Below are 72,089 nucleotides of genomic sequence, written 5' to 3' on the forward strand. Positions count from 1 at the left end.
AAATTCCAGTTGGACAAAAACTTAAATTTCATAAAAATAATATCAGAAATACAATTTCATAAAAACAGGAAGTGTATTACATTAGTGCCCCCACCCTCCCCCTCCGGCGCGCGAGCAAACACATAATTAAAGAAAGAAAAATATACAGTGGTACAATATTGATCAGGGTACAAGTGCACATACAACTGAAACATTTCAGAACATTATTAAATTTATAAACAAAAAAAAAAACATGGAAATCTATGTAAAAATCGATTGTTACTATTTCTGCTGAGATTGACTGTTGTTGTTGTTGCTGCTGCTGCTTGTTATCCCACTTTTTGGACTAACGACTTAAACCGCTCTGACGTTTGATCATGTCGTGTCAACTAGGTTTGATCGTGTCGCAGGTCGAGGTCGAGTCAAGAGGACATGTCAGACGCGACGTCGGACAACGAAGGATAAGCGACATCAGATAGGCGACATAGGACCAACGACGTCGATGATTGGAACAAATAGGAATAGGGCAAGAGCCAGGCCCAAAGCCCAAGATCCACAGCGCCGTCATAAGGGAAGAAAAGGTCCAAGAGATAGGGAGAAGATCACGGAAGTGGTTGAAAGGAGGAGAAGATCATGGACAACGGATAACCCCTATCTTTTAGGGATCCTCCCAACCAACTAAGTGAGGAGACTAGCTTATAAAAGAGGAAGACGGTGACAAGCAAAGGGCGCGTGAACTCAAGCACTCATACTCTCAAGCTATTAAGCATTCATATTACTCTTGTGTTTGCTCTTTAACGTTACACTGATCTTTAGAAAAAATATACAAACAATCAGATAGGATACTTAGTGGATTGATAGCCTCATAGCTATCCGCGGTTTTTACCTTATTCTTGGGTTTTCCGCGTCAACACTTCTCTGTGTCGTGTCTCTCTTGTCTCTCTTTATTTGATTCTTGCTTAGTTAGTGTCGACCCGAGCCAAAGGTCGCCTCTAGACGAAATTTGGCATAAACACTGCTGTCGCTGCGGCGGTAGCTGTTGTTGTAGATAACAGAGAGAAAGAAAGAACGAAAATGATGCGCTTCACAAACTTCCTTTTAGCAGGGATAACACTCCTGTTTTTACGATTCAAGAAAAATGAGCTAATTTCAGTCTCCTTTTCTATCTTCTTAGCCATTTTTGGTGTGCTTTTTTTTGCAAGGAATTAGAAAATGTGATATGGGAGAAAAATAGAGGTAAATAAAGGAATAGATATTGGTGTAGGATCAATATACAGAAATTGAACCTTTATTTATTTAGTAGATCCGTACAAAAAGAGTCATAATTAATAAAGAAATTTAGCTTGTTTTTATGAGGAAAACAAATAAAGAGATTGAACTTTACAAATACTCCCTCTGTCCCTTAATACTCACATCATTTTAACTAGACACGTTTATCAATGAACAACTTTAATCACCAATATCTTTAAATACATATTATAAAAACTTATAAAAATATTAATATTTTGAAAATATATATACTTCGTATTAAGATGAAACCAACAATATATTACGTAGTATATACTAACATTGTTTTAATGTACTAGAAATAAAATAGGGTCAAAGTAAATTACGGAGTATGTGAATAATGCAAAAAGTCAAAACGGTGCGAGTATCAAGGAACAGAAAACGTAAGATATATAGTACTCCTATTCGTGAGGGTGTATACGTGGGTCCGAATAAGCAATGACTAATTTTAACTTTAATGTTTTTTAACCTCAAAATTATAAAATAAATTTATAATATTTATGCAATGAGCCAATGAGGCAACGACTATGTGAACACTCCATAATAGTCCATGCCATAGGGGAATTTGTGACTTTATTTAACGAATTTGGTTGTTGTTAACTTGCTTAATTAACCAATATGGATGTCACCTAGTGGAGATAAAATTGAAAACATAAAGTATTATTGATCTAGACGAATGATTTTATCAAGCATGTCCGTACCAAGGATTAACTTTTCAACAAAGGGAAGTAACTCAAGTAAGTAGTATCTCCGTTTATGTTTATTTTTTTACCAAATAAAAATGTTATAATTAGGAACAATAAAAAGATGGGTGATGATAAATGGTCGCAAGTTGCGATAATATTTAATTGTCGTAATCTCACGTGTCGAAATTTAATTGATACATATAGGTGTCATGTATGCTATGAGTCATCATAATATTTTTACTATCAATACAAAATTTTTACTATGAAAATATGTAAATAAGGTAATCAATATAAAGAAATAACAGCGCGTCTCCCGTGAGACCAGTCACACCATCAACTTGATGGTGTGACGAACACGAAACCAATATCGTACCTCCCCTAAGACTACAAAAAAAAAAGTAACAAATCTAAACTATAGAAGTAACATACCTAAACTAAAAAAGTACCTCCTCTAAATTTTTTTTTTTTTTTTTTAAAAAAAAAAGTAACATGTCTAAACTATATAAGTAACATACCTAAACTAAAAATGTACCTCCCCTAAAACTATTCCGTATAAAAAAAAGTAACATGTCTAAACTATAGAAGTAACATACATGAACTAAAAAAGTACCTCATCTAAAATTATAAAAAAAGTAACATGTCTAAACTATAGAAGTAATACATAAACTAAAAAGATACCTCTCCAAAAACTAATCCGTATAAAAAAAGTAACATGTCTAAACTATAGAAGTAACATACCTAAACTAAAAAGTTACCTCTCCTAAAACTACTCCGTATAAAAAAAAGTAACATGTCTAAACTATAGAAGTAACATACCTAAACTAAAAAAAATACCTCCTCTAAAATTATTAAAAAAAAAAGTAACATGTCTTAACTATAGAAGTAACATACCTAAACTAAGAAGGTATCTCCCCTAAAACTACTCCGTACAAAAAAATTAACATGTATAAACTATAGAAGTAACATACCTAAACTAAAAAAAGTACTTCCTCCAAAATTATATAAATAAAGTAACATGTCTAAACTATAGAAGTAACATACCTAAACTAAGAAGGTATCTCCCCTAAAACTACTCCGTATAAAAAAAGTAACATGTATAAACTATAGAAGTAACATACCTAAACTAAAAAAAGTACCTACTCTAAAATTATAAAAAAAAAGTAACATGTCTAAACTATAGAAGTAACATGCCTAAATTCGCAAGTGTGAACTGGTCTCACCATCAGTTGATGGTGAGGACAGTCTCATATAAGAATTTGGGAAGAAATAAACAAATTAAAACATTAAGATTTTCCTACCTTTATTTTAAACATGTATAATAGGATATACTCCGTATAAGTTAAATATTTTAGATTCCAATTTAATCATGACACATAAATATGCCATATCATCATTGTAACACGGCTTAAAGGTCGCATATTGCAACCTTTATCATTTTCGCAAAGAGAGACATCATTGAGAGTACCCCAATAGAAAATATATTTAATGTAAGTTATATACAACACTTACGAATTACGATCGTAATTGTGGTCACAAACTCACCTTAACTCCAAACGTTAGTAACTTAGTAAGAATGGTTAATAACTTAAGGTTACATACTCCATATTATTTTTTTTTGATGTTACCACTCAATTCACCCTTATGGCTAATCTGGATTCGGGTAGAGTTTTGGGTGGATAAGTTCTAGCTCCCTCCCAATTATTATGTCGGGGGATCAAATACGCGGTCCTTCATATCAAGTTCAACCCCAATCATCGATGAACAAACAGGTAATTGGTACTTTGTTAGTTTGAACTGTAATTTCTGCCGTTCCTAGATGTTACTCCCTCCGTATTTATTTAAGAGATACACTTGGCCGGACACGGATATTAAGAAAAAGAATTGAATGAAATAAAGTAATAAAACAAGTGGGGTTGAGTAGATATTTTAATAAGAAAAACAAGTGGAGACCTTGTCATTTTAGGGAGTGGGGGTGGGGGTGGGGTTTAGATATATTATTTAATTAGATAGTGGGGTTGATAAGTTACTAAAAATGGCAAATGTATCTCTTAAATAAATACGGCCGGAAAAGACAAGTGTATCCCTTAAATAAATACGGAGGGAGTATGTGAAAGTTGTTAGTACTAGACTACTAGACCATCGGGTCTAATCCTCTAGTGATATACTTATCGTGCCAAATTAATTCTAAGTGTTACTTGTATAGATCATTTTTTTTTTGCTTAAAGATGGTTGTGGAGTCGGGCCGGCCCGAAACTCAGTCCGATCCGATACGAAAAAAAGTCCGGCCCGAGCACGAAAGAAGCACGGCCAGACACGGGCATGAAGTCGTGGGCCGTGGGCCTTAATTTTTTGGAGAAAGCACGACAAGGCCCGACACGACAAAGCACACTAAATTTAGTAAAATTAGCCTTAGACACAACGGGTCGGCCTAGCACGCACGAAAGCCCGTGGGCTTGGGCCGGACCTGGGCCATATTTTGAACTTTTCGTCTCGGCCCGGCACGATGCAATGTGGGTCTGTGTGGGCCCGACCATTTAGGCCCGACCCGACCCGACCCGATCCATGACCATATTTACCCATGGTATGTATAATGTATATCATCATTAAAAAAAATGCATATGAACCCAAAGACGGGAAGAATAAAACAGAACTAAATAAAACAGAGTTCAATTACACAGGAATTTGATCAATGTTACTAATCAGTAATCACACACCCACGTACATGCCTCTGACTCTCTGAGTTACGTAACCCCCCAAAGAAAATACATAATTCAATTTCACAAAAACAAAAAATAAAAGTATTATAAACCACTCAAACACTACAATTTTCAGAAAAACAAAGTACACCAAGTTGGTTTAATGCTGATACCATTTGTTTAGATTAATAAATATGAACTTGGTACAATATATACTACAATCTCGATCACATGAATTTGGTACAATCCGGGAAAACCTTATTGTTGTTGTTGTTGTTGTTGCTGTTGCTGTTGCTGTAGCTGTAGCTGGTGTTGTTGTTGCTGTTGCTGTTGCTGCTGTTGCTGTTGCTGTTGTTGTTGACGAAGGAACCAGAGTTGGAGGAGGAAGAAGGAGAGAGAAAGAAATTCATCGAAAATAATACGCTTAACAAGCTTCCTCTTAGCCGGAATAACACTAATCCCATTGTTGTTCTTCATTTTAATTGTCTTAATCTCACTCCCCTTTTCCATTTTAGTTCTTAATTAGTTTTTGTATAGGAGGGAATTGAAAATGACCAATATAAAGAGAGAAAAAGAAATAGAAAAGTGTGATAATTAAGTGGACTAATGATAGGAGCTTAATTTATAGAGTTGCTAAATTGGAAGGATGGAAGGTGCGTGGAAAGTACTTAGGAGGGGTGATTGCAACTTGCTACCACTTTTGTTGAATTATAAAGTATCTCCTACTATTTCAATTACTTATCACATGATATCATGTAATTATCAATTCCATACGATTACCTAAATAAGTATGTTACATGGGTTAGTTGGTCGTGTTCAGGGTCTAACACTACATTATGACCTTTCTATTGATTTTTAAGATCTTCATAACTTATGTCTAGCTTGTTTTACTCAAGTAAGGATTTCGGCCTGGTTTTTTAAAATCAAATTCCCCTTATCATCACTCTTTAAATGTCTAGTCTGCTAACCCGTATCGTAAAATTTTAACCTAATATGACACTTCATCTTACCTTTTAAAAAAAACATACTTGATGATACAAAAACGCAAGTCTTCATGCACTATGCAACCAGTTGTCCTACGTACGTTGCAAGGTATAAATAATTCTTTTATTTTGCCGTATTGCTCATATGGAGTCTCCAAATAAGCAAATGAGAAAGAGAAAATAATACTTCAGATCGAGATGCACTTTATAAGATATCAGTGCCTACAAAATTGATGCACAATTCCTTTTAATCTCGAAAACATCAATCCCTCTATTCCATAAAACTTATAACAAAGTCAATCTTAACACACATGGAAATGCACTATTTTGGTCATTAATATATGTAAATAAACTAATTTTTTCTCGTGCGATTCATGGGATTCCTAATTTAAAGTTCGGTTACATTGACTATGTAATATAGGAGAGGTTACTAAAAACAAAATTTGAAGTTACAAAATATGATGCATTTGGAGTATAATAAAATTGAAATTAGAATGTGAAACAAAAAATAAATTTTAAGGGGAAAAAACATTTAATTGAGAGGAACAGTGCCATCTTGGTATGCAAAACATCATGTTTTAGAATATTAGTATATGTATTAATGTAGTACATCATGTTAGAATGCCTTGAATAAGCTGCGAGGATCATGGAGCAATGAACAAGAGCTCACTTACTTGAGAGTAAGGGATAACTCAATTGGTTAGAGTTTTCGTCCCGATTCCAGCTGGAGGTGATCATGAGATCGATTTTCATCCCCGCCCTTGTGGCTCATTCGCAAAAAAAAAAAAAAAAGAGCTCACTTACTTCAGAGTTTCGCACGTTGGAGTGAGCCTGAGCTCAAATGAGTTTGAACTTGGGATGAGCGGAGCGAGGGCTCGTTGGGCAAGAAAGCGAGATGTCGCTGGATCTTACAAGTCGGAACTCAAAGGCTTCGGTGAGCGAGATCTCACATCTGCAATCCGCAACAACAACTACAAGCGATAGGAACAATTTAATAACAAAAATCATTTAAGCTAGTCGAAATCTGACCCCGGTTGTAAGTTAAAGTGTGAGATTAACATTTGGGTTGTAATTAACAAAATTAAAAAGTTTGAGTTTGTAATCCTTAAATAAGGTTGTATTTGACAAAATTTCCACGTAATAAATTACTTTCTATGTTTTTTTTTTATTGGCAACATTGATCACTTTCACGCATGTAAGTATACATCTTTAATTTTTATAAAGAAAAATTATAAAAAGTCAATGCATATAAAACAAAACCTCCTAAAACAAAAATCTGATATGATCTGATCTGGTCTGATCTGATCTGATATGATCTGATCTGATCTGATCTGATTCTTCATAATTAAGTTTAAACAAAAATCTACATTTATTAATATTAAACGACTTACGTGTAAAATAAATGTTTACACAAATTTATAATATTGATATTATTTATTTGACTTTGCTCATGATTTAACTATTCCTTATATTAGATAGACCTAGACATGATCTAGATAGATCGGCTATGATCTATACATATAAGTTCTAATCTGGATATGATCTGTACAGATCGATTCTGATCTGGACATGATTTGTACAGATCGATTTTGATCTGGACATGATTTGTACAGATCTGTTCTATTTGGACATGATCAGTTCTGATCTGGACATGATCTGTACAGTTCAGTTCTGATCTGGACATGATCTGTACAGACTAGTTCTGATCTGGACATGATCTGTACAGACCAGTTCTGATCTGGACATGATCTGTACAGTTCAGTTCTGATCTGGACATAATATGTACAGATCAGTTCTGATCTGGACATGATCTGTACAGTTCAGTTCTGATCTGGACATAATCTGTACAGACTAGTTCTGATCTGGACATGATCTGTACAGACCAGTTCTGATCTGGACATGATCTGTACAGTTCAGTTCTGATTTGGACATAATATGTACAGAAATTTGTACAGATCGATTTTGATCTGAACATGATTTGTACAGATCTGTTCTATTTGGACATGATCAGTTCTGATCTGGACATGATCTGTACAGTTCAGTTCTGATCTGGACATGATCTGTACAGACTAGTTCTGATCTGGACATGATCTGTACAGACCAGTTCTGATCTGGACATGATCTGTACAGTTCAGTTCTGATCTGGACATAATATGTACAGACTAGTTCTGATCTGGACATGAGCTGTACAGTTCAGTTTTGATCTGGACATGATTTGTACAGATCAGGTCTGATCTGGACATTATCTGTACAGATCATTTCTAATCTAGACATCATCTGTACATATCATTTCTGATCTGGTCATGATCTGTACAGATCAGTTCTGATCTGGTCATGATCACTATTAATCAATTCTAATATGGACATGATCTTTGCCGATCAATTCCGATCTGAACATAATCTGTACAGAGTCGATATCTAGACCAGTTATAATCTGGACATATCGATTCTGATCTGGACATGATCTGTACAAATCGGTTTTGATCTGAACATATTGGTTATGTAAGAATTGAATCTGATGTAGACAAGATCTTTACAGCTTTGAACATGATCTGGACATGATCTGTACAGATCAGTTATGATAAGGATATTATCTTATTCTATCAGTTCTGGTCTAGATATATACTCCGTAGTAGTTTTGATCTATAAAAATCAGTTTTGATATGGACATGACCTGATCATATCGTTTCTGATCTGGACTTAATGGTTTTAATTTGGACATGATGAATTTGAATGTTTTGTTAATGTTTTTTATGCCTTAAGTAATAGGTTTTAATTGCACCGACAACAAAATTCTTTTTTATTAAAGCAATAATAGTAATAAATATTAAATATAATCAATGATATAAATAATAATAATAATTATCATCGTAATAATTTGGTATGATCTGATCTGATCTGATCTGGTCTGGTCTGATCTGGTCTGGTATGATCTGATCTGAACTTATTTTTTCTGATCTGATCTGATCTGATCTGATCTAGTCTGGTATGGTCTGATCTGATCTGATTAAATCTGAAATAAGTAATAAGGTCCTGAAATAAGGTGAACTAAACAGGGCCTAAGTATCAAAGAATCAAGGGTTGACCTAGTAATCGAAGGCCCTCCTTATAATAGGGGTTCAATTCTCATCTCTTGAGAAAAAAAAAGCATAAGAATCATACCCGTATACATATCCGTTCCTCCGTTCGGGTATTCACCTCTTGAATTTTGTACAAAACGGGTTTTATTTTCAAAAAAATTAGTAGAACTCAAAATCACGTGTCTAAACTCAGAACCACTGCCCCTCGGATAAACCTCCTCCTTCTTCAACTGCTGTTCTTCCTCTCTCGCTCTGCTACACTCACTCTATCTCTCTCCTTCCCGCGCTCAGGTTTTGATTCTCCACTCTTTCCCTTACATTTTACTGGCATTAATTGTTGTTTATATTCACCATTGAAGCTCAATTTTACTTTATTTCTGCCCAATTTTGTTGATTTATTGAACTTTTCTGGATAATAAGATTATCAATTTATGAATAGAAAATTGCATTTTGATAATTTTTGCAAGTTCTATGTCTTTCTAGGCATGATTTTACTCCGTTATTTATTCTTTTTTATTTTGGGCATTGTTTGTTTATTCCATTACATTTCACATACAAATTCTGGTGTGAAATTGACATTATCAATAATTTGATTGGTTCTTCAGATAATTGAATAGGGAAATAATCAAAGGCATGAAAAATCAATGAGGTTTTCGCAGCGGAGTAATCGAACTCTACGATTTTTGTTGGGGTTTTGAAGCAAGCATTAGTGGGTGGAAATGGTTGTTGATAGAAAATTAGCTAAACAAGCATAGTCAGCTCATGAACAATATAAGATGCCTGTTGTTATGAAACCTTTCTCCCTTTCTAGTCTTTCGTCTACCTACAACCCTGCCGTTCCTTGCGAGGCATTTTTAGGTTCAATTCGATCTTCACTGTGCAAGTTTCAGCTATGTAGTAACCCTAATAGAGTTTTGTTGAGGAAGGTTCTTTTCCCACAATGTTTGGTGCTTTCTGGGAATAACTCAATTCGGAAAGCTACCAAAGTTGCCTTTTGCTATGCTGAGGGTACCTCAGAAGATTTGACAAATACCAAGTCTGAAAATTCTGAAAATGGAAACCTACTTGATACTGAAGAGCTAGGGTTGCTAAACAAGCCTTCCCCGATGCCGGTTAATGGTGCCTCTGATACTAAGCTTGGGAGTGAACCCACGAAACCGGACAAAGATGAGGCATTGGAGCCTTTTTTAAAGTTCTTTAAATCAAGAGATACGGAGGAAGAAATAGGAGAACAAGATGAGACGGGGCATGAAAAGGAAACTGAAAAGGTTGTTCTTGAGTATTATGAGCCAAAGGCTGGTGATTTTGTTGTTGGCGTAGTTGTTTCTGGTAATGAAAATAGGCTAGATGTTAATGTAGGGGCAGATTTGTTGGGCACAATGTTAACCAAGGAGGTGCTTCCATTGTATGACAAAGAGATGGATCATTTGTTATGCGATTTAGATAAGAATGCTGAGGATTTTATGGTCAATGGAATGATGGGGATTGTTCGAAATGAAGAAGCATTAGGCGGGCTACCTGTTTCTGGCAGGCCTATTGTGGATGCTGGAACTGTTTTATTTGCTGAGGTTCTTGGTAGAACGCTTAGTGGCAGACCATTACTTTCAACTCGGCGTTTTTTCAGACGTATTGCTTGGCATCGTGTGAGGCAGGTTCTTTTCTCACTTTTTTTTTTTGTCATTTGAATCATCTGTTTTAATTCATGTCATCTTATGAATTCCTGGTTATTTTACTAGAAATTTTTATTTGTCATGGTGGTTCAACTTTGATGTATCTCTCTGTTTACATTCAAAGGTTTTATCTAGTATGCTTCAGAATTGTAATGATCTAGTATCCATCTGCATATTGTTGAGAATTTTGTGGTTTGATTTGTATCACGAGCTTAACGACTTTATAAAAGTTGATTGTATTTGGATACTGGGCCAGTGATTCTATCGGAGTGGAAGGATCTATGCCAATATGATAATGTTCTAGAATTTGTGATGTCCCTTGACTTTATTGCTTGCAGATTATTGAATATTCATTTGTGTCGTGCAGATAAAACAACTTGGTGAACCTATTAAGGTTAGGATTACAGAGTGGAATACAGGTGGTCTGCTTACAAGAATTGAGGTTAGCCCCGGCTTTCATTGTGCTTCAAAATGCGTGATGTAACGCATATTGACTGCAATCGTATTTCTTTGCAGGGTTTGCGAGCCTTCCTCCCTAAGGTTGAGTTGGTTGACAGAATAAACAGTTTTACTGATTTAAAAGCGAAGGTAGTACAACTCCTTGAAGTTTAGAATCCTAAAATCCCTCAAATTACTTAATGCTTTATAATTTCAGTGGGGTTTTAGGAAGTGTAACAACTTAGTACAACTGGATTGCATTGGTAACACAAAGTTGTTATGATTGGTGATATGTTTTTGAAACCTTAGATGGTAATGATGAATTATGTAGTAATTTTGAATCTTAATGTTTCCCGTGTCTCCCCTTGATTTTTGGGTCAAGATGAGTCGATGCACCCTTTATGTTCAAATTTTTACAGTAGAACTCAAAATTTGGTGTAATTTGAAATTGAGACCATCTATTTTTCAGGTTATTATGTATGGAATACGTTCCCTTGGATCTCTGGACTGCTGCCTTCGATGCTATCTTATCACCTTATGACACTCTTTGTCTGGTTTTCAGTAAACTCATGTCAAATAGCTAAAATATAAAATATTTATAGTCTAAAATCCCATTTATACATTTGGCAACATTTTGGGTTATTGTCTTGCTTGGATAAAAGCTTCAGATGCATATAAGTGATTGTTTTTGGTCAGGCTGAGGAAGGCTTTGAGGGATCAGTAAGGGGGTAGGAAAATGATTTGAATTTCTACTTTGGTAGTCTGGTTCCTAGAATCATTTTCTTTGTGAGAAACTGATGTTGATGGCTCCATTTCGAGCTAAACTCCCTCAAAAGCCGTTGATCACGAGTAGGGTTTAAGTTGATAAGACACCACGTCAATTTTTTGGTATCGAAAATTGCTTGTCGATTGGAGTAATTGTTATGACCTAGCCTAACAGGAAGGAGTTTATATATTGCATAATTAGTTGGTTAAGGGTAGCTTGAGGAGTGATGGTCAGCTGGAAATAAGGGAGAGTATGCAAAGAGAAAGGCATCCAGAATGTTGAAGTGTCATTTTAGCTTTGTTTAACAGTGTGGAGTTAAACAAGCCATTCGAAAGCTTGTACCTGTCAATCAACAGTTCTATTTACATTTTTGCTTCTTCTTTTAATTTCTGTTGTAGTTATGTTAACCTATAACAGTAATATAAGTTTCGGTAATCCCAAGGAGGCAGGCCTTTTTCAGTTTTTGCTCAGGTTTGGGAGTTTTTCACTTCAAAGTGCTTCTTAACTGTCATACAATACTACTACTGTATTTTCCAAATGGTGTTTCCCAACTACTTACGAGGCTTCTAACAGGTTTAAGTTCCAGCTATGGTGGCCAAGTAGTACTAGATGTATGTAGCCTTTAGATTTTCCCCTGCTGCTCCTAACTGGTTATTTTTCTTAGACTCTTTAACACTTTGAAATGCTCCCTTTTTTCTCCCTTTTGTTAATGTTGTCCATAATAATATTTGAAAATTTCATCTTTGGCAAAAGTTTAAAGTTAGGTTTTCGTAATTGGGGAAACTCTATCAAATCTCCTTCATCTGCAATCTTTAATTATCTTCTTAGTATTTTCTCATCTCGCAATTGTAAGTGTCCATTACCTTGTCTGATGGTTGTTAATGAACTATATTATCAATTGCTTGGATTTTTCATTTTCATCTTCATGTCATGTCATGTCACATCATGTCATTTCATGCCCTTGGTTTTTTACTTTTTCTGATACTTCATTTCGTGTATGATGCAGGTAGGGAGTTGGATATATGTACAAATCAGTCGGATAAACAACGAAAATAATGAGTTAATACTCAGTGAGCGAGAAGCTTGGGTAGGTTTCGCATACACTGGCTTTTATGATTGCTGTTTATGCCTGATACGTTTTATGCTTCCCCAATTTGACAGATCAAGAAAGGTCTCTGAGCTTCCTGTTTCATGTGCTAGGAAAAGTTGTATCTCCGAGAGGGAACACTTCTGGAAGGAACTGTTAGGAAAATTTTACCTTATGGCGCCCAAGTGAAGATCGGACAAACAAACAGGAGGTGAGGTTATTGAGGGTTTGTTTCTTATGTTCTACGTTATTATGAATTGTAGCTTCGAAACATCATTTCCTATTGCAAGGACTTTGAAACTTTATTTGGAACATCAGACCAAGAGCTAGAGCTCTAAACATTCTAGCAGTTTTTGCTGAGATAAAAATAGAAGTTGTTATTGGCCTGGCCTACTTTTTCTTTAGTAACTTAGTTTAAGTTGGACATGCTTCAAATTAGGAATATATGGATCATGAATTTTGAGGAGTGTTTCTTTCAACAGCTATAACCATGTTTTAGAAGAGAGAAAAATTTCCGAATATATAACCGTTGTCGTCCCGTTATCGCTTTTGGGTCAATTGGAAACAACCTCTCTGCAATTGTAGAGGCAAGGTTGCGTACGTCCGACCCCCCTTACCCCGCTTCTTGCGGGAGCCTCTTTGAGGCAATGGAGTAATGATAATGATAGAGGGAGAACCGGAGAGGCAGGACAAGGGAGAGGGAGTCACTTTTCAGGCTTACATTTAATCTGAAGATATTTATGCTGTACGCTATAGTTTAAAATGCTTTGTGCAGGTTAATTCAACTAAAATGCTTCGTGCAGGTTAATTGAAAGTAAATTGCATTCTATTGAATTATAAAATGTTGTGAGTTCTACTTGGAAGGATGGATTGAGAAGCGGCTATGTCTGTTATTTGGAATTCCGTTATCATAGATTTTTCTTTCTATTGTACTTCAATAAATTGTGTTCAGAATTCAGGTGTCAGTGTAGGTTCTAGTCGCATATATATTGAGATGATATTTGATTTACATTGAGTAATTTTATTTTAGGTGAATGTTGTTTCTTTAACAGACACCAAAACTGGATTCAACTTGTTATAGATTAACAGTTTACTTTCAGGAATCCTTGATATATTTCCTTGATTAGGTAATGAGGGTTTAAAAAAAGTAAAATAATCTTTTCTTGGTATGATTATAATTCTGATGGGTTTCCTTCCTTGGCCTCATCTGAAAGTTCCATTGAGCATTGTCTTGTAAAAGCTTAAAGAATGGTTTGTCAAGTATTAAAATGTACACTTATTGGCACACCCCTCTAAGTGGCATTGTATTCAATGTGCTGCTCTATAATTGGGTGCTGTTTTCACACACTCTTGTCTCTTGTATTTCAGTGGGCTGCTGCATGCATCCAAGATCAGTGGTGGCAAATTTGGTTCAATTAGTGATTTATTAGCAGTAGGGGAGAAGGTCAAGGTTCTAGTTGTAAAATCTTTGTTTCCAAACAAGATCTCTCTCAGGTGAGCAAGCGATTCCTTGCTGGTTACTCTTAACTTCTACAGCATCACTATTTTGTATATTGCAGATTACAAGTTGCTCCGTATAAATAGTTGATTCAGGAAAAGAATTGAAAATGCAGTTGAATTAGATATTTGGCTGAGTCATGATGGTTAAATTTTAAGGCGATAATTCAGGAGATACTAATGGTGCTTCCCTGATTATAGCAATGGGCAGGAGGGTATACTCCTCCTATCCCTAACTCCAGGTCTAAGTGCATCTTTACTAACCATGCTTAATTCGAGAAAGCAAATTGCATTCTGAACCATTTTAAGTTACTACTTGAACCATTTGGTCAGCAGGAAAATTCCCCAAGTTGCCTTGCCAATATAATTCTGAAAATTGCAGTTTGGATCCGACAGCTGCACATACATTTGCAAGAAACATCTGATATGCTTGATTTATCATCATAAATCAACTGCTATCAAAGAGATTAATAACAGGTTCTTTTTGTTATGTCAACTTATGTTAATAACTTGACCAACAGTTAACTACGTAGTAGTACATTAAGGTTCAAATAATTAGGAAAACTTTTTAATTTGTACTTTCTATAATTTACTTATTGTGAGAAACTACCTTTATAAAATTTATGCAAGGAACTACCTTTTGAGACTCATTATTTTCCTCACAATACTACTAGCTGTAATCCAGGATTTTGACCTTTTTGTTATGGTGTTTAGGCCTTGTATATGACTGGTCTTGTATACAATAGGGTTAGTCACCCCAAATTTCATAAATGCCCCCTCATGGCTCATAAGACATAGCCGTCACTCCTCATGTGAGCATCAGATGCTTCTTTTACCCCCTTTTTCATTCCTACAGTTTTACAACTTTCACTTTAACTCCCATGAGAACCCCTGCTAAACTCCCACTTGTATATCTTCTAGTTCCACAAAATTTGAAGAACCCAAAACCTAGAAACTTCAAGAAACTCATAGTCGCCCTCACATATCCACTTAACCTGAGTTCTTTGGGGATAATTACTTTTATTTTGTTGTGCTTCTTCGTTCCTTACCCAAATGGCTATATCTCTCACTCCAAAGTCCAAACATCAGATTTATCATAATCTATTAATCTTACCTACATTTCATTTGGATTCACATTTATTTCACCCTTCCACTGCTTTTCAAAATTCTCAAAACTTCCTTGTCCTTTAGAAAGCTAGCTAACCATGACAGTTATTAACTTATTATGGCTGTAAGATCCTAGGGTTGAAATTCCCCAGGATTTCTTAAGGGCGTTGTACTTCAAACTTGTCCTATTTTATTTTTGTTATGACTCATTTCATCATGGTGCTAGAGATTTCTCACCTGGTGTTCAAATATCCCCAATACCATGTACAGTTGCTCAGAGAAGCTTTCAGTTTCTAGGAAGGATTTGGTGCTTGATAGTGATTTTAAACTTGGATGACCCTTGTTGCTTTGAAAGGTAAGACAATAACGGCGATGGAATAACTATGATAGACCCTCATTAACCTATTTTCAACAATTTTAAGACCAGGGAATAGAGAAACGGTGGTTGAAATAAAAAATAAAAGAAAAACAAAGAAAAAAAAACAGCAAGTAAAGGGAATTGAACCAACTTTAATCTATTATGGGGAGAGAGGATCAGGGGAAAGGGATAAACTGGTTGAAATAATGACATTGTTTAGGAAGACGCGTAAGATAATCTTACTGAGTTGGAAGGGAATTAGAAGGTACAATGCATTAGGGAAGATAATGAACAAGACTGCGCTAATGATTGGGTATATACCTGGGCCAAATCGATGCATTTTCATTACAGGCCGAGTTTTTTCTTCTTCTTTTGGGTTGCATAAGCAAGCTTAAGAGTCAACCATAAAAGATGCATTTTGACAAATTTTCAAAGTATTTATGTAATTATGTGCATATGGACAATACATAAATTTTGCATTATGTACATTGCACGCGTTTTCCTGGAAAGTTCAAGCTTCTGTGTTTTGTTTTGCAGTATCGCAGACCTGGAAAGCAAGCCTGGCCTCTTGATGTCAGACAAACAGGTGCTTAAAACATCTCCATTATCCCGTTTTTGTCCTTGGCATCCTGCTCTGTAGTAAATAACCGCCGAACATTCATAATATCACTTGTAAATTAATCTATGCATTTACTGTGGCCAGAAAGTATTTGCTGAGGCTGAAGAAATGGCAAGGAAATACAGAAGGAAACTTCCAAGCATTTCCACCACTCGTAAATCTGAACCTCCAACTAGTGACCTATTGTTTGAAGATGAAGCAAGTCTGTATGCAAATTGGAAGTGGTTTATATTCCAAAAAGAAAATGAACCAGATTCTTAATAACACCCCAAAAGGTGTGAACTGAAGTTAAAAGTGTTGAGGTGATGGTTATCATGTTGCTTTCCGGTTCAAAAAGTGTGCTTCCCATGAGGTGGATTTCAAAACGATGAAGGTTAAATCTGAAAAAATCACCTGGTTAGAAGTTACCTTCCCGTTGTTGTACAACCACGGCTGTAAGATTGTTTCCTATTTCTGATTGTCAGCATGAAGTGCAGAAACATCAGCATTTTCTGTTATAATTCAGGAAGAGCAATTGAGAATAGATGTAGTTGGTAAACCAAATTTTGAAAATGTAATTTGATGTCCTTTTTTCTTTTTGTTCATCGTCCAAGCATCTTGCAAAACAAGCACATATGATACATGAATCTCAATCTACACTGACAGTTTATATTTGGTGCATTCAAGAATCTCTCTGGTAACAAACAGGTTTTGTCTAGACCTGATCAAAAGGATGGCGGGGTCGGGCTGGACCGTGACCTAAAAATCAACCTGTTGTGTTGGGCCGGACCGGGTCTTGGGCTGATTTTGGGTGCTTAAAATCCGCTATTTTGGGTTAACGGGCTTTAGGGCTATTTGGTAATTAAAATTTAGCTTTAAGTTGTCCAAAGCCCGTCCTGAAATTTTGCAAAATCTGACCGGATAAAAGGGCCTAAAAATTCTACGAAAAGTATGCTATTTTTCGGGCGGGCTTAAGTGGATCATGTGTTAATGTAATATTCCTGTATAAGGCATTGATTTTTCCGGTGAATGTCAACTATTTTAGTCGATAAGTGTTAAAAACATGAGAGAATGATACCCGAATCTCATCTACTTCCTTTGTGATTCTATGACTCTCTACAAAAAAACAAAAAAACAAAAAAAAAAAAAAAAGTATCCAAGCTCACTAAAGTCTGCATTGTATGTTTTCTGGAAACCTTAACGAAACAGAAGAGAAAGAAAGCAAAAAATGAAGATGACATGGAAAAAGAAGAGCGGGAGCAAGCGGTTAGCGATACCTAATCTCCCTTTCCAAAACGATGAAGACGATCAACAAAATCAATCAGATTCTTCACTCAATTCCAGTTACAATAATAATCCCAACAAAACCCTTGATTCTTCTTCCCTTGCAAATGCTTTCCATGAACAAGGCAACAAGCTTGCTGAGGTTAGTTTCTCCTTTTATTTTTTCTTTATCTTCCAATTAAAGTTCAATTTTTTTGTTATCTGGGTTGTGGAATTTAAAATTTTAGTACAAAAATGAAATTGGACACGCTTTTATTTTGTGTGATTGTTTAAAGTTCCAATATTTTTCTGCATATGTGGGTTTGATTTGTTTGATTAGTTTGAGAATTTTATAGGTTTTTGATTATTTGTTGTATTTTTCCTCAAATGTTAACTATTGTTTGACCTCATTGAGCTTGATTATTAGTTACTTTGTTTATTGGGGTTGATTGGTTTTGGGTCACTTCGCTAGAAGAGTTGAATGAAGTGGTTATTGAATTGAGATAGGAAAAGCACTTTTATGATGGCTGTATTATAGTTTAGAGATACTTAAGTACTGTGTATGATGAAAAATCACAATTCACTGGAGAAATTTGTATTTGCATAGTTCAGATTTTGCTCATATTATTGAGATTATCTCAGAGTTGAGAAACTTCAGAGTGATATTGTGATGTTTGTAGGAAAAAGAGATTGAAAATTTCCATGGATCACAAAATTATGATTGGGGTGTCCAATAAAAAACCCGCCCTGTGTAGGTAAACAAATTTACTGTCTTGATGCTGGTTTTATCATCTTAATTTATGTCTTAAGCTTTTCGGTAGTAACTGTCCTCATTTTTCTTGTGTGCGGTGTACTTAACATGAAGGAATTCACATGTAATAGTATCTTTTTGGTCACTCCTAATGTACCAAACTGCAAACATTGTATGTTTTTTGTGCCGGTATGAGCTTGACAGCTGACTGTTGGACACTCGGATCTTCGTTCTTGGTCTCCAATACTCTTGTAAACCCCATATTTACCATAACATCAGTTAAACCTTTTGATGGAAGAAGTTTCAGGCGTGTCCTTAGTGTATTCGTGTACTTCTAGTTTGTGTAGGGAGTACCATTTTGTTTAGACGAAGTACTTGTTTATTGTTGACTAATGTGTGTTCCACTTCAGTTATTAAGAGTCTCTTAGATTTTCCCTTTGCCAATCTTATACGTATGTTTTATTTACTGTTTTCTATGTGATTTTCTGTGTTCTCATGATGCATTGTTCACTTGTTTTGTTTGTTACTGTGATTTTCTTAGTATGCACAATAATTTTTAGGAAGTACGGACACTAGCTCAGGCAAGAATGGTATAGAAGTCTACTGTTTGAGCTTATTGAAAAATCAGTCTTTTATTTAGCTGTGCTTGCGATCCCTTCTCCATGATACTCTAATGTGATGAACGGACTATTTTGAGCAGAAAACTAATGGTAGAAATTATATTAATTTGCTAGAAAGATGATGAACACAAAATGGGATACAAAAGGTAGTGACTTGAGGCCACCAATCTCTAGGTTTAGTGACTTGAGGTCACCACTCTCCAAAGCCTAAGCTTTACCAAATTCTCAACATGTCCCCCATAACCTAATGTTCACTTATTTATAACTAGTCTACTACACCTACCTATTTTGTCTTCTACCTAATATTACTAACTACCTATTATGCCCTTCCCTTACACTTGATTCATTACATCTAATCCAAGTTCATTGGACCTTTCGCTTTCTCTTCATCTTTCTCTAGTTCATTCCTAGCACAGCTGCACAGGCCTATATATTGGCTGGGTTAGAAGCCACTATTGTCTCTGTAGTCTGTACCATCTTTTGTAGAAGAAAATAGGTTCCTGCGTGGTTGGACATTGAATAGAAAACAACCATTTACAAGTTATTTTCCAAAATTTTGAAGAATATGCATGGGTATCTGAAGTCTGAACTGACCAAAGTTTCATTTGGTTATAGATGTGCGTATTTTTTCTCATACTCCTTTGCGTGAAAGTTAAAGAGGTTTGGAGAGGAAAATAAACTGTAGTGGATTTGCTTAAATGTATCATCAAGATGTTCCTAGCAATTTTGTTTTGTTTTTCGCTAGAAGTCTTCACACTTGTTCTTGGTTCTTGAGGTATTTGTAGCTTGCTAACTTCATCTAGAATACATTCCATATGATACCTCTTGAACTTTTTTGACATCTAAATTACTGAAAAAAGTATGTTTCGTGACAGGAAGGATTTATGAATTTAATACTAGTTTCATTGCTTTTATATCTGCAAGTAGTTCCTCAATGTCAAGCCCAGTGATTTACTCAGTTTGGGGTTTTCACCTGGGGCTCTTGAGGTTTAGTGAAATGCATGTACTTTAGCCAACTTTGGAATTCACAAGGTATTCTGGAGAGGTATTGTTAAGATTCTATTTTCAGACAATTTCTACTAGACATCAACAGTCTGTGTGGTTCTAAGGACTAATTTACCTCTACTTTATGGGTTTACGTTACATGCTTGGAAAAAGGAATTAAAGACATCCAGGAACCAATTCACATCCAATATAGCATCTCTCACTCTCTAATGAGTCTAATCTCTCCTCTTTGTTAAATAATTTGTTGGGAAGTAGTAATCAATAGGGAATTGGTTTTAAATTTAAAGGTTTTACAATGAAATCTACACACACACCAAAAAATCTCATTTTCCTGGCAGGTAATTCCATGTAGCATCTCTCATTTTCAATGTGAATAATTTACTTGACCTCAGGGTGTACCTTGTGAATTCCAAACTTCGTAAGGGTATCTCATGAATTTTGCTAGACCTTAGGAGGTGTTTGTTTAAGGGGATATGGAGGAAGCCTGGAAGGGATAGGGTTAAGGGTAAGGGTGTAGGGGTAAGAAAATCTATTGTTCGTTTAGCGGGGAGGGATGGTGAACCCCCCTTATCCCACTATTTTTATACCTTTGGAAGGGGTGGCATCAGGGGGAGGGATAAGAAAGAGGGTGAAAAGACAAATGTGCCCTTGATGAAAAAGAAGGATGAGAGAATGAAAGAGATAATAGGGGTATTTCTATAATTTGCTATGTATCCACATATTATTTCTAACTAGACAAGGGATAACACTTATCTTTTCCTTATCCCACTCACCATTCCTTATCCTCGTCTCACTCTCTTATCCCTTCTCTCCCTATTCCTCGTACCAAACACCCGGTAGTGGCCCTTGGTGAAAAGCCCCTTTGTAGTATTGACTTTCTTATGTAGATCATTTCTGGAATCTTGTTGGTTTACTGGAAATAACGGGACTCTTTAGTGATGTCATGCAACGAGCTAGTAAAGGTTTGTTTTGGTTCTCATTAACATTTGTACATTTTAATTTATTTTGCATCGAACATCTGGACCTTTCTGCTATCTATATGCTGATGCTTCTGGCTTAGGGTTTATAGCTTATCCATGTATACATTTCTGTTTGTGTTCCTCTTTCTCTGGTGTGTTGTTATTCCAGCATGAATGTTTCTGCAATAGGCATTTTGACTTTGTACTTTGTTGGTGTTGTCTAATGTGCTCTTCATAAAGTGATTTAAAGTTGGAATCTTATGCTTTCTTCTCCATCCTCATTTCAAGGATGGTAAATATCGCGAAGCACTTGGAAAATGGGAGGCTGCTATTACCCTGATGCCAGAAAAGGCTGTTTTACACGAACAGAAGGCTCAAATATTACTTGAAGTTGGAGATTCCTGGGGTGCTTTGAAAGCAGCAACTCGTGCGCCATACTCTCCTTTGTCTGTTTTCTTTTGTGCTTGAGGTGTTAGATTTCGCAAACTGTGTCAAAATGCTTTTTACATGCTTAAATTATCAGTTCTACGCTTACACACTTCCTCATTTAGTCCTTAAAAGGAAACTGTTGTCATTGTTGAGTTGTTGGTATTATCCATTTCTTACTTGATTTTGTATTTTACTTGTGAGTTTCTAGTACATGTGCTATGATATGGCGATAATATTGTTTTTATCATAGGATTTACTAATTTGATTCATCTTGCAGGAGCCACTGAATTGGATCCATCATGGGCTGAGGTAATTGATCTTTTCTCAATCTTCTCACCCCCTAAAACCCTCTCCCCCTCTTCATATTATTAAAAGAAAAAAAGGCCTTTTGTATGTATGAATTTTCTTCTTCTTTACTCGTGTATTTGATGAGTTTTATGACTAGAGTCGGTGGCTCATATAATTGAGGATTCCTAAGCTAGCTTTGGGTGGTCCATCCTTTTCATACCAATTGAAGATTTCAATTATGTTTTCCCTCTTCACGAGTTTTTGGGTCAAGGAAGATGTGTTGATTCCGAAACTTTTTCTTTCATAAAACACTGCTAATAAAATAAGTGAAGTGTCGCGGTAGTTTGAGAGGTGAGATCCCGAAGGGAATTGCATTTGTGAAGACATCTCCCCTTTTTAGGAAGTCTTGATCCTATTGAGGAAAAGAGTTGTTTTTTTTCCCTTCTAATGTTCTTTCCCTATTTTAAGGTAAGCAAATATAAATTACAAAAACTCATATAAGACGGTGTTATGTATAAGACCAACTTTTTAATCAAATAGTTAGTTGCTCAATGTGATCAAATAGTCATATTCTACTATTATTAGTTAATAGTTACTCGTATACTTTTTCATCAAATAATTATAGTTTCTAGTCAAATAGTTATCTTTTTTAGTGCTGACATCAGCGGTCTTACACATATGGCGGTCTCACAAGATACATACATACTCCAATTTTTTATGTTTGTAATGTGCTCTGCATGAATTAACCAAGTCACTACTTTACTACGAGTTTATGCTAGCAAGCAACAGTTAGGTTATATCTTAGTTTAGATGTTGCAGAAAGTCTGTATCCTTCCAGCTTCTGGCTCTAATTACAGGGCATTCTGATAAATGTTTCAAGTTCATATTTCAGGCTTTGACGACCCTTGGTAGAGCACAGCTGAATTACGGGGAGCCTGATAGTGCAATTGAAACTTTCGACAAGGCTTTGGCCATTAAGGTTAGATTCTCTTACATTCAGTATAACAAGTTTGAGACTTTTTTTTTTTTTTTTCTTCCTGTTTTTCCTTTTCTTTTAGGTGGAGGGTGTAAAGTTCATAGAAATATACAGTTATCATTTACGAGTATTAAAATATTTATCCTAACCGAAATATACACTGATGTGGGCAGCCTGAATTAGCCGATGCACAAGAGGATAGACAAACTGCTTTACAGCTTGTGAAGAAGAGAAAGCACCTTCACTTATCAGGCTTAAGCACGGAGAGATCTCGTTATTCAGTTGGTGATAGAGGCGAACCCAACCTCCCCGGTTCAGCTTGATTGCTCTGTAGTATAGCACTATGCTAAGGTACCGTTCTCTTCCCTTGAATTTCACTTATCTTATCTTATCGACTCTGAACTTATCTTATATTATGTTATAATATTATCCCTTATCTGAATTTTTCTTAGCAGACCATGAGGTCATAGGGTCGAGTCACCCCTGTAGCTGAGCTGGCTAACCTGTGATATAGAGCGATATAGAGCAGCTGCTTTTACTCGAGATATTACAGCTTGTACAATTGCAGCAATTAGGCAAATTCTAGTATTTCTAGATGTACATAACCAGTGTTTGAGTATAGTTGTAACTAGTAAGAGACAGATTTAGGGGCACATCTACAGAATTTTCATCTGTTTTAACAACATTAAAACTAAAAGGAAACTTTCTGATGCATGTTGTGTTGCTTTAGGGCTAAACAAAACGTTTGTACTTTTCTTTTTCAAATTCATTCAACCAAACAGTAAAAATTGCACAAAAGCTAATTGTTACGTACATAATTAGGGACAGAGGTAGTACTGAAACATGTAAACTATAGATAATCACACATTCACACGTTACAATATTCCTCATCTGCTGAAAGTTGTATGATGATGACGAGCATGATGATTCGGATGGTGGTGGTGGTGGTGGTGGTGGTGATGGTGGCCGTGATGATGCGGATGGTGGTGGTGGTGATGGTGGCCGTGATGATGCGGGTGGTGGTGGTGGTGGCCGTGATGATGCGAATGGTTAAAACCAATAGTTCTATTTTCCTCGGTACGGGAAGCTACAGAAGATGTTGTGTTATGCTCCGTTGTGGTAGTGCCTGATTTCTCAGGGTAGTAGTAGACTACGGTTTTCTCATCAGGGTCGGGATCACAACCTAAACATACCATTAAACTTCGCATGAAATCAATAATCTTGATCATTGTTGCTCGCTAATTTCAAACACCGATGAATTAATTAGCTTAGCTATGAAGCGGGATGATGTGATTATATTACTGAGATTATTAGGTTAAACTCTAGCCAAAGACCCCTATTTATATACATAAGGTAAAAGGATCGTTACCTATTTCGACTTATATTAGGAGTTTTAATGATATATTGATAGGCTACGGAAAACTAAACACAACACGGCAACGGCCCAACAACAATGTGAAACTTTCACTCTACTTCCTTGTCTTCTTAGGATTAGGATTGTCAAAAACTGACCCGATTCGATAAAAACTAAATTGTCTCGGAAAAGAAAAATTCACATATTCACCAATCCATGTTTGGGCACATTGACCCTAGAATATGTTACGTGCACCTGGATTTAGAGCTGACAAACATGTCGTGTCGGGTCGCATTCGTGTTGAATATAAACAGGTTGAAAAAGTCTCAACACTATCCCGCCACATTTAATAAACGTGTCGTGTCATGTTAACCCGTATAACTAATCGTGTCATAATCTCTTGACACTAACCCGTTTTTTTCGTGTCCGGTTCGTGTCACGACGGGTCAACTAATCATGTCATAATGTCTTGACACTAACCACCCATTTTTTTCGTGTCCGGTTCGTGTCGTGTTGTCATGTTTTTTCAATAAAGTTTGCTTTATTACAAGGTTTGTAGCCGAATACATTAAATTATTGATTGATTTATCTTAATGGGTTTAAGTCGTTTCAGTTTCGTGTTGAGAATCTCAACACTAACCCAACCCATTTAATTAAACGGGTCAAGATGACACGACACGACACGTTTAATTAAATGGGTCGTAAACTTTGATACTAACCCGTTTTTTTCGTGTCCGATTCGTGTTATGTTAACCTGTCGTGTCAGATTTTGCCAGCTCTACCTAGATATGCGGTGCACTTCTCATATTTTCTCCTTACATGTTAGGAGAAAATGTGATAGGGACTACCAATGGACATAATAAAAACCCCTTGGAGTCCACCGTGCACCTAATAATTTTCACAGACCCACACAAAACATATCTGATTCATAAATATCTGAACCAATTGGACTCAAACCGTAACCGATTTGACAACTTACTTCCTACTTTTAAAAAAAATTCTTTTGATGGTGATTGGGGTTTATAGTGGAAATATGAGTGACAAATAAGATTGAGAGATTGTTGCACATGTTTTCATTTGGTTTTAGGATGGTTGAGTTTGTATGTAGTCTAGGTGTCCTAGTGTTAGACCAGGTTGGGCCTTCATGCCTATGCCTATATTTAGTCAATTTAACCTATTTTGTCGTATCAGGTTGTATTTTTTTCAAAAAATTGGGCCCAAGCCTACCCACGGCCCACGACTGTATAATTCAAGAACTTAATTATTTACCAATTATTATCAGAACTAAAGATCATATGTAAATAAAATAAGACAAATCTGAATAATTAGAAAGACACTCCTGCCACAGCCAAGTAGTTGTACCAAAGGTAGAAACTCCTCAAGAATATTCAGTACAACACCTTCATAGTTCATAGTAATTCTCAACAATCTGTGGACTATGGACCATGGTGCACATAGAGCATGATACACCATGTGCACAAAAAGAACACATGTGCATGAACAAAAGAACACGACACTACGACAAAAGAACATGCAACATAATGTTTTACTTTTTTGTTATAAAAATCACAATTTATTAAAAATATAAAAAAATATATGTCCATGTTCTTTTTACGTAACCATATGTTCTTTTAATTATATACTAATGTTCTTAAGGTGCACCATGCTCTATGTGCACCATGCTCCACCTTCTAAATTGCGATTCTCAGAAGCTATATTGCTACTTATGAACTCAAGACTAGGTCTAAACAAGTTAGGAAGCATTATGTAGAATCCATGTACAGAACTCAACACCTTCATAGCTAGGTTTGTTCTCCTTCATACAGAACAATTGAAACAATAACATTAGGAATGCTCAACACTTAGAAATATAGAATCCATGTAGAAATAGAGAACGCATATAGAAATATAGAGTGCAAAAGAAGCATACCTTGTAATTAACTGATTGCATTGACAGTTTGTAGATATGATGTTTGATAGAATTAGATCTTAGCTATAAGAAATAAGAAATAGGTCGACATTGATCCAACATTACACACAAGGACATGAATGTATTTTCAGTTAGTACGTATACATAACTGTGGCCTTAATCTGCTAAACTCTCATTAACCACCATTCACCAAACAGATAAACTGCTTGCTTACCTATGAGAGGCGATTTCCATTTCCTTTTTTCGGCTATCTCAATTCTAAAAATACTTCTTCAGGTACACATCATAGTAACTGAAACATAAAGAATTGAAATTAGTAGTTGTGTATGATGCATTAGATCTTGGGATGAAAAATATTAAAAGAAAACAGGAACCTAACAACTAATCTGACCTAGGACTCTAATGGAACAGCAAAGAAAATAGATTTATATATGAATCTGTGATCCAATGACTCAAATGTTAATTAAGGAACTATCCACTAAGCCACATACATCATCATAATCTATCCCAAAATTTGATGCGCGATTTCTAAATAAAACTCATAAGCAAAGCAAACATCAATAAAGACATGAAGCAGTTGCAAACTAAAACATAACCAAGAATGCAACGACAGAGTCCCGAAGGCAACATCAGCAAAAAAAGAGGCTCCCTCACAGCAGCCTAGTCTAGTGTAGACAGAAAAGACCGAGAACATTTAGAAAGCCATAAAAGACCAACTAACAGTATGAAAGCACCCAACAAACAATCAGTTAGGAGAAGTGCGCGAGGCACAAATCTTTGGGAGATAAGCGTTTGGTGCAAACTTAGGGAAAACCTTTGTTTAATCACTAGGATTTTCTGGTATATCAATATATCATCATCTATCTTTGGTCCAATCTCTCATAAGATTTATACAGTCGGTAAATAGAAATTATTTACTGAACACAAATAAGAAGTTAAAACAAGTTAACAGGAGCAACCGAGCAAGTTTCACCTTCGGAAAGCACAATGGTTATGTATGATTAAGCCAACAAAACTAATGCCTTTGTTTGCCACAAACATAAGAGAACATGCTGGAAAAAATGAGCATGATAGAGAAGTGCAAACTCTGAAAGGGTTCCAATCACCATACCTTGAAACACTATAACAAGGAAGAACACAACAGTTATCACCATTGCAGTTACGCTGCTGCCTGAAGATGACCGCTTGGCATCTTTCATCTTCCTAAAGGCTTTAATCCGTTCAACTCTTGCCCGCTTTCTAGCAGCAGTTCAGACAGCTCCTTCACCAATTTCAGGTCCGATGCAGTCAACAATGGACCGTTAGGAGGACAGGGTGGTTTTGATGCCTTCTTCGACCCCATCTTCTTTCGCTGCTACTTTGGACTCCTCTTCTCTAGAACAGCAACAAAAGTCTCTACAATCTTCTCCTTCTGAACTTTTGTCAATAAGTAAATCAACTCCTTGACCACCAACACTGGAGGCGACACCAACGGAACCACAACATGTCAAACCACTATAACTGCTAGGCGAGTTGATTGCCCTAAATGGAGAAAAAATACAACGGCCAACATGCAAGATCAATGAGCTGAAAACCAAGAGCCATGTAACATATACAGATTTTTCATGTACATATCTCATCATGTGTCATGTGTATGTCCCATGGACTCACTAAAAGAGTGGTAAGACTCTTGTTCTTATTTATAAGGACAATCATTAAATTAAGCAGAATGTTTTCTTGATTTTCTTAGACAGAAGCTTATGTAGCATAGAAGTAAGACTAGATGCTGCAGTAAACACTGGCAAAGGAAAAAAAAAACAGTAGATCATTACGTATTACTTACAAACTTCAAATATTGCTACAAGTTATTCCTATTGAAGGCCTTATAAGTTAATTGAGGATACGATTGCTAAATTGCTACAAGTTATTGAGGAAAACTGCTTATTAAAAAGTTAATTGTCTTGAACTTTTAATTTGATACAATAGGCATTCAGGGCAATTTCCAGAAACTCCAAATTTATGATTTTAGTAGCAAAATCTGCATATACTCCTGCAGTTTCTAGATTACTAGCAAAAGCAGGAAAACAGCACACGCACAAACTGATTGAAGTTCTGAACATACCTATTTTACTGAAAAACCAAAACTAATCAGAACTGAAAAATCAAAAATAGAAAGCCTCAGTGTTAAAATTACAAACTGACAGAACAGCCTCAATGTTGTAATGAAATATCAAAACTGTTTTATTTGGTAAATAACTTAAACTAATCAAAAGCGGAACCAAAATTTGTACAAGCTCAACCAACTAAACACCTAGGCCTTGCAACAAAAGCAAGCCAGAAACAAAAAATCTAAGGCTATTGAGAAGGATTGAGAAAAGGTAAATGTTAGAGAAGCAACCACATGGATGCATGTTGCGTATTTACCAGTTCATATGTTTCTAAAAACACAAAAGCTGTTCACATAGATCCAACTCCAACTAATAAAAACACCGTCCAATGGTTTCACAAGAATAGCAGGAAAGAAAAAGATAGAACAGCAGGCAGCACAAAACTTAAGCAGCAACTTACTGAGCACACTCAGCCAGCATATAGCTAGGATCAACTTTCTTTTCTCATCAAGATACTGCAATAGAATGTAAACATAAGACCAAGACTCGGGAAAGAAAAATGCACGTGTCTTGTAGAAAGTGTCTCATATTACGCAGAAGATTGCAAATGATACTTAACCCAAATAAAAAAAAATCTTAAACAGTCACAAGTAAGAGCAAAACAGATTGAGAAATGAAAAATGACTCCCAATAAGAGCAAAACAGAATTGAACAAACCAGGGGCAACAGCAGAAACAAAAACACTCCAGTGCAAACCAGCATAACCCAACATGATCTCCTATAATGGAATCCAAATCAGAAAAATAAATGTACTCTCCTGCAAGACGGGAAGTACCCGCCACACTAAGGAACGTAGCAACTACAACTACAAATTACAATCATAAAGCAAATTGTTAATTTCTATTTGCAAAATATTTACCCTTGACTTGAATCCTATGACCAACTTATCATTATTCATTACCTCCCCTATTTGGCTCTGGCTCTACCTAATTTTCATAAACCTTTCCTAGTGGCATTAGAGAATACGACGAGACAGTTCCATTTGACTCAAGCTGGGTACAAATCCAACATTTGTAGAACCAGTAGCAATACAAAATTAGTAGACTTCGGATCAAACAAAGTAAAATCAAGTATGACTAATCACACTACAACAATAGTTCTTGCATTAGTACTAATTTCGCAGAAGAAACACACAAACTAACCAAATTCAATCATATTCCGACTAGTTCCTTATACCCTGAAACATTTAAACCAATCTGAAATCCTAATTCCGCTCAAATCCTCCCGAAGATTGATCTCTCAAAACCCTACACATAACTCTACAAGTACAAAAAACCCTAAATTCCGTGAAATCCATAACAAACAAGAAAAACACGCAACACAATTGCAGCAAAATCAACATGCAGTTCAAACGAAATCGACAAAAACATCACAAAATCAGAGATTGAAGCTAAAAAGTTACAGACCTGGAAAATGGCGAGAGCGGTGAACTTTCCGAGGTTGAGCATAAGCAGATGCCATAGGTTCTTCTGGTTCAGATATGCGAGCGTATTTTAGCTCGATTGGATGCTCGCTTCTAAGTGCTTCCAACATTGCAGAGATTTTCTTACTCTGGTTTATCAGATCAAGAGCTGCAGTGCAGAGGAAGAGAGATGGAAAAGCTAGCTCTTCATTTATTTATTTTTTGGATAAAAACTAATTGACACACAATACAAGTATATAATACAACCCTGTTATATAAGTCTGAGTAAGACAAAGCCAAAGTAGTCAGTACTTCATAAATCCCTGAATATGAAATGGTACTAAAATACAGAATCCGGTTTCAGCGTAGAACCACCTCTTTATACAGCATTATCACAAGAAAATGAGACTAAAGACAAATAATTTTTTGGTGTCAGAGTCAATAAACACAATGTGAAGAGCAATGCTAGACTTTACCAAGGGATGTGTCAAACAAACCCTATCTCAGTTTAATTTATTCATTTCTGCTTGTTTTATAGATTTCCTGGCTTTAAGACTGGACAATTCGAGCAAATCATGACCTTACCAGTAGGCTAGCAAACACCAACTCAACATAACTAGATTAACAGTTCTTTGACTATTGGATTATGATGAACTCAACATAAATTAAGAAATACAAAACACATACGAAAAGTTGGACTAAAAAGTCATCAACCCCACTCCACAGATACTTGAATGCCGTAGACGCTTCCTCTAATTGACTGAGGTAAAGACTTCGGCTTAGGCTTTTGAGGCTCTTTGGGCTCGAATGATACTTTACCCCTTAACTTCTCAACACATTTTCCATCGACAAAAACGCGCAAGTCTACTTTTACAATCAAGAAAACATCTGAAGGCACGGCAACCACATCTTTTGAAAGTGCTATTAAATCACCACCACGCAGACTCACACGCTTTGACTTGTGTTTTTCAAACAACACACTTTGATAAATCTTGTCGTGACGGGTGAAATATCTATACTTTGTATACCTAGTATAAATCCTCCCACAAACTTGCCTATCTTCTTCAAGGTCATCATCAGGAGAAACAAAACTTACCTTCAGTTTGGCTTGAATCGCTTTGTAAAACATTGAATAATGCACAGCTGCATATCCATCCGTACCTCCAATAAGCGAACAAATCCGTCTATCATGCCAACCATAAGCCGAAGAAGTACTCCATGACAAGGACCCCCTGCTTATTTCACGTCCTATATTATCCTTAAGTTCAACAATCATTCCGAATGTTTCACCCCAAAAGCAACGACTAAGTTGTACCAAAGGTAGAGGTACGTTGCCACGAGAGTCAACCAAAGCGGGATTCGTCTCACTTCTTTTAAACATATCATAAGCGTCCTCCATTTCATCAAAAGCATCAATTATTCCGTGTAGTAACAAAGGACCTTCATCGCCATATGTATGAACTGAGATGCGAAAAATCTCAACAAGTGGTAGAAAGGTAAAAAAAACCTAAGGTAAAGGAGTAATCCTGTAGAATCAAGTGTTAATTTGCATTAATCAAACAATCTATAGAAGATGATCAATAAAATCCAAGAAGAAAATATTTGGAGGTAAGTCATAATAATTATACAAGACGTAAATAGATGACACTTTATTTAAAAGATCACATCACGTTTAATAGTATCACAATCATATTACAGTTATGATCACATGATTACAAAAAGACACTGTATGTGTATGTATGAAATCATACAGGAAACTAAAGCAATCTAGGTTACTTTGCTACCATAATTGGAAGGTTACGTGTATAAATAAAAATTATGCAAAGTATACAATGAGCTAAAACAATCTAGGACCTTCTACTTTAATCAAAATGTCTCTTGAAAAACTTACCTAAATGCAATCATCTACTGTAGAAACTCCACATATAAACAACGAGCTAATATAAGTATATACATTTATACTGTGCAGAAAAACTATTTCTTGTATGATAAATGTTCCTCTATTGATTTGTGACTAGTAAAAACTAATGGAATTCCTACACAAGTAATTTTCAGTTCATTCATACTATTTACTACATGGGAAAACTCGATTTTCCAGAACACCATTAAGGAATGCTCTTTCATTTTTACAATAAATGAATAAAATATGGGGTTAATTCAACAGATAACCCTACAGTTTTGGAGAAAAATACAATGAAGTAAAAGCACCTTACCTCTCGTCCAACATTGGATGTCCAATAGGAAGGAGCAATGACATGTTTGCACTGTCCCCAAACCAACTCTCTTCGCCATCTGAAGGTGCACCTTCACTTTCTTCCCTGGAAGCTTCTTCAACATCAGAATTAAAGTCACATTCTGACAAAATACCATCCTTCAGAAAATAAAATGGATGTCTCCAAGTTACAACCACTTTCATACACCATTATCCCACCATAACTTCCTTCTCAAATGGCATGAGTGTGCTATCACGTACCTTGAATTTCAAAGCATCACTCAAACTCTCACATTTGCTACCGTTAATCTCCAAATTAGCTTCAAGATCAAGCGAAGAAGAATAAGATGGCACGGCCAACCAAGAGGTCCAACACAATACAGGAAGGGAAGTAAGCATTGAGGGTTCAACATGAAACTCATCACATAGTGTGCGTGAAACAAACGTATCTCTGAGCTTACACGTAGCAGATATCGTACCACCCAATACATCACCTAGCTCTTCGCTTCCAACACTGTCATTTTTAGCAACCGTGATATCCACAGAAGCTAATACCGCATACTAAAATATTGTGTAGGTCACAGAGGCGAGTCCATGGCCGTTAGAATTGCATTCTAATTGTTGTTCTGTGTCGTACTTGACCTCACCACTAAAATCCAAAGAAAAATACTCCTTAATGATAACAACATCTCGTTTCCTGTCTTTGAGACAAATTTCAACGGAGAAAAACTTTGGTAACAAAAGAGGGCGGCTGTGTTGGGATCCTCGGAGAATAACTGATTTGTGGTACAATAAATTGACAGTCTTTGCATCACTACAATCTTGGTTGAAGAGATAGTACTCATAGTCATTATCGTCAACGAGTTTAATGTGACCATAAAGTTCTATACATGGATCATCGTCATCGTAGAATTCTTTGAATTTGTCCTTATATATGCTCACAAAGGATAGCTCAAATACAGGAGTTCCTGAAATGTGGTATCGTTCACGGTACCCTGATGCCGATGCCTTTAGCATCTCAAGGAATTCTGTATCCCATGGAGTGGGATTTGGTTTTTTCTCAAACTCCTCCGCTAAACGAGCAATATCTGGGTTCGCATATGTTATTTCGCTCATATTTATTTAAGCCTAAAAAAAACAATACAAGACAACCAATTAACATTTGAAAAGAAAAAATGAACTGTGGTTTTGTTTTGTAGCTACTAATTAACACTAAATATTTGTAAATCAAATTGTTAGAATATATGATAATATTCTGTTAATTGTAAATCGATTGTAAATTACAGAATAGTCAGATAATCGTGATTGCTGTGCATAATTTATATCAATTTGCAATTAACATAATATATTATCATATATTCTAACACAAATCACACACCTAATAGATATAGCAACCTGATTAAAAGCCCAGATTTTTCATCAGCATAACAATAGCATCTTTAATTATATACGGGAGACCAAAATAAATCGACATCGTTCATAAATCAAATTGAAAAGGATGATACGAATTTCAAGTAGAATTACGAAGTTTACCTAAACTAATTAGAGATATTGAAAAGGATAATACGAATTTCAAGTAGAATTACGAAGTTTACCCAACATAAAATCAACAGAAAAATCCAAAAAAAAATCGATACTAACAAACAAGATCATAGTATCATACCAAATAGCAGCAGCAGAGAAAGAGATATTGTTGGCCTACCAGGGGCTGTGATACAACAGTAAGATGGAGGAGAGTGGTTAGGGTTCTGAGAGGAGGAAGCAGGAGATATAGTTTGAGGATTGACAAAATTAAACAGGACAAAATTTTATTCCCAAATTCTTATATGAGACTGTCCTCACCATCAACTGATGGTGAGACCAGTTCACACTTGCGAATTTAGGTATGTTACTTCTATAGTTTAGACATGTTACCTTTTTTTATAATTTTAGAGGAGGTACTTTTTTTAGTTTAGGTATGTTACTTCTATAGTTTATACATGTTACTTTTTTTTATACGAAGTAGTTTTAGGGGAGATACCTTCTTAGTTTAGGTATGTTACTTCTATAGTTTAGACATGTTACTTTTTTTTTTATATATATAATATTAGAGGAAGTACTTTTTTTAGTTTAGGTATGTTACTTCTATAGTTTATACATGTTACTTTTTTTATACGGAGTAGTTTTAGGGGAGATACCTTCTTAGTTTAGGTATGTTACTTCTATAGTTTAGAAATGTTACTTCGTTTTTTAATAATTTTAGAGGAGGTATTTTTTTTAGTTTAGGTATGTTACTTCTATAGTTTAGACATGTTACTTTTTTTTTTATAATTTTAGATGAGGTACTTTTTTAGTTTAGGAATGTTACTTCTATAGTTTAGACATGTTACTTTTTTTTATACGGAATAGTTTTAGGGGAGGTACATTTTTAGTTTAGGTATGTTACTTCTATAGTTTAGACATATTACTTTTTTTTATATATATAATTTTAGAGGAGGTACTTTTTTAGTTTAGGTATGTTACTTATATAGTTTAGGTCTGTTACTTTTTTTTATATAGTTTTAGAGGGAGTACGCTATTGGTTTCGTGCTCGTCACACCATCAAGTTGATGGTGTGACTGGTCTCACCGGAGACGCGCTGAACTTTATTCAAGTTATCATAACTTCTAAATACCAAACTGCCCTAATTTTTTAATAAAATAGTTTACTTATGCACTAGAAATATTTTAGGCAATCAAAATATTTTCTATAGTTAATTAAGGTAAGTTAGGGAAAATTCTCATTGCTAGTCCTCTATTTAGGAAATTCGTATATGGCATTCTATTCTTGATTTTCTTATACCATGGCCTTAATTAATGAGCCTTTTTAAGGAACTTTTGTGCTAAATTAGATTAGTTTTGGTTAATTATACTGACCATGGTTAATTAAACATGAATTATTTTCCTTTAACCCGAAATCAAAAATCAACTGTCTACTTAGAAGATCAAAAATATTCACGAATATGAACACGAAATGCTCGAGTGGTGTAATTAAACTGCGTATTATATATGAATAACATACACGAAATGCTTGACTGATGTAATTAAATTGCATATTAATTAAAATGCTTGATTGATGTAATTAAAATGCTTTTAGATAGCTACTGTAAAGATTCCATTAAAGGGTAAGATTTTGATTTTTTGCAGTATTTAAACAGAGGATTGAGATTTGAAGTTAGTTCAATATAAATCCTAATCCAATTAACACGAGCCTCTGGGTTATTACCAAGCTATCATAAACTCTCTCCAAATACATGGATACTTAGGTCCCAATAAAAAAAATAAAACTAAAAAACCTACTCATCGAACTAACTAAAATTAGCACCACAATCAAACAAATAATAAAACTCAATCAGTTTCCCACATCAAATTAATGCATAATTACATAATTAAGGGGGAATTTCTTCACATCAGTCTCACTTAGCTCAAAAAAAGGGAAATTAAAGTGAAAGCAACAGTATTCATTGAAAAAAGATGTACCCAGTTAAATTTTGCAAAATATATAAACAAAAAAAAAAATTCAAACTCAATTGCGTACAATTCAACTAGGGCGTGTAAAGAGAGGGGGATAGGTGAGTATACCAGGTGTTCTTGGTAAATTCGTCCTTGTGAAAAATTCTACCAATTTCTCCTTGAGCACACTAATGTACTTATGTACTTGAAGATGAATAGCCATAAACTGGATGGAATTGAAGAGGAAATTAGCGAAATTGTATTTAGAAATCACTTAATTTGAGAGTGGGAAGGAGAGAAGTACACCTAGATTGAAGAAATACAGTTTGTAGGTTGCTGGATAAGAAGATGAGGAAGAGGGTGTTACGTCGCCGGAGAGGATGATGGAGCGCGCCGGAACTAGCAGGTCGCTGGACCAGATGGTGGAGCGCCGAAAGTACCAGACATTTTCGAGGGTTTCTTTGATGCGGAGAAGTCTCTGGATGAATGAAATTTTTGGAGTTATGAGTAGACCTGTCAAAAATCGATCCGATCCGAAAACCGACCCGAACCCCACCCGAAAATACTGGGTCCTGAATAAGATTTTGTGACCCGTGACCCAATTTTATCCGAACCCGAGCAACCCGAAAAGTAATGGGTCAAAACCCGACCGAACCCGTTTTGGACCCGACCGATTGAAAATCATTGTATTTATACTAAAAAAATGAGATTATGAGAAAATTTAAGCATAATAAGCACATTGTTTTTACTATTGTTGTGTGTAATATGATTTTATTTATACTTATACGTCATTTTATAGTTGAATTTGACTAAATATAAACTTGTGTAGGAAAATTTGTTAATTTCTGCTAATACTTTGTATATATATCACCTAAATTAATGAAAATATAATGCGCGTTTTAAAATCTCTCAACCCGTTGGGTCGACCCGAACCCGAAAGTTCTGGGTCTTGAACAAGCATTTGTAAACCCGAACCCGAAAATGACCGACCCGATTCAACCCGAACCCGAAAATAATTTTTTACAACTCGACCCGACCGACCCGTTTGACAGGTCTAGTTATGAGTTATGACTAAAGTTTTTTTTTTTTTAACCCAAGCCGACGAAAATTATATTAATATGTCACAAAAATGTACAAGGAAAAAACCTTGCTACGCAAGGGCAAAACTAACAAAGCTCCAAGAGCTAACATACATATCCATAAAACCCCCATCGAACCCAAAAACTTGCCAAAAAGGGACTAAAGTTTTCTTTTCCTAATTTTCCATCAATGTTTACCAACGAAAAGTCGTTCACAACAAAACTTATCGTTGGTATTCATTTTAATTATTTTTCATAACAATAGTGTTGTTGCAAAAAAGTAAAAGTCAAATTTTAGAAAGTGTCCGCGTTGTGCATAAGGAGAGGGAAATGAAAATTTAAATTTATCCTACAGTATTAACAACGTAGATTACGATGTCGTTGTAAAAAGTTTTTTGTAACGACAGAATTTTTGTCGTTGTAAAATCTTGTTGCAATAAATGGTTTTTCTTATAGTGCAATGCCTTAAGTATGTTCAATGCTTTTGGCAACCTAGAGCAAGACTGTATAGACCTCTAAGAATAATGGAGGCCTGTGTACAACTGACAAAATTCCTACAATCTCACAAAATTCAGAAAATACCAAATTAAATTTTTGTTGGAGTAAAAGAAGAAACAACAGGCGGTGTGATGTAGATGGGATACTATGATAGAGAAAAGACTTTGAATGACCAAAAATACACTCTCTGAGCATTAGTTAATCTCCCTCTAGTTTCCTAACCACGACACAATTAATCGCCTTTGGGTTTTAGGATAGAAAACCTAAAAGGTACACAAATTAAGACACAAAATTAATCACAACCGAAGAACAACCATGAAGAACATAAATTAGAGAAAAGACGAACATCAAACAATTTCATTGCCAGCCGACCTAAATTCAAAGATCTAGAACAAAAAGATCACAAAAACCTAAAAATCCAAGAAATTCAGAACGTGGGAGACAAATTAATGTCTCAAAGTCTTTTAGCTTTCGCTTAAAATTTGTCGTATATCTTGAAATTGAGACAACAATTCGAGTTCCTTTCTATAGTATCTAAAATTGGCAAGTCATTATCGCATTAGCACTAGTCTCCTTCGCATTTCATTGTTATTCTAAAGTTTTTATGTTTAAGCATCCATGCCTCCCTACTTGGTGATTGAACTAGAACACAAAACCAATATTATATTGCACTAATGCTCATAAATTACTGTGAAAACATTAGCCAATAAAATGCTAGCAGAAGTACCCAGAGGCGGCGCGTGGGCGGTGTGCGCGAGCGGGGCAACTGCAGAGGCCCCCCAAAAAAAAAGGCCCCCTAAATTCCTATATATACATATTAAGTAAAGTTACAAATGAGTTGTTGTTGGCACAGTGGTAGAGAATGACTTATGGTTGGAAATAGCTTGCGTTCGAATCGCGCGGAACTTTTTATTTTATAAAAGTTGTGATAGACACAGCTGTACTATGACATTAATATGCATTTCTTTTTAATAGACTAGTTGAACCGCCGTGTGCTACGCACTCGTCAGTCAACTTTAATATTTTCCTATAAAATAAGAGTAGGTCTCATGAGATGGTTATACATATAAAATAATTGATGTCAGCATTAAAAACTACTCCGTATATAACAATTTGATTAAAGTATTTGGAAAGTATAATTTCAATAGTTATCATAGATAATTATGGAGAATCAAAATATAAGCCAAATATTTGGTCCACCGAGAGTATCAGAACCTGGTAGTAATTAACTATTCGATTAGAGAAAGCTTGAAGCCAAAAGCATGCATCATCAGTAAGGTATGACTATACAACTTAAACTTTTTCAAATACTTGCCTTGTGCTTTCGGGCGAAGAGTTTAGTTAACAACCTGTCCAGCAACTGGAATTTTCCACATTGTGCAACTATTTGTTCTACAGGAGGATAGAAGTCTGCCACAAGGAGAAAACCAAAATCACAAAAGAAGAGAAACAAAGTAGCAGATTTCCAGATTTGGCCATCCTAGGTACTCACATGATCCATCAAAAGCAGATTCCAAGAGATCTGGATGGTCGCAATTTTTCCTGAGCTGAATCATTAGATTGCTAAGCTTTACTTTCAAACCACGTGGCACACCCCCTGCACTTTTAAAATGATCATTCAGCAGAGCAGAACACTGTAACCTCATAAATTCAAAAGCAACATGACATTGTCATTTTGCAAACATGAATTCAACTTTACAAAGCATAAATGCCTGAAACCCAAATTATTAACAATTCTCTATGAAAATAGGTGTTATTAGGTGCTACAGTTAACTTGTGACTTGTGAGTTGGATTGCATGATTAGAACTACATATAATCATTCAGAATCCCTAAATGACACTTCATATTCAGTAACTGATACTCCAATTTTTGCTAATTTATGAGATAATGGCTCATGGACTTCCCTACCATAACATTTCATCACCTCTAATATCCAGTTCTGGACATTTCCAACAGCTAGCAAACCATCAATATGCTAATACATCCGATAAATAGTTCTATTCTCAGTGTCTAACTGTCCCTGGTGTTGGGGGTGGAGGGTAGGTATCTACTCCTTTTAGATGATCCCAGAAGCTCCCGTGTTTGTTCTTTTGATTTGAGCTGATGAAAAGAAACACTTGTTGCCCTTTTATATGCTGCTAGTTTGCTACAGCGTCAAACCATTAAAACCTAACAAAACCCCAACTGAAATACCCCCTAAAACCATAAATATCCTAAGTTGCAAAAAATGACCATTTTCAGGTAAAAATCAACGATTATTCCAAGTTCAGAAACCCATAACCCAGAAACCCGACTCACGCATTTCCACATTGAAATCAGCCAATCAAATAACCAAGATACCTAACAAACAGTTTCTTAATCTCTGAAATAGCATACATAATCCATTAATTGGACTAATGAAAATGAAAAACAAATGCAGTAAATTTTAATCAATTGAAATCAATGATTAAGAAACTAAGATTGATGTTTAATCTAAACCCACTCCCCAATTCCACCCTAGAAAACACCAAAACAAGCAAATTCACCATCAAAACAAACACAACCAAAAACCCAAAACAAACAAAATTTTACTTTCTAAAAGAGTACTTTTCATCAGCAATGTGAAAACCCTCTCAATTTCCCTTATCAAAACCAGAAGTAGAAGAAGAATCATGTTGGGTTCTTTTCTGAAACATTTCATCAAACAGCTAAAGTGCAATAATAAATCCCATAACCCACCATGAATTTCCACATCAATTGTTGGTGGTACTTATAAGTAGCTGGGAAATTGAACAAGAACAAATAGAATCCATAACTACTTCTGTTATTACTCATACTGCATCTCCATCTCCCCATAATCTGTCACAAAAATTTAATTATTCTCCAATTTCATAAACCCATACCCAGAAACCCGACTCACGCATTTCCACATTGAAATCAACCAATCAAAGAAGACCCTTAACAAATGGTTTCATAATCTCTGAAATAGCATACATAATCCATTAATTGGACTAATGAAAATGAAAGATAAATGCAGTAAATTTTAATCAATTGAAATCAATGATTAAGAAAGTAAGATTGATGTTTAATCCTTCGCTAAAAAGAATTAAAAAAATACCTGAGGAGAGAGAAAGATCTGACGCGTGATAATGAACAAAAATGGAAGTCGTCTCCGCAAAAATTGGTGAACAATGAGGACGGAAAAAAACCAGGTGATAGGTGAAGGGTGAAGGTGAAGGTGCGAAGGAAGAGAGAGAGAGACGAGCAGAGTGTAGTTGAAACTCAGTAGACCTTGTAACGGATCGTTTGAATCGGATTCGGATTGGGTCTAGTCGGGTCGGGTCATTTGGGGTTATTTTTCTTTCTGGTCGGTTTCGGGTATGGATCGAGTCCATTAAGGTTTAGGGTTCAATTTTAATTAATTAGGTCGGGTCTAGTTCAGGTCAGAAATTCGGGTCCATATCGGATCGGTTCGTATAAGATCGGTTCATATTGGATCAGGTTTTTCGGGTCAGCTCGAGTTTTTTGGGTCGGATTACATTTGTCAGGTTTCGAGTTTTGATTAGGTTATTTCTCTTTAGATTTGATGGTCACTAACATAATATTATCAAAGTATTTTACTATAACACATAAAATAATAATAATAATAATATGAAAATCTAAAATAATTGTATTTAAAATTAATGGGTAAATTCGAGTTGCTCTTCTGTTCCGATCGATTTTTGGATCTTTGGTTCGGGTTTATTTAAAGTTTACAGTCATTATCGGTTCGGGTTAATTCGGTTTCGGGTGAAGATCGGTTCGGGTATTTCGGTTCGAGTCGTTCGGGTATAGGGTCATTTCAGGTTAGATCACTTCCGGGTCGGTTTCGATTTCGGGTTGGGTGTATTTGGTTTTTGGGTTAATTTCGGATCGTCATTTTAGATCAATTTTGGGTTGTAGATCAGATCAATCAGGTCGATGTTTTGAGTCCGGGTCAATTTTGCCAAGTCTAATTGAAAGGGTGGGGGAGAAAAATAAAGTATTGGCCTACACTTTGTAAAATAAAAACGCGTCGTTTGATGACTCTTGTAAAAAAGCTACAGTAATAATTTCACTTTGTAAAGGTTACAGATAAGATAAGAAGATAAGGTAAAAAAAAAAAAAAGGTTTACCACTTTCCTTTTTCACATAAACCAGTAGAAATCAAAACCTTTTACCACTTTTTTTTTTCACATAAACCGGTAGAAATCAAAACATTTTACCACTTTCCTTTTTCACATACACCACGCCGGAGATTTTTTTTTTTTCTTTTTCCACCATAGTTTCAGTTCAATGCCGCCCAGGAAGAAGGTGGAGTACCGAGTTGAGGTCAAACCCGACAATGTTGAGTATGTAGTCTTTTACCTTTTTTTTTTTTTTTGATATTTTACTTTCATTTTAATTTCTACAGCTCTTTGTATTTCCCTTTTGATTTTTTTTTCTGGGTAAACAACAAATTTAACATCCTGGATTTACGTCCGGAAGATGAGTTCATTCTGAATCTCGATCGTAATGTTAAAGGGCCGTTAATATTAGAGAGATAGATTTACGGATGATGTATCGAAAGGGGTTGTAACCTTGAATAAAAATCCCACCACCTACCGAGACCCAAATAATCCTGCTTTGAAAATCAGTATAGTTGGACATTATTCAGGTATTGATGTTACAACTGAATTTGCTGTGAAGAGAGAAAATGGTTATTTCTCTGCTTACTATCTAGATAACGGGGTTTCCTGGAAGAATTGTCATGGAACCAAGTTATTTATAAAAGGATTTCCTACAGTGACGGTCAACGTGGCTTACTGAGAAAAAGGAAAACTGGATAGGAAAAAATATGAGAACTTGGGGAAAGGAGTTGGATATATTTGTTGCTCCCCCTCGGTATTTACGATATCTACAATACTAGTTGGCAAACGTTAAGCACCATATTTCCCCACATTGTACGTACATAGTATAACGTACACCTTTTAACCCCTAATAATTTAAATATATCAGGTTGTAGCTTTTATGTTTCTTAAAGTTAATATTTTTCATAAACATAATTTCTTTTTAATTTTCCCCGAAAAAATGAAAATATTGAAAATAAAAAAGTTTTTATTGTATGTACATAGTATAAAGTACACCTTTTAACACTTAATAATTAAGATATATATATCAGTTAGTAGCTTTTATCTTTCTTAAACTTAATTTATTTTTTATAAACATAATTTCTTTTTAATTTTCCCCGGAAAAAATGAAAATATTGAAAATAAAAAATTCTATATTGTACGTACATATTATAACGTACACCTTTTAACCCCTAATAATTTAAATATATCAGTTAATAGCTTTTATGTTTCTTAAACTTAATTTATTTTTTATAAACATAATTTCTTTTTAATTATCTCCGGAAAAATGAAAATATTAAAAATAAAAATAAAAATTATTGTACGTACATCGTATAACGTACACCTTTTCACCCCTAATAATTTAGATATATCAGGTAATATCTTTTATGTTTCTTAAAATTAACTTATTTTTCGTAAACATAATTTCTTTTTAATTTTCTCCGATAAAAGTGAACATATTGAAAATAAAAAAAGTTTTTATTGTACGTACGTAGTATAACGTACACCTTGCTTAATTGGTCAATGTGAAGTAATTGTGTTTTATATACATTTAATATTTTTTCTACGTCGTTATTTTTAAACATATCAAGTATAAAAAAAAAAATCAAACATTTCATTATATAGTTTTGAATTGCAGTTGAATTATAAATCAAATTATAACGCAACTTAATTTTTATTTATTATATGTCTAATAAAAATCAAATCTATTGGTATATAAAAAATTCATTTACGAAATATTATCAAATTGTTAAAAGTATTAATAATATTTACGGAGTATTAAAACTAGTTTAGGTAATAATGTAACCACTGATTTTGTTGGGGGGATAGAAAACGCTTACTTTTCTACTTAGTCTCTGGATAACAGTGCTTCCTGGAATAATCGCATGAGAATCAAATTATTACCGAAAGATTTTCCAATGGTGGTTAACGTGTCTTATCAAGAAAGAGGAAAACTAATAAGGAAAAAATATCAGAATCCGGGGAAAGAAGGTGGATTAGAAACAATTTTACGCTCTTAATTTGTATTTATTGCATGAAAGAAATGACTATGAGAACCAGTTGGCGTTTCATTGTATTGATGTCCATCTCGCTGAAGCAATTCGCTTTCGTCCAATTTTCGAGTTTGTTAAACGATCTCTGCACGATGACGCAGCGATCTCTGCACGATGATGCAATTGATCAATTCCGACTTTGTTGGCAAACACTTACCAATTAGGTTCAACTAGAACTGCTCGAGAAAAAAAAAAATAACTTAACTAATATCCTAAATTTTGGTGCGAACAAGGTAGAAGATTAGTGAATGATTAAGCAACATATTACACTCTTCCTTATGGAGTCAGAAGTAGTGAGAGAAGCAAGGAGATCAAATGTCAGAGGAAAGCACAATTTGAATTATTTGGGAAATTGTAAAATCTCTATACTATTTTCTATTTGATTTTGATATTTGTTATGATAATTTATTATTTACAAATCTATTTCCTTGTTTTGTAGGTAAACTTAATAGATTTATCCCAAGGATCCGGGCTGAGTCAACAATCCTCTCCAAATTGCAAGGAGCGATCGAGTTGGATAACATGCGCTGCTGAGTTGAGAAGATTGATAGATAATTATAAAGGAATTAAAGGTTTTTTATTCTCCTTTTCATTTTTATATCAAATCCAAACTTTTAAACTAATATGCATATTTGATGCTTATGGTAATGCATTATGCATGCATGATTGTTTAATAAATAATGGTGTTAAGTTGGTCTCCTCTATGGAGGATGTACTTTACAATCACATATACGCCTCTTCCACAAATTATTTCCAATCGTATTTCTATTAATCTATAATCTTCGTCATCCCAATACAATATAATATGGTATATTCGAAACTATATAAATTGGTTATGGGAATCACTAATACTATGAGTTTACTTTTTCCTTGAATGATCTTTTGCCTTGCATTTGTTTTCTTTGGTGGTTTCGATTTATTGTCTATAAGGGATATTTGATGCTTGTTCTATTTCAGTTTAATTGATACCTATTTTACCCTGTCGTGGAGCATTTTTGTAGGCCTTCGATATTTTTTATTAACAATTTCGGTTGATTGTTGCCGTGTTGAACCACTTTATATTACAGTTAAATTTTAAATGCCAACCTGAGTTATCGAGTAAAATGAAATGAGAAGTGTCGAGAAGGTTGGATGTATGAAGTTAGACATCTTAAAAAGTTACTGTTATTTCCCTTTTGTAGTAAGGTGATTTGAGCTCATTTTTCTAGTTTATTATATGGCTATCTTTGATACGTGCTTTGAGAGAGCATGACGACTCAATTGCAAAGTTCATCATCCGCATATGCATATTGTACTTCTAGTTGGGTTCCTTGTTAGTCGAGTAGTGTAGGACTTGTATAAACTAATTTTGGCGGTTAATGATTTGACGTACATTAGGCTGTTCTTTTGGACTCGTCATTAGGTTTTTTACTAAGTTATGTGGGGTTTTCCTCTTCTTTGATGATGATAAATGTTAAATCACAAAGGATAATATTGATTAACGATAATATAACTCAACAGTTTGATCATAACTTAGTTACATCATTGGTTTATATAGGAAATCATAACATAACTCTATTATGCTCAGGACTCTATTATATTCCTAAACTATCACAACTCCAGTTTTCTAAACATAAGAACCCTAGATGTACCATAACTCTAACACTCTCCCGCAATCGTAACGGCAGTAACACGAACAGTACGATTGAAGTGTAAAATCATGATGACCGAAACTATCAATCTGATGTTGAGATAAACAAGTACACTCCTGCTCCTTTGCTGCGGTACACTCCGCAATAATTGGTGACGACTTTGGCGATACTAGGACACGCCGAGCACCAACACAAACACAGGTAAACTCCTGATTTAGATTCCGTAAAAAACCAACGAACAAATACACTCCTTGATTACTAACTTTGCGCACAAAAATCGAAGAGGTAAGTACACTCTTAGTCTCTTGCTTTGTTGTTGTTTACTAACGCACTCACACCGACCAAAAAAGCTCACATGTACACTCCTGCTAGACGTTGCACAAACCTAAACGAACGGGTACACTTCTTGTTCGAGATAAATTTGCGCACCACAACAATGATTAGTCACACTAGCGCAGTTACACTTCTGCACACGAACAACACGCTTTTGCAGGTACACTCTTGCATGAGCACCGAAACTAACTAATCAAATCTTGTAGTCACCAGACACATAGTGAACAATTCTTATCTTACGACATGTGAAAAACCGTTCATGTCTTACGACACATGGAGAACCGAAACATCATCAAGATTTATCACCTATTAGTTCTTGCGTACGACCCACATCATCAATTCATCATCGCCAAAACTTTATTACCAGCACAAGAAAATTAGGCCAGTAGTATCAATACTCCCAACACACACGAATTAGGCTAGTATATAAACAAACCAAATACAGATCAAAAATAACACTTGTCGCACCACAACAATGATTAGTCACACTAGCGCAGTTACACTTCCTCACTACTCACAATAAGTCCCAACACTTGTCATCAATGCAAAAATAACCTCTTTTTGAAAAAAGAGAGGGAACCTTTGGACTTCTGACAGCTGGAAACCCACCCATTTAATTTAAAATGGGCCGGGTCTGGGGGGCATGTTGTTTGGGCTCCCAATTGAATACCAATTGGGCCATTAAGTCCAAAGCCCAAGGGCTCACAACAACAACATCAAACCCACTACATTCCAAAAAGGCTATTCAGCCGCCAACCAAGGCCCAAGGCCCACTTGCAATAAGTGACGTAAGGGCATTTATTGTACAAACACTATAAATAAGCCGTTAGGGCTCACATACCAAGGTACGTCCAATTTTTCGCCTTACGACTACTCTTCTAGAGACCTTCTCTCTAGAATCCGAGCATCGTTCTTACTTAGGCATCGGAGGGCTTTCCTCGGAAACACCCCCAAGGCTAGTAACTTGTCTATTGTGCAGGTGAATTCGGACACGACACATTCAAGCTAGCAAGATCTTCAACACACAAAAGGGCCTTCATTCGAAGCCCATTGTTCCATCCACTTCAACACCGAAACATGTCGTATAAATAAGAATGGAGGAAGTATTAGAGATATAAAAACGTCATTTTTCACATACAAACATCATATTGTCTTTATGTTTTATCCTTTAATACTTGTCATTTCTCTATTTTGTCTTGTTATTGGTTGATATTAGACCTGTCAAAAATCGACCCGACCCGAAAACCGATCCGAACCCGACCCGAAAATACTGGGTCCTGAACAAGATTTTGCGACCCGTAACCCGATTTTATCCGAACCCGAGCAACCCGAAAAGTAATGGGTCAAAACCCGACCGAACCCGTTTTGGACCCAACCGAATGAAAATCGTTGTATTTATAGTAATAAATGCGATTATGAGAAAATTTAAGCATAATAAACACGCTGTTTTTTACTATTATTGTGTGTAATATGATTTTAATTTGAATTATACGCCATTTTACGGTTGAATTTGACTAAATATAAACTTATGTAGGAAAATTTGTTAATTTGTGCCCATATTTTGTATATTTATCACCTAAATTAATGAAAATATAATGCGCGTTTTAAAATCTCTCAACCCGTTGGGTCGACCCGAACCCGAAAGTTCTGGGTCTTGAACAAGCATTTGTAAACCCGAACCCGAAAGTGACCGACCCGATCTAACCCGAACCCGAAAATAATTTTTTACAACCCGACCCGACCGACCCGTTTGACAGGTCTAGTTGATATACATCATGTTCACTATCCACTATAGTCCACCTTCTAAATTGCGTTCAAAATATCACATTATTATATTTTAAAAAAATGTATAATAACAGATATTGTTAGTTAAACTTGTGTATTCATATACAAGTGTGAAACCTCAAATGATGCAGTTATAGGAAAAACTGAGGAAATTATTTTTGGCTTTAGTTACCTACTTACCTTTATTTAAATACTTGCTTTGTCCTATAATATTATCAATATTTGCCTTTAGACAATTATTTATTTTAATTTTTTTTTGACATAGGCGTAATTTACATAAAAGAAAAGTTCTAACTTACAACACTACTACTAGATCGTTAAAGATCCTTACAAAACCTAGACTAATAAACCGATCATTTATCAACTATAAATAAAAATATCTATTAAAGTTAATACTCTCAAAATATTTACCCTGCTAACCCGAGGTTGTTTGACACGATATGAATTTTAGTACGGTAGAACACATCACCTTGAATGTGTGAAGAAATTGAATGACCTTTTATAGATAAAAAAAATATTTAAATAGATAAACCTAAGAAGTAGAGGTTTTCTGAATCTATACTAGGTATACCATTAAAATGGTATACTAAGGACAAAATAGTAACTTTAGTTGGTATATTAAGGGTTAAATGGTAAGTTCATGTAATAAATTGAGTCTGGCCCACGAAAAATAACATTTATATTTGACTTGTTAGTACCAAACCATGTTGTTTAGAACCAAACAAAAATAAAACCACGTTACCAAACTATATTGTTTGGTATCACATGAGAAAATACAATTACTTTTCTTGTACCAAAATATGTGATTTGATACTAAATAAAAATGCAGAATATTAGTATACCATTTCAATGGTATACCTAGTATAAATTAAGACTTCCCTAAGAAATAACCATGTACACAATACTTTATATTGTACAAAACGATACAACTAACTATATATCCTAATAACACTAGGATTCTTTATATAATCTCCACGATTTACACAATTGCAAGAGGATCACCTCTGTCCGAGTTTCCCTGAAATGAAATAAAGTAAAGCTTGGCATAAGTGTATGTATACACGGAATGATCGAGCAAATATATCTCATGATTATCAAATATCAATTGAATGTCATGAAAATAAAATGGTTGCAAATCTTGCAATGCTAAAACAGCATAAAAAGGTAGGCAAGCAAAAGTATAATACTTCAACATACAGAAAAAAAACAACTCATACCCTGTTATAGAAAAATCCTTTTCGTTGTGTGAGCTTATTTTCCACTTGTTCCCATATCTGCAAAAGTGAATCCATGAAACATGATCTACAGATTAGAGATGAAATTTTAATTTCAACATGTGAAAAACTTATACTACGGAGTATCTGTCTACCTCCATTTCAAAATAATCTTTACGTTTTTCGTTTTAGTTCGTTTTATAATGTTCTTTACTTTGTGATTTATTCTATTATTGGCGTGAAACTTTACTATCTCATCCTTTTGGAAATTTAGTGAAACACTACCTTTAAGTTTGGTGGTTTTGTGAATTGCTACCTTTTAAAAAGGAAATTATATTTTACTACCTTATAAGTTTGGTTTGTTTGACTAACACTACCATTTGCCGTTTTTTGTTAATGTTTTACGTCTTTGGACTCCACTACAACGGTTATTTAATATGGCAAATGCACAAAATGACAAATGAACAGAGATATTTAAAAGAATAGAAGAAATACACGACGGAAAACATTAACGAAAGACGTCAAATGGTAGTGTTAGTCAAACAAACCAAACTTATAAGGTAGTTAAATTAAAAAAAGTTTTTATAAGGTAGCAATTCACAAAACCACCAAACTTAAAGGTAGTGTTTCACAAAATTTCCCATCTTTTTTACCCCCACAACATTCATCGCTTTCTAGTTTCCACTCACTTTCTTTTATTAATTTGTTTATTTTTCTTACATTCACACACCTTTTTATACTCCATCACTTACTTTATCCATATTTTATTACATTTACCCACCTTAATAAAATATTTGTTCAAATAGTAACTTTTAAAGAACATTATAAAACGGAGGTAATGATATCTAAACTTGCCTTGTTCTTTGACCGAGCTTCATCTTTCCTGTCCAATTTATCAAGAACTCTGAACAAAATGCTCCTATTAGTTGAAATCCCAACGAGTGAGCACATAACACAGATAATAATGGCAGCCCACAATGATTTGTGGTGTACGACAGTGTAAACTCCAGTCATAAACGCCATTAATGTTCCATAAAAAGATTGGATTAGTACTAACACGCTTCGATCAATTAGTAGTTGTGACTCATCTTGATCACAATTCATAGACCATATGAGGCAAAACAACACGAACATGGCACAACACATTGCATATGTGTCTGCAAGTATGAATACCAAAAACGACGCTTTTCTTACTAGAATGATTTCTCCGCTACTTTGGTCAAAGCCACCAGGGACGGTGAATGCTGCTGCGAATGTAAGGGTTGCAAGTAAAGCGGCCACTACCGATAATGTAGTTCGCATTTCTCCTGCTGATGATCCCAAATTTCGTAGCCGTGGATTAATCCCCACCCGTTGAGCCATCTCTTCCTATAAATAAATCAACGAATTTCGTATTTATTTAAAATATACACTTGGTCGGTACGAGTATTAAGAAAAAGAATTGAATGAAATAAAATAATAAACAAGTGGGTTGAGTAGATATTTTAATGAGTAAAAAAGTGGGGAACATGTCATTTTAAGGTGGTGTAAGGTGGGATGAGTTTCTGAAATTATTTGTTTAATAGGATGGTGGGTCATTGGGTAAATTAGATGTATTATTTAATTAGATGGTGGGGTTAATAAGTTACTAAAAATGGCAAGTATATCTCTTAAATAAATACGGCCGGAAAAAGCAGGTGAATCCCTTAAATAAATACGGATGGAGTAATATAATTGGAAGTGGGGATCAAAACATGTCAAAAAGAAAAAGAAAAATGTGTATTTCTTCATAAAATACGGCCGTTTAAGAAAAGTATATATCTCTTTTAAAAACACAGAGAGAGTACCCGTATGTTTTAAATAAATTCGGAGGGAGTAGAAGTTAAAAAGAAGTAGGCGTACGTACCCATTCGTAATAATGGTCACATAGCTCTGCTAGCAGTTTTGTGGCAGGGGTTTTATGTCTTTTGTCCCTAATACTACGATTAACGCCTTTGTGGAGTAGTAATTCTGCAAACAGTATATCTTCACGTTCGAGTGCTCGATGCAAAGGCGTTTTACCATCATAATCACGTCTGTTTTTCATCTCCCAAATCAGTGGAATTGCTAGAAATTTCTCATATTCTTGGTAAGTAGTCAGCTTGATACGGTGTAAGGGTGAGTCTTCTTGTTCGATACAGAGTTGTCTAAAATCGTCATAACATGTTATGAAGGCTTCAATAGATTCTAAGTGGCCTCTTCTGCATAATCCAATCCATACATTTGGAGAAATTGCTACTGACGAAGGGTCTTCTGTTATCAACAACTTGGTTAGCCACCCGGCACCGTATTCGGACGCTATGTCGATCGGCCTTTTTCCGTTCTGGTCAGGCTTATTGATCAAATATGGAAACGTCTTTAGCAACAACTTAGCAGTCGTCTCTGCATTGCATACATACACAAGTTAAAAGATAGGGTGATGTCATCATTGTGACACATAAGCATGTCATGTCATCATTGTGACACGGCTTAAATGTCGCATGTTACGGCCTTTATCATTTTCGTAGTATTTTTAAGTGATGGAGATGAGAGCACTTAACTATTTGCATTCCTATTGTTTGGTATGAGAAGTGTGGTAACACAATCCCTTTCTTAAAAATTACCATTACCAGAATTTGTTAATAACTCTCTTAATCTTTAGGCCTGGCCATAACCATGTCCAACATGGGACACAACACAAAGCCCAATATTTAAAGGGGCTTCAAAATGTGAAAAAACAGCCAGTTGTATAAAAAAAAAAACCTTTATGAATTATGGATGATTTGCAATGCCCGCGTGAATTATATGTCCCCTTCTAATCTCACATTAAATTTTTCATCTCTATTAGTCAATAGAAAAAAAAAATAGATGAGGCCTTTGAATTGAGGGCCCTAATTTTGATATTTAGCACAGGCCTCCCTTACGTTGGACCGGACCTGCTAATCTTATTCGTTACAAATGATTCTTTTCCCAAGTTATATCAAACAACTTATAATAATACCATCTGTTTTTAAAAAAGCAGAGATATATACTTTAGTCGAATAGATTCTTACCTCTGCAACTCGACAGAACGTAAAAGATGGTTCGGCCATCGTGATTCTCAGTAGGAACAATAACTGATTGTGTAGAGTCTGCAGAAACATATCTGCAAATCTTCTGCACAACTTGATCCATTCCTTTTTCAACAGCGATGAAGAGTCGACTTTCCCCTCTACCATTACGCTCTTTATAAATCCAAGAATCCTTTGATATAAAATGCAACACCAAATTTTCAAAATGATGATGCAGAGCCATGTCAAAAGGAGTAATTCCCTCTCTATTTTGGAATTGCCATTGAGGTGAATCTCTTATCCTACATTTTTTCACAAGGCATAATGCAAAAGCTTCGTTGTCATTGTGAACAGCAATATGTAGAGGGATATCACCATCGTCGTTTGCTATAAGGCTTAATTTTTGGAGAGAGTTGATGTCAACCTCTTCTAGCAATAAAATTGGCCATAGTTCGCCTTTTTTTGCCCACTCATGGAGCATTGAAGTTCCATTTTCACCCGTTACATGTACGATTTCTGGATGTTTCTTGTACAACAGCCTCCATACTTCTTCTGCAATCACAAATGAAAATTATATTGTTATTAGACTTCTTGCAATAAAGTTACTACCTTCGTTTCGTAAATATTTTTATTTTTTACGGTTATTATTTGCACAAAAATATTAAGACGGAAATGGAAAAGTTGATTGAATATAATAAAATATGGATAAAATAAGAGAAATGTGTAAAAAGGTGGGTGTGTGTAAGAAAAAATTGAAAAAAATAAGGGGAAATGAGTGGAAAATTATAAATGTTGTGGGGGTAAGAAGAGAAAGGTGGTAAATTTTTATGTCCAAAAATAGAATAAAGCAAAGTTTAAAGAACATTATGAAACGGCAACGGAAAGTGTGAAGATCATTTTGAAACGGATATAGTAGTTGCTTATATAGGTACATTCTTGCATACAATATTGTAACAGTGAGTTGGGAACTCTAGTTTAACGAGGAAAAGTGTGTGAAATTGTGAAAATAGGAGAATTCCTTAATTTTAGCTTGTTTGGCAATTTAAATAGAATAGTGAGGAAAAGGAAATGTGTGGAAATATGTGGAAATCAACTAGTTATTTTTTGCATGTTTTAGAAATCAACTAGTTATTTTTTGCCTATTTTAGACATGATCAAACGGCAGGCCGGGCTGGGCTTATGCATAAAAATCAGCCTGCCATGTCGGGCCGGGCCAAGATTTGGGTCAAAAAATTGTGTCCAAACCCGCTATTTACAGGCCTAAAATACCGGGCTTTTCGGACCATTTTCGGGCCGGACCAAATTTATAACTAAAAAGTGTATTTTTGTGTTTTCCAAACCCGGCCAAAAAAATAAATTTGCGGGCCGGACCCGGAAATCGGGCAGGAAAATTCTGCCCAAATCCGTAAAAATTTCGGGCGGGCCGGGCTCGTCTTGATCAGGTCGTACTTTTCAACATATTGTTACTTTTCTTCACATTTCCGAGTTAACTTGATTTCTAAAGACAGTGTTAAATTACGATTTGGATTTTTTTACCTGTGCAATGTGTCATGATGTAGAAGATAGCCTGGCCATCGAAGTTTTCAACAGTAGTGGATGATTGTGAAAAGTTTTGAGCAGCAATCAACTCCAGAGCAGCGTTGCAAATCTTGTTAACTACTTGACCCATTTGCTTTTGGACAGCGATTAAGAGCCGTCTCTGCCAACGACTAACAGGCTCTTTATAATTCCAAGAATCCTTTGAAATGAAATGTAAAACAAGACGTTCCCAACCTTTTTCTAGCGCCACATCAAGAGCTGTAATTTCGTGTTTGTTTTCGTATCTCCATATTGGGATATCTGAAACTCTAGAATTTTCCACAAGGCAAAATGCAAACTCTTGGTTGTCATTTTTTACCGCAACAAGAAGAGGATTATCACCATCAATGTTTCTTAACAAGTTTAATGACTTTAAACTGTTAGTGTCGTCAACCTGTTGTAGTAATATGAGAGGTCGTAGTTTTCCTTCCTTTGCCCATTCATGGAGCACTGAGGTCCCGTTTGCACCAACTACGTGCAGGAGTTCTGGGTGCTTCTTGTGTAGCAAACTCCATACTTCTTCTGTAATCACATGTAATTTTTATTAGTTTTCTGTTATGGATGATGATAAAGGTCACAAGTTGCGACAACTAAAAATTGTCGCAATCTTATGTGTCGCAGTTTAATTGGCACATATAGGTGTCATGTAGGCTATGCGTCATCAGAATATTTTTACTACAAATACAATATTTTTACTATAAAAATATGTAAATAAGGTTGTCGACATAAAGAAGGAAACAAATTAGAATATTAAGATTTTCCTACCTATTTTTGTAACATATATAATAGGTTATATAAGTTAAATATTTTAGTTTCCAATTTAAATCATGACACATAAACATGCCATGTCATCATTGTGATACGGCTTAAAGGTCGCATGTTGCGACCTTTATCATTTTCGTTCTGTTATTACTACTTTCTGAGTTTAACATCAATTCAATTTTTATTAGTGATGATTGAAGCTGACCAATTGTTGTTGGTTCAGTGGTGATTGGGGCTGAACTTGGTAGGGAGAACCCTTGTTCGATCCCTCGCAACAACAATTGGGAGGGGACTGTAATATATCCACCAAAAACTCACCCAAATCCGGATTAACCCTAATGGTGAACCGGGTGCTAACACCAAAAAAAAAATATTAGTTACCGTACTTGTTATTACTACTTTCTGAGTTTAAGATCAATTTGGTAAGTGTTGATAGTAAATTATAAGATACCCCGTAAAGAGAAAATGTTATATAAAAAGTTTTGCGCGCACAAGGTGTACAATAAATTTATTGTACACCAGGATAACTTTTAACCAATTTTTTGTAACTTTAACATAGTTTTAATTAACTTTTATATTATTATAAAAAGTTGATAGATAAACCTTTTAAAGGGTTAATTGATTAATTTTATACATTATTAGTGATTATGAAGAAATAAAATGAAAACTTTTATCACTAAAAAATACATAACTTTTACGTACATAAGGGTAACTTTTAATTTGTTGTACAATATTTATTGTACACCACTTATAAATAAGAATTTGAGAATGCTATATACGGGGTTGAATCTTTCATCTTTGGTAATGGACACACATATATTATACGTACGTAGTAGTACACATGATGCGCATTCAACTCTCAAAATAACCGTTAAAGATGGTTGTGGACTGGCCCGATGGCATGAAAAAAGCCCGATTCGACACTAGCATGATATCGTGGGTCGGGCCAGTGCTGCATTTTGTTGAGAAAAGCATGACGCGACTCGACTCGACTCGCCACGACAAAACACACTAAATATAGTAAAATTAGGCTTAGGCACTACGGTCCGACTTGGCCCGGTCCTATAGCCTGTGGGCGGGGCAAGTGCTGAATTTTTTTGGAAAAAGCACGACAAGGCACAACACGTCTCATCCCGACACGACAAAGCATGATAAATTTAGTAAAATTATGCTTAGACACGACAGACCAACCCGACAGCATGTGAGCCTGATTCTGTTTTAAACTTTTCAGCCCGATACGGCGAATAGTGGGTGTGGCTTAGACCCGACCCATTTAAGCCCAAAGCCCGTACTCGGACCAAAACTCGACTCGGGCCGTCCCACAACCATCTTTCCTGCAATTAACTTAATGCAATTGAAAGATAAAAGAGCATACATTTCAAACTTAATAAAAATCCGAAAAACTCACTTGAGCATTTAGAGGAAACATGAAACGGATTGAAACCATCGCGGCCACTAACACTGTAACCGAAGTCGGAGCGCAAGATATTGAGAGCGAATTTGTTGAACCCATTTGATACTGCAAGAAACAGAGGGCTATTCCCATGATTGTCAACCACAGAAGACAACAATTTCATATCCATAAACAGTATTTCCAACCCACATTCCTCTTCATTATATTCAAGGAACAAATGCAGGGGAGTTCTCCCATCTTTAGCACGTGCTAACCATGGTTTTCCTCCTGGAGGATACTGTACCACAACATGAACACCAGAAGAAGAAGATGGCAATGGAGATGGAGATGGCGATGACGACGATGACTGTTTTATATACACACTCAGCATTAGCTGAATCATCTCAAGATTTCCCCAGATTGCAGCTAAATGAAGAGGGTTCCAATCCCTGAAACTTTCCTGGTGAGAAAGGAGGATTTGTAACTCTCGAGTTGGCAATCTATGGATAGCTTCTCTGAGGAATGGTATACTTGAAACACTACGGGTGGCGTTGTGGAAGATGTTGCCTTCACGATCGGAGGCGAGAAAGTAGTGGGTAGCTTTAATAGACAGGAATTTTCTGAAAAGCTTCACATCTCCTCTGTTTGCTAATTGCTTTAACTCCCAGTCTATAATCATGGAGAATGGAGATGAATCAAGTTCTGGTAGTAGAATTGAAGATTTTTCTTGGTTTGGGGTCAACAGAGTTCAGCGCTCACTAGTCACTACTCACTAATTATGATGTTACTATGTTACAAAACTTATACATTCATATATTTTTCTCCCACGCATTGACTTTGGGAAAGGCGGCACGTACTTACGAAGTTGCTGCGAAAATATTACTCCTTCCGTCTCGGAATACTCGATCCGGTTTAATCGGGACAAAGTTTAAGGGACTTGAATTGACTTATTTAATTTAATAGGTAGTAGTTGACAGTGGGGTATTATTTTAATGTAGTTAATGGGAGGTGGATGAAGAGGTGGGGTTGGGGGAGAGTAGAGGTTGAATTTTTAATTATTTTTTGTATGAAATAGGGGATAGGTGGGTTAATAGGGGTGGAGTGAGAAATAATATAATATTGTTAGAATATTTCCATTTTTAGAAACAGATCAAGTATTAAGGGATGGCCCGATAAGGAAAACAGGTCAAGTATTCCGGGACGGAGGGAGTACTCCTTATATGTGGTGCTGAGCAAAATCATACAAAAACAAAAAATTCAAATCGGTATCTAATCCAAAAAAATGGGTATTTGAACCGATATGGTTATTGGTTCGGCTAAATTACTTTGATGTATACTCCCTCTGTCCCTTAATACTCGACCTGTTTTGATCGGACACGCTTGTTAATACACAAGTTTGACAACCAATTTTTTTAATTACATATTATAAAAATTTCTAAAAACATTATATTTTGAAAATATATATTAAGAGGAAGCCAACAATATATTATACGAAGTATACTAATATTTTTTTTCATATATTATAAATAAAATAGGGTCAAAGTGAATTATATGAATAATGCAAAAGGTCAAAACAGGTCGAGTATTAAGGGACAGAGAGAGTAGTTCATTTCGGATGTATAATGAGAAATGCCGAAATTTAGTTAAGACCCATATTCCAACTTTGAACATAAGCTTTTGTGTTAAAAAAAAAAAAAAAACTTTGGACATAAGCCGCATAAAAGTCAAAATAGGAAGGGATTGAGAAATTGGGTGGAATCTTACTCGAAAGATAAAGTGACGCAAGAGGATATAGAGCATATAACAACTTAACAAGTGCGTTCCCATGTGACCATGTCCTATTAAGATTCAACTAGTTTGTGGCCCGGACGTTGCTTCGGGTTTTATTTTTAGTGGGATTTACTTATTTTAAATATGTGCGTATGTGGTGCTATTATCTGATTTCCATGCAAGATCAGTGGCCGATCAAAAAAACAAAGTCGAGTTCTCTTCTTCATGATTAGTTGATTATTATACTCTTGTCAATGTTTCCCTCTTCCACACTCATAATTACACTTCATTACCCTAAGTTTTATTTTATTTTTAAAGCTTAAGTTGAGAAGAGAGGAATTGTACATTTATAAGTTAAGTAATTAATTCTCTTTTGTTTTTTTTCCCCTTTAATTCATTATTATTCATTTTAAAAAGGTTGTATTTATTATTAAAATAGAAAAATATAGCATCATTGTGGCTAGCTAAGATGGTAAGAATGGTAACTTTTAATTCAAGAGGTCTAGTGTTCAATCCTTGCTACTTCACGAGGAAATAAATTTTGATATCAAATGTGTATGGCAATTTAGAAGATATACTATCTCCGTCCATTAGTATTCGCACCGCTTTCTTTTTCAGGTCGTCCCTTAATATTTGCACCGCTTTTATAAATGAAATTTTTTACCAATATTATATTATTTCTCACAATTACCTATTAACCCACCTACACCCCTACTCCCTACAAAAAATCATTTAAAAATTCACATTCCCACTCACCACTCCCCACCCTTACATATTTCCCACTAAATATATTTAAAAAATACCCTACTATCAACTAACACCCATTAAATTAATAAGTCAATTCAAATGTCTTAAACTCCGCACCGGTCAAACCGGTGCGAGTATTAAAGAATGGAGGGAGTATTTCGAGACCAATCTAACAAGTTCCAACATGAAATATATTTCCACTTACGTATACTTCATAGATCACAAAAGGTTACCATATAAAGAGTTTGTTAACAAAACTTTGAAGGTATGAGGTCTCAATTCTCAAAGCCTTGTTCAGTTGTACTAAGTTAAAATATGCTTGATTGATTGAAAAGAACCAACGCGGCGATTCCTCAGTGGCTTACTCGGCCTGTCCTGGCTCCCAGTCAACTGGCTACTTGCTTAAAATCGGGGGCGGAATTTTAACATACTTCCTCGGTTCTATAAATATCGTATTATGGTTGACTTTTATTCTTCTAACACAATACTTTTACTCTTAATATCTCAAATAATGTGTAAGTAAAAATTATAAAAAAAATTGATATTTAGAAAATACTCCCTCCGTCCCTGAATACTTGACCTGTTTTCCTTATCGGGCCGTCCCTTAATACTTGACCTGTTTCTAAAAATGGAAATATTCTAACAATATTATATTATTTCTCACTCCACCCCTATTAACCCACCAACCCCCCTACTCCATACAAAAAATAATTAAAAATTCAACCTCTACTCTCCCCCAACCCCACCTCTTAACCCACCTCCCACTAACTACATTAAAATAATACTCCACTATCAACTACTACCTATTAAATTAAATAAGTCAATTCAATTCCCTTAAACTCTGTGCCGGTCAAACCGGGTCGAGTATTCCGGGACGGAGGGAGTATATATCGATACGAATCTTACATGACCCCACATAACTACAATTTTCTTACGTATAAATCACAAGAAATGGTCAAAGTCGTGGTGTGAATAGTGTAAAACCAAAAGACTGCTTGGATTGATTGCATGTCACAAACCATTCCTACTCTAGATAAATGTACTAAAAAATTTCAGCAAGTTAACCAATGTATCAGGATTCAGGACATAGATTGATGGGGAAATCAGTTTAGTGGCATATCAAACAATCAGGTATGGTTAAAATTTTACATAAACTCTAGAAGTTATCATACCATTCAAATAATTCAAAATCAACAACACTGCAACGACTCTCAGTAACCAGTAAAAAATGGTGGTAACAATAAGTTTTCATAATTTTGTAATGAAAGTTTCATCTCAGAGTAAAGATGGTTGTGGGACGGTTGCCCAGGGCTTCGAGCCGAGCCCATGGGCCTGAACGGAAAACCATTTGTAATAGTTCAGCCGAGAGTTTTAAATTTGGGTCCCAAGCCCACGGGCCGGGCTGTCATACCTAAGCCTTATTTTACTAAATTTAGTGCGTTCTGTCCATGTCGTGTTTTAACGTGCTTTTCCAAAAAATGCAGCTCAAGCCCGGGCCACGGCTCACGACTTCTGTCTCGCCGGGCCTCAGGTCGGCCCGGTCCACAACCATCTATTATCTCAATGTCTATGGTAATCTTTTGGGAAAACTAGTGTGAGATTAATCGTACATGACCTTTCCCTCTCTTCTAACGCCCCAAAAAGATTGCACATGAGAAACCTTCTATGAATGTCAACAGACACAATCACTTATAAACAAAATCAACCAATTTGGCATATCTTTCTCCAAAAACAACATAATCTCTGAAAACAAAATTAACCATTTCGCTAATATGTAGGTAAATACATGTTTCTTTCCAAATCAAATTTAAACAACAGAGAATTACCACTCAGAAAATATCAGTAAAAAATGAACAGGTTACCCCTTTGATTACAGAAAAAGGTTTCACAATCTCTTCTTACAACAGCTATTAGCTAGGTGTCAAAAAAAAAAATACTATTGACTAAATGTTTCAATACATGAAATGGTGTGATACAAATTACAAAAATGACAGTTAGATCACCTACATTAATCTCACACTCGGTCTCATTTCATCAATGGCAAAGTAAAAACCGAGTCTTCTTCCACAAGTCACCAGTCAAAAATATACAACCCATGAGGCAAGGCCAATGCCAGATCTTTAGATCAGCATATATAGTTTCAGTCAATCAATCCTACAATAATGAAGACGGCTCACCAAAACGCTGCAATGATACAAAAGACGCCCACTTTTTTACTTTGAAGTGCCCTAAAATTACAACAGGGACAAAAAAAATGTAATCTTTTATTATTATTTAACTCAATCCCTCTTGCACCACAGTAGAATCTTCATCATTGAGTGTTCTAGCAGCTGATAAAAGCATATCCATACCTCCAGATCCACCCGCTGCATCTTCAAATTCCTGCTTCGATTTCTTGGAAGAATCACCAGAAACCTTCTTTGATTCACCTTTCCTGTGTAACTTCCTTCCAAAATTCTCATAAAACTTTTCCACTTTAAGTATTGCCTTTACCCCTACATCACATTTTGGGCAAAACCATCGCCCCTTTGGAACTGATGTGCGTGGAGGATTCAAACAATAGATGTGAAATCCATGATCACATCCATCACACATCACAATATCATTATCATCTTTGTCAATAAGACAAACCCTACACAGACAAGAAGGGCAATACCAACGAGGACCGTATGCTTTTAACTCCTTGTTTGTCAAACACCTAATATGATAGTATTTGTACGCACAACCACTATGTTCACACACACGGAACTCTTCACCAGTTTTTAGTATACTCCTACATATTTTACAGGGCAATTGTTCATTTCCTTTGAACACTTGAGGTCCGGTTCCTATGATACCATTCGAACATTCGTCGGCATTATCCGGTGCTTCTTCAGTCAATGGAAGAGCATCAACTTCATTGATACCAGAATAAGCAATTAATCTCTCACAAACGACGCAATCTTCATGAGGAGATGCAATACCACTAGCGGCACAATTAGCACAGTACCAACTTTTGTTTGGAATTTCCTTCACAGCGGGTTTGATGCAGGAAACGTGGAACATTCCTTCGCATGAATCACACACAAGACAGTCTCTTCCATCTGCCCTCTCCCCGCACTGTCTACATGTGCAAAACACAGCAGCATCTAGTTCTTCTTGCTTGATTCGCGTAACGAAATCTCTGGTAGATAACTGTTCGAATAAAGTAGTGCTGAGGTGTATATAGGAGACTAATGGATTGACCAATAAACACAAGAACTTTTCTAGCAATGTCTATTAAAGCCCTTCTCGACATTTTTTTTCATTGAAAATAGCAAAACAATCTACACAAAAATCATGGCCACTGGAAGCACATTGTTATATAAATAAATCTATATTAGAGTCAAATTGACAAAATAAATCAGAATGTAGAAAACATTTCTGAAACTATCCTCTGATATTATTTCAACTTTTTTTTTTGGTGGGGGGGGTTTTAAAAGAGTGTTTCCTTCAAATTTCAAGTTAAATAAATGAAATTACAAATTTGCATCAGTAAATCGATACATTGAGTCATTAAAAAACATGTTTTCAAGTTAATTAGACAGAGAACAGATGCCTTGGAGGTGATATCTGGTGTGGTGGTGAAGGTGCAAAGCGTTTTAGGCCATTTACCAGAAAAGTTAACATAAGCTGTGAGTTGGTAACAATTACCAAAACAGAACTTGAAACGAGGATGTTTTTAAAATAAAAAACTAACGCAGTATTAGGTAGTGAATTCCAAAAAACCGACAATATTAGGTAGACCTACAAGATTTCTTTTAATGTTAGGCACTTAGGCTTAGGCCCACCAAAAATTGTTTTAAAAATAATCATTTAAGATAAATCCCAAAAAAGTTCAAATCTTTCAACTTAACAAGTGCCTTAGTACTTGACACGTTCATCTCTAAACAACACAGGTCATCAATAGTAAGCAAAAGTCACAATGGCTATAAACTAGATCCACACCAAATAATATTCATACCAGTCAACATTTATGTAGAAGTTGAATAGATCATTTACCTCGTGTCTTTTGTCACTTGAGGTATCGGGTACTGCACTTCCTCCCTGTCAGGAAATTAATCTTTGAATTAAGGACACGTGAACGGGGAAACATAGCTGTGGACTGACCAGAAAATTTTACGCCAGATAATGAAATAAAACCAAAGGTAATCCATAAGTTCTCACCAGGTCATAACAGGAGGCTCTTGATAACTCAGACATATTATTTGAAAGGGAAACCATCTCATTGCCAATTGTCCGAAGCTTTTTCCATATCTGCAGACAAGTGAGAGCCATGGAACGGTCACATACATTTTTCATAAAATCAAGATAAATTAGATATTTTAGCTAGACTTATATCTATTTGGATAGTTGACTAAGAGTTTTCTTTTCATGATGCAAAGAAGATAACAAAAAACAATCGAAACTCATTTGTTCGATCCTGTTAGAATTAGTAGTTTTTGACACACACAAGAACCACTTACATGAATAGCACAGCAACATATCAAAAGGATCTTCAATCATGGGTCAGACCTCAAGCAACAATCTAAACAATTTCCAGTTCCTGGTTTCTTTATCTGGTAGTTCAGAATCTCAGATGTGTTCTTCAACTATGAGCAGATTATACAACCCTATACTATTCTACAAAATTTCTTTACAGCTTGTTGGTAGACAGGATGGAAAAGGAATCAAGTGAATCTCCGGTGGTTTGTTCTAAATATTTTTTCGGGTTTGGTAGGATAGGAAAGGAAGTGATTGGAAAAGAAGTTTATAAAATTTCCACTTTCCTTTCCTCCCCAGAAACGAAGAGATTGGGATGAGAAAGAAATTATTTGTTTGCCTATTTTTACTTCCCTCCCATGATTAACTTCCTATCCCACTACTAATATCTCCCTTTAAAAATCAAAGGGCAACCTTCTCTTTTCACCATCTTCCACTGCAGCCTCTTTTTTAAAACTTTGCTTCTCTCTACATGACAAACTAAGCCATTGATACGGGAAAACCACCTGGCAGTATGCATTGAAAGATGAATGAATTCTGAACACATACATCATCAAATAGTATGCATCACAAAATCGATTGAGAAATTTTTTATTCTATCTCTCTCTGATTAAAAACTTTGCTTCTCCCTTATTGAAAGATGATTTTAGAATGAATTGAACAAGGTGTTTCATTTGAATCAACTTTTTTTCTAGAAGAATACATTTATTATTTGAGAATAAGGGTATATTGCAAGAGGACTACCAGGGAATTAGGAGTTTGGTTGGGTGATTCATACCATCCACCATACTCCATGTATCTTATCCCACACATTTATTTGTGAAAATAATTATTTTTCCAACATATAGCTTTCTCTCCTGATAAAAGTGATAATAGCCATGTAATTTCTGAACTTAATGTAAATAGTTTTCGGTTCAATGGAAGAACACATAGTATTGTAACATAGACATAAGTAAAGAGGGTGGAATTATCTTTCTAAAGTTCATGTTCCCTTTCTTTCCTTCACTATTAGCAAACCAAACATCGGATTCCTTTCATCAATCCAAAAGCTGAGAAAGTTGCTCTCTTTGCCCTTCGTTTTTATTTTTAACTAAAAAACAACAAAACAAGCTGTTAAGAGCGTGCTTGAATTGGTGGTCAAAGAAGAAATCAAAGAGAAGGAAGATACGTTGAGGTGCTGAAGGTTGAGGAAGAAGGAAAAAGAGCCGCTTATTCACTTACCCCCAAGAATAATACGCCAACCCCAAATAAAGGCAATAATTCCCTGACCCCCCTTTTATAACCACCAGTCCACCACTACCATACCCCATTCTCCCTCTCTTTCTTCTCTTCTTACCTCCATGGCTCCATCGTTCTTTACTGTCATAGTGTTAGACTACAAGTTCCCTAACACTTAGTTTGGATAAGAGGAAATGGATTGAACGGGAGGGAAGGGAAAGGGAGGGGAAAAAGTTCTCTTGTTTGGATAAGGGTTGGTGGAAAGAAGGGAAGGGAGAGGGAGGGATCCATTTTCCAACACTCGTTAATAAACATTGTGCCTCCACAGTCAGAGAGATTTGGAGGGAAAATGAAGCTCCACCTTCCCCTCCTTCCCTCCGTTCTATCTTGCTATCCAAACAAAATGTTCAGGTCATTAAGAGTCCCCCCCCCCCTCAACCCCCAAGCAAAAGAAATACTCCTTTTATTTCTGTAGAAAATAAGCAGTTGATCCTCTCCAAAAAGAACAGTCAGATGAATACAGATAAACTGTTATGCAAGGCGAGGGGCTAATTTAACCAATATTCTAGAGGCAAGGTCGCAAGGACCAAAAAATATCAAAGTTACATTTTCTTCTCTTAACCAATCAACTGAAGTTAACTAAAGAAGCCAAAGTGGGACTCAAAAGTCAAAACAAACAAGGCCTAATCAATCCAAGCCAGATAAAAAGTGGTCTTTACTGAAACGAAAGGGCACATGATATGTACACTCCTCGTACAAAACTATCATTAAGGATCTGAAGTTCTCTAAAAAATAACTTTCACGTTAAGCAATAAAGACATATATACGACTTGTCAACACAACCAACAATCTCCATCTAACTACATATATGAAAACTCTCATTCAAGGAATACATGTACAAGCCTTAAACTCCCTCCAGAAATAAATAATAGTCATGATACTATTACTTGAAAAAGTTCACACTTCAAAGAGTTAATGAAAAAGATTAAGATTGGATTTCCCATTGTAGTCCCGTTCTTGTCAACTCATTGTGAATCCTTAATTTGTGAAGAGTTTGGGACATAATATTACAATTATTTCCAGGAAAGAGTACAAACAACACACACATCGTGCCCCAAGAAAGCATTCAGTTCATTTCTGTATAAAGTAAATTCAAGCTTTTCTTTTTACACTGAAACCAAAGCAATCACATAAACTTAATGAAAGTTGGCAGGATAAAGTACCTGCTGGATATCTGATGAGAACAGCATAGGTGTGTGTTCATATGCGCCCTCTTTTATTCTTGAATCAATAAGGCTGAAATCCAAAACTTTTTCAATTTTAAGCCCATGGAAATTTTCAGTAAGCATCTTGCATAGTGAAGCAAACTTTCCTGACATCACAAGTCTGAAAAAAGCACGTTCACACTGCCTAGACACGGGTGAATGTCCGGATTCACTTGGAGCTCCATTAGATACTAAAGCTGAAAATGCTTTAGCTTCAGTTGAAGCTCCATTAGTTAACTCAGTTCTCAGAATATGAGTATGGCTATCATGATGAGCACCTGTTTCCTGCATAACAAAGAGAGAGGAGAACCCTTTGCTTAAAAATAGGTAACATACAACTATACAAGCATTGCCAAACTACCAAGTCGCAGACCATAAGTCATAACCAACTATTCACCCTACGCTTATCAGTTATAACGAGACTCCCGACTGGAGTAGGGTATATAAAGGGGCTCAAAGTATAAAGCAATGAGCAAAACGTGAATGGAAAGAGAAAAAAGAGAATGGAGATCTGCAGTATACCTTGGCCACGTTTGCATGGCTACTTCCAGCACTACTAAGTAGTGCCTCTCTTATGCAGTCTGCTATACCACCACCTACACCCTCAGTAGGGCAGAGTGATTGACAGATGTTTTCCAAAGCATTTCTCCAATGCTGATAAGAACAATCATTTGAACCATTCACAAGAGAGTGACAATTTATCTTCGGATCACAGACTTGCTCTGAAGAATTTTTTTGTAAATCTATGTCCACTAATTCTTTTACCATCTGCGCAAAACCAGATAAAGCAAATATATAGTAGTAAGAGGCATATGGACTGAGTTATACTAGAAATAGACTCATTCATTCATTAATGTCAATAAACAACTAAATGTTGAGTTCATTCCTGCATACATGAGAAATATGAAATTGCTCGATATAAGAATAAAAAACGAAAACTACTAGAAGTAGAAATTGAGCCTTGTTCAGAACCCATCAGCAGAGAAACCACAACACCCAAATTCCGAGGCGTATAAATGACCAATATCCGGCTAAAAAAAGTTTCACTATTAGAACGTCACTCCTAAATATGGCGGTTTCCCAGACACAACAATAAAAGTACACTAAGACAAGATTTCTTCATGTAAGCAGTTAGCTTCCCATGCTATGTTATCATAAGACAGAACAGGCTCATGACCTCATGCCTCAATAATTTCCAATCAGAAGCAGATAAGAAGGGGAAAAGATTTGCAAGATTATAGATGGCAAATTGTTTAGAGGAAAAAGGGAAGGTAGAGTAGAAATAACTCAATAAGCATGATTGAATTTTCTGTTTGGAAGTATGACACTCTGAATTGTCAACATAGATATTAGGGGATAGTAGAATGCATACGCAAAGCCAAAACCAATCTCCCTATTGCTTTCAATGCTCTCCTTCACACCCACATTACCCCTTGGCTCGGTTCACTCTTGTCCTGTATACACAGAACTATGTACATTGGCTTACATCACACACTTCATTTTATATACCAGATTCAATATCAAAAGTAGATACCTAGGTACACCTAAGCCTACAATCTTACTGATACCTAAGTATACTAAGCCTACAATCTTACGGATCCTTTCAAACTGAGATAGACAAAGTCACAAACTTAGTATACCTAAGTACTAAAGAAAACTATTATCCTATCAGTAGATCTTAATAGCATAAACACCAACATGACAATGCAGAACTTAGGAGCTGAGCTGCTCAATTGAAGCAGAGAAAATGGCGTTACTGGTACAATACTAATTCGTGTCCATGCTCCTCTAGGACCACACAATGGTTTACTTCAGGCTAACATACTCCTGGCACCCAAGTTTTCCAGCAAGACATTTTTTCCCATTGTCAGTGCTAGTACAGAACCCTGTCAGCTCGACATGTTTTCTCTAGTACAATTGTGTGTAGCATTCTTTTAAATCATTCTGATCTACAGACAACAAGCATTTGATAACATCAAGATTATGGATGGCTTCAAAGACTAAGGAAATGTTTCTATTATATGCTTAACAGAAAGTTAAGGCCTTATTCTGTTCCCTTATTTTCACTTATTTTTCCTGATAAGTTCAAATAAGTTCAGATAAGATAAGTTCAGGAAAAATAAGGGTTGACCAGGTACAACTTATAACTAAAATAAGTTTTGATAAGTTTTAATAAGTTCAGATAAGTTCAGTTAAATTCAGATAAGTTCAGATAAGATAAGTTCAGAAAAAATAAGTGAAAATCAGGTGAATAGAACGCACCCTAAGTTTACTACACAATATCAAGTCGCATTGGCACTTATCAATAACTCAAATTGCGGACATAATATCTCACCGGGCCTCAAATCCTATCCTCAAGCACCAATTTCTACTACAGAAACACATAAAATTGGTGACGGAACTAGGTACATGAAGCTCCACCCAAAGAACAAGTACAAATGAGTGATAACTCAATTACATAACCGGCATCCATCCGAAGTTTGTTAATCTCAAGATCATTACAGATCCAACATACATGTGAATACAGTTCGATTATACTAAATCCCAATTATTCCTAATTAACAAAATTATCCTCCTTGTGTAGGAATTATCAAGACATCCTGCAATTTTGATGATACCAAAGTCATTTAGCAATCACTTGACACAACTTCAAAGTTGATGAACCCTTACAACAGGTCATGAATTATTCACTCAATTTTGTATTTTTGTTACTTTATCTGCATTCTTCAAACGGCACAAATCGATAACAACTCATGGAAACACAAAAACTACTCAAAAGGCAAAAGGCAAATGGTAATACAAGAAGAACACGAAGCAGGGTGATGAGAAAAATGGAACCTTTTCATCCAACTGAGCAGATGTAGCACAAGGCATGTTCTCTAAGTCGACTACTTTGCAACTTGAATTAGGCATCGAACACTTTCGACGCTTATAGGTCCGAAGCGAGCTTCCATTGCCAGCACTACTACTGCCACCACTACCACTTGAAGACCCATGCAGAAAGCCATTCACCCTATTTCTATCACCATTAACAAAACCATTCCCATTACAATTCTCCTCAATCACCATATCTTCAAATTCAAACCCCCGCAACAAAGTTAGGGTTTTCCAACACAGACTCAATCCAATTCAATTTCACCAACTCTCAAAAACTTGCCGCAACTAAAAAATCAAAACACTTCGGGAACTTCATTAGATCTCCATACATCATTTCTGGAGAAACTCGGAAAACCGCTGAATTTGAGCATTTGGAATCGGTTTCTTTTTTCTTGAATTAATTGAATAAAGAAAGAACTGAAGAAGCAACTATGCAAACACAGAGAAGGAGAAGTGAAGAAGATTGGAGAATGTGGTGGCGGGGAGAGGAGAGAGAAAGAGCAGATCGGCGGCGGAGGAGGAGGAGGAGAGCGGAACCCTAAAAAGAGGCGGTTAATAGGAGGAGGAGAAGGTGGTTGTGGTGGCTGCCGCTGGGTTGAAGAGAGAGAAAGAGGGGGCTTATCCCTTTTGGATGTTTTGAATTTTAAAAAGTTGTAATTTTAGTGAGAAAAGCGCTTCAAATTTCATTCGTTTTCCTACTAATTTTGGATGCCTACTTCATTTGGTCAAAATTCATTACTCCTATTTTACCAAAATTGACTCAAGTCTTAACTCAAGACTACAAGTCAAATTGAAATGTCATGTTATAGCATCATCTTCCCAAGGAAAAAAAGAAATTTTAAAAAAAAAATAGGATTTAATTGTCAACGATTTTTTCATGGATTTAGTAGTTCTTGATGTACTTGTAAATTTGTAATAAGGAGTATAGATTGCATTCTTAAGCCAACATTTGGACTTGAACTCGATCATAATATATCAGATCAATACATTTTTGTCTTTTGTTTATTCATTATAAAATCTTGATTTAAGGGTTCGTTCGATATCACTATCAGTTTTCATTTTTTGGTTTTTTTGTTTAGTGAGTGATATGATTTAGATTGAATCATGAACTAAAAAATAAGCATACTTATAGTAAACATGTTGGTTTTGAAAATCGAAAATAAAAAACTAGAAACTACTTTTTATAAGTTTTCGTATTTTTGTTTTTAGTTTTGGAAAAAAACAAAAAACGATGCCGAACAGGCCTTAAGGTTTTCGGTTTGCCTTAGGCTAAACTTGGATCTTTCAAATATGGATCGATTGACTCGAAATGATAAAACATGAGTTCTGATTTTCCCTGATATCGACATGTTATAAACTCAACGTAAAAGACTAAATTAAAATTGTATGTAATACAAAGGAGTCCACTCTCCTCCCATTAAAATCACGTGGAAGTAGACGTCTACTATGAATCTTAGAGCACCTAGATCCTTGACATTTTTACACCGGTTAAAGGAGTGTTTACATCCTAAAACTTACACAATGTTGACATGGCACTACGACTAAGTGGGTTTGGAATTTGACAATGAGACACGTATATGACCTTCTTGACATGTCAATTTACCAACTTGTAGCTTTTCATTTTTGAAAGATCATTTTTGCTAGTTTAAATAATTAAAAATCGTTGTTTTTCTTTTATATATGTAAAAAGTAGGTGATATAATATGTTAACCTTCCGTCAAGATTGTGGGAAAAAAAATGTATTATGACATGAGGTATGTCAAGTTAATAAAAATAAAAAAATTGAGGAAGGAGGGCGATAGAGAAATTATTTTACAATTGATCATAGGTCAAGGCGACATATTCTTTAATTGTTTTTTTTTTTTTATGAAATCAATATCTTAGTTACCTTCCCTTTTCTCTACGGATCCATTAAACCAAGTTCTCTTTATACTTTTTGTAACTTCTTTTTTGTTTCGCTAAAAGTTGCAAACCCATATTTACCTATCTTTGTCCTTCTCTTCATTTTCCGCCTCAATCATTGCAAACACGTGTAGGTTTTATCGTTCGTCATCATTTTTCTTTTCACAATGTCATTGGTTGATTAGTCGAAAAACCGTGACTTTTTTGTTCTTAAGATAAACCATTAGAGTTAGTTGGCCAGACCAGTTATTATTCACCAAAAATAGTGATTTATAATACGTCTTTAGACCATTAAAGAAAATGATTTTAATATTCTACTCATACAAGTATAAGTTTAGTTTTTGTTTTGAACTGTTCCACATACATATACGTGATAATGTACTTCATGGTGATATTGAGTACTTTATCAAGTAGTCAATCACGAATTATCTAGTTTGAAATACTCACTCCTCAACGAATTAAAATTTGATATAATCCATAGTAATTACAAAGTACTTCATCTTCTTATGAGTCAATTACAATAATTATTGGATGTCTTTTCAATTTTTCCTGGAGTCTTTCCCATACCAGATAGAAGAAACCATTTAGAAGATATTTACCAAGTTGCCAAATACTTAATTCATATTAAAATTAGGGAAAATGTCAATAAAAAAAAGCAAGAATTAATTAATCCATTAAGGGAATTGAGCTAATTTGCCTGCGAGTTGTATCATCTCATTAAGGCTCTGTTCTAAGTTAAGTCCAGATAAGTTCAAATAAGATAAGTTCACGGAAAATAAGGGTTGATCATGTACAATAATAAATAAGTTTTTGATAAGTTCCAATAAATTTAGTTAAGTTCAGAAAAAATAAGTGAAAATACAACAATTCTCAAATGGACTCGGTCCACACTAAATTTATTGTGGAACATGCCTTAAAAAAATGTCAATAATTTATTTCTAATTTATTTTGGCATGTTTATTAGGATTATTATGAAAACACATACTCCTATCAAATTGGTTTCGTTGATACATGTTGTGCTTGAATAATGTGATTTTAAGTCATAATTCACTTTTAAAAATATAGGGTTACTATGATTCAAAAAATGATTACTATGTCTAAGAATTTTTTGTTAAAATTATTATACTCCGTAGTCACTGTATGAACAATAAATGTAATGCAAAAATAATGTGCGAAAATAAGATGAATAAAACACCCCTTTATTTCAGATAAAAATAAACAAATTAAGGTAAGTTCATATACATTCAAATTAAGTTTAGTTGATATAACTTCGGACAAAAATAAATAAATTGGAGATTGATATCACCAAACGCACACCTGTTCCGTACACGACTACACAATCCGTCAATCCGTGATCCGTCACCTACTCACCTCGTATCAAATTGTCAAGGACAGTAGTCCACTGCTCCACCCTCTACAGAGACAGACTAAAGGGAGAGAGAAAAGAAGATGAACCACAGAGCTGCACCATTACCGCAGCAACTCTCACTGCGATGCCTGTCGTGCAGGGAGGAGTACACCGCAACCGACGCCGGAACCTGCAAAGAGTGTTACGAAGAAGCCAGCGAAACCGAAGACGAGCTTAAGAGTGAGATTGATGATCTCAAGGCTAAAGTCGCTTTCCTTCGTCTAGGCTCATCTCCTCTCGATTCCCACAAGCGATCCTCCGCCCTTGGCTTCTCCGACGTCGTTTTGGTCGCCTCCGATGAGTTCCACTCCAACCCAGTCTCTCTCCTCGCTCATAAAGCTGTTTTGGTGAGTCCCAAATTGTTTGCCTTTTTTGTGTTTCTTGCTGTGTTTTTGTTGTGCCCACCAACTGTTTGATCTTTTGTGTCAATGAGTGTGGAATTTACTGATGTTCATTTGGTAGAGAAATTATGTGTTGGATTAGACGATTTTCTATTTTTAGGTGTTGCTACAATGATTGCGATGTTGTAAAGATCTCGCATTAATGGGGGTTTGAAGAGTTGAGATATTGGGATTTTAAGAGTTTCCAAGTTTTGATACAATTGCTATATCCTGCTGCGTTTTTATTTGCCATTATACCTTGAAATTTTGAGTAAATCAGGTCACAACTTGGTTGTGGAAGTTGTGGTAGCATATAGAGCATTTCTTTGCATGTTTAGGCTCAATTCACTTCACCGTATTTTCACTTGTTTCTGGACAAATTAGTTCGGATAAGTTAGGTTCATAGCAACAATGATTCTGATATTGTAAAGATCTCGCATTAATGGGGTTTTGAAGAGTTGAGATACTGGGATTTTTAGGGTATCCAAGTTCTGATACAATTGTTATTATCCTGCTGCGTAAAATTATTGTTTTATTTGCAATTATACTTGAATTTTTTAGTAAATCAGATCACAACTTGGTTGTGGAAGTTGTGGTAGCACATAGAGCATTTCTTTACATGTTTAGACTCTGATCATTTCACCATATTTTCGCTTGTTTTGGAAAAAATAAGTTCAGATAAATTAGGTTCATTGAAATTAGGTTTATATAAGTTCGCTTCAACTTCGATAAGTTCAATTCACAACAACAATAAGTTCCGGGGTAATAAGTACAGATAAGTTCAGTTCAAGGCTAATAAGTTTTGATAAGTGAAATTCAGGTGAAGAGAATAGGCCTAAGTTGATATTGGTTTCTAGGTTTACACACTAACATTACGTGTTTGGATGTTGCATATTTTCACTTGTTTCGGGAAAAATAAGTTCAGATAAGTTAGGTTCTTTGAAATTAGGTTTATATAAGTTCACTTCAACTTCAATAAGTTCAATTCACAAATGACAATAAGTTTCGGGGTAATAAGTACTGATAAATTCAGTTCAAGGCTAATAAGTTTTGATAAGTGAAATTCAGGTAGAGATGAACATGCCTAAGTTGATATGGATTTCTAGGTTTACACACTAACATTACGTATTTGGATGTTGCATGTTTTCATTTGTTTCTGGAAAAATAAGTCCGGATAAGTTGGGTTAATTGCTATTAGGTGTATATAAGTTCACCTCAACTTCAATAAGTTCAATTCACAACAACAATAAGTTACGGATTAATAAGTTCAGTTCAAGGCTAATAAGTTTTGATAAGTGAAATTCAGGCGAAAAGAACATGCATAAGTTGATATGGATTTCTAGGTTTACACACTAACATTACCTGTTTGGATGTTGCATACTTCGTATTTGATATCCTCCCATCTTGTTGCTCGTCTATCTTGTTTGCCAATTGGTACTCTTCGTCGATCTGCTGAAGTGATTGTGACATGAATATAAGCTTGAAGCTCTCAATGGCTGGTAG

The 72,089-nt window shown here is 35.4% G+C and overlaps 6 protein-coding genes and 1 pseudogene across 17 annotated transcripts in view; 3 read left to right on the forward strand and 4 right to left on the reverse strand.

Annotated features, from left to right (window-relative positions):
- Positions 1–8,849: 8,849 nt before the first annotated feature.
- On the forward strand, positions 8,850–16,837 carry LOC110782018 (protein PIGMENT DEFECTIVE 338, chloroplastic). Its single transcript, XM_021986069.2, has 9 exons — positions 8,850–9,002; positions 9,317–10,363; positions 10,749–10,823; positions 10,898–10,969; positions 12,592–12,672; positions 12,786–12,883; positions 14,041–14,166; positions 16,172–16,220; positions 16,338–16,837. The coding sequence occupies exons 2-9, from the start codon at positions 9,488–9,490 to the stop codon at positions 16,512–16,514; spliced, it is 1,554 nt and encodes a 517-aa protein (XP_021841761.1). The 5' UTR covers positions 8,850–9,002; positions 9,317–9,487; the 3' UTR covers positions 16,515–16,837.
- Positions 16,838–17,341: 504 nt separating this feature from the next.
- LOC110782017 (uncharacterized) lies at positions 17,342–23,237 on the forward strand. The gene is made up of 6 exons (XM_021986067.2): positions 17,342–17,658; positions 21,119–21,257; positions 21,537–21,568; positions 22,440–22,526; positions 22,697–22,874; positions 22,979–23,237. The coding sequence occupies exons 1-5, from the start codon at positions 17,461–17,463 to the stop codon at positions 22,844–22,846; spliced, it is 606 nt and encodes a 201-aa protein (XP_021841759.1). The 5' UTR covers positions 17,342–17,460; the 3' UTR covers positions 22,847–22,874; positions 22,979–23,237.
- Positions 23,238–25,786: 2,549 nt separating this feature from the next.
- On the reverse strand, positions 25,787–28,409 carry LOC130468104 (uncharacterized; annotated as a pseudogene).
- Positions 28,010–35,541, reverse strand: LOC110782016 (uncharacterized). Of its 12 annotated transcripts, none has more exons than XM_056837807.1 (5): positions 35,168–35,541; positions 33,232–33,276; positions 31,570–32,656; positions 30,453–30,882; positions 28,010–29,525 (listed from the first exon to the last, which is right to left on the reverse strand). In XM_056837807.1, exons 1-3 carry the CDS (start codon positions 35,259–35,261, stop codon positions 32,130–32,132), a joined length of 666 nt encoding a protein of 221 aa, XP_056693785.1. In that variant the 5' UTR covers positions 35,262–35,541; the 3' UTR covers positions 28,010–29,525; positions 30,453–30,882; positions 31,570–32,129. The 12 variants fall into 12 exon arrangements, 9 of the variants coding, with proteins under 9 accessions (XP_056693785.1, XP_056693788.1, XP_056693789.1 ...); XM_056837806.1 differs by lacking the exon at positions 28,010–29,525 and having other exon boundaries at positions 29,639–30,882; positions 35,168–35,264; positions 35,345–35,541; XM_056837810.1 differs by lacking the exons at positions 30,453–30,882; positions 31,570–32,656; positions 33,232–33,276 and having other exon boundaries at positions 28,010–28,409; positions 29,362–29,525; positions 35,168–35,264; positions 35,345–35,541.
- An 11,648-nt stretch (positions 35,542–47,189) lies between these two features.
- On the reverse strand, positions 47,190–55,350 carry LOC110782168 (protein ACCELERATED CELL DEATH 6). Its single transcript, XM_021986285.2, has 7 exons — positions 54,535–55,350; positions 52,323–52,886; positions 50,790–51,338; positions 49,625–50,139; positions 48,595–49,107; positions 47,743–47,799; positions 47,190–47,543 (listed from the first exon to the last, which is right to left on the reverse strand). The coding sequence occupies exons 1-7, from the start codon at positions 55,196–55,198 to the stop codon at positions 47,505–47,507; spliced, it is 2,901 nt and encodes a 966-aa protein (XP_021841977.2). The 5' UTR covers positions 55,199–55,350; the 3' UTR covers positions 47,190–47,504.
- A 3,523-nt stretch (positions 55,351–58,873) lies between these two features.
- On the reverse strand, positions 58,874–67,564 carry LOC110779886 (PHD finger protein EHD3). Its single transcript, XM_056837812.1, has 6 exons — positions 66,858–67,564; positions 64,542–64,787; positions 63,978–64,304; positions 61,222–61,311; positions 61,057–61,101; positions 58,874–60,210 (listed from the first exon to the last, which is right to left on the reverse strand). The coding sequence occupies exons 1-6, from the start codon at positions 67,086–67,088 to the stop codon at positions 59,311–59,313; spliced, it is 1,839 nt and encodes a 612-aa protein (XP_056693790.1). The 5' UTR covers positions 67,089–67,564; the 3' UTR covers positions 58,874–59,310.
- Positions 67,565–70,083: 2,519 nt separating this feature from the next.
- LOC110782015 (BTB/POZ domain-containing protein At4g08455) overlaps positions 70,084–72,089 on the forward strand; it is a 2,854-nt gene continuing 848 nt past the window's right edge. Inside the window, exon 1 of the mRNA XM_021986062.2 lies at positions 70,084–70,553. Coding sequence (XP_021841754.1) covers positions 70,248–70,553 — 306 coding nt within the window. The 5' untranslated portion in view covers positions 70,084–70,247. The remainder of the gene's footprint in view (positions 70,554–72,089) is intronic.

This window comes from Spinacia oleracea, chromosome 2 (assembly GCF_020520425.1).
Source record: "Spinacia oleracea cultivar Varoflay chromosome 2, BTI_SOV_V1, whole genome shotgun sequence".
Classification (NCBI taxonomy): domain Eukaryota; kingdom Viridiplantae; phylum Streptophyta; class Magnoliopsida; order Caryophyllales; family Amaranthaceae; genus Spinacia; species Spinacia oleracea.

Bases quoted from the DNA above. Each gene is read 5' to 3' on its own strand.
- LOC110782168 (XM_021986285.2), bottom strand. From the start codon at position 55,198: ATGATTATAGACTGGGAGTTAAAGCAATTAGCAAACAGAGGAGATGTG. The intron at 51,339-52,322 runs GTAAAAAAATCC...TTGTGATTGCAG, and splicing joins CATCATGACACATTGCACAG to AAGAAGTATGGAGGCTGTTG. The intron at 47,544-47,742 runs GTATGAGTTGTT...ATTTCATTTCAG, and splicing joins AAGGATTTTTCTATAACAGG to GGAAACTCGGACAGAGGTGA.
- LOC110782018 (XM_021986069.2), top strand. From the start codon at position 9,488: ATGCCTGTTGTTATGAAACCTTTCTCCCTTTCTAGTCTTTCGTCTACC. The intron at 10,824-10,897 runs GTTAGCCCCGGC...ATTTCTTTGCAG, and splicing joins GTCTGCTTACAAGAATTGAG to GGTTTGCGAGCCTTCCTCCC. The intron at 10,970-12,591 runs GTAGTACAACTC...TGTATGATGCAG, and splicing joins TTACTGATTTAAAAGCGAAG to GTAGGGAGTTGGATATATGT.
- LOC110782016 (XM_056837804.1), bottom strand. From the start codon at position 30,755: ATGGAGGACGCTTATGATATGTTTAAAAGAAGTGAGACGAATCCCGCT.
- LOC110782017 (XM_021986067.2), top strand. From the start codon at position 17,461: ATGAAGATGACATGGAAAAAGAAGAGCGGGAGCAAGCGGTTAGCGATA. The intron at 17,659-21,118 runs GTTAGTTTCTCC...CCTCATTTCAAG, and splicing joins AAGGCAACAAGCTTGCTGAG to GATGGTAAATATCGCGAAGC. The intron at 21,258-21,536 runs GTGCGCCATACT...TTCATCTTGCAG, and splicing joins TGCTTTGAAAGCAGCAACTC to GAGCCACTGAATTGGATCCA.
- LOC110779886 (XM_056837812.1), bottom strand. From the start codon at position 67,088: ATGGTGATTGAGGAGAATTGTAATGGGAATGGTTTTGTTAATGGTGAT. The intron at 64,788-66,857 runs GTTCCATTTTTC...GGTTTTGCGCAG, and splicing joins CTGCTCAGTTGGATGAAAAG to ATGGTAAAAGAATTAGTGGA. The intron at 60,211-61,056 runs GTAAATGATCTA...TTATTCGAACAG, and splicing joins CAAGTGACAAAAGACACGAG to TTATCTACCAGAGATTTCGT.